Raw genomic sequence first — 72089 nt, 5'->3', positions numbered from 1 at the left:
GGTGATACAAGTACAGTGCCAGTAAGATGAACTCTTGAGTTACTCACTTGCTGTGTTGCCTTTCCCACTTCCCATACACCAGTCCATATCTGATCATTAACTTTCATAAGAGCTGAATGTACCTGAACGCAATGTTTCAGCTAATAGACTAAGTCAACTCTGAGTCTCGCTCACTTGTAAGATGAACCTTAATTAAAAGTTTTTTTTCACCATTATAACAGGTTAATCCTTTCCATTATTAAGCATCTTTAAAGTTGATGTATAAGCATCAAAATATTTCCAATGATATGCAGAGATATTAGAGATATTTCAGAAATTTTATGAAAATTTGTATAAAGTAGAGAAATGTGGAAAGCAAGAAAGAGCAAGAATGGAAATATTTATGGAAGAGGTAGATGAGGCTTAAACAACTACCTGTTAAGATAGGAGGAGATTAGATAAAAATTGGTGACATATATTCAACCTGCAGGAAAGTCTGTTGGAACAGATGGTATTCCGATTGACTTTTGAAAGCTAGGAGGGAAGAAAATAATAAATATCTGTAAGTTTCGTTTAACAGTATTTTAAAAGGTGGGGATGCACCAACATCCTGGAAGAAAGCTGTGAAGGTTATAATACCTAAAGATGGTAAAGACCTGTCTGACAAAGCTTCATACAGGCCCATTGCGATTTCAAACTATGATTATAAAATGTTTATGTCTATAATAGCTAAAAAATGGTAAAGGTGATGCCAAAATTGATAGATATGGATCAATGTACATTTATGAAGGACAGGCAATTTTTTTGACATCATTAATTGAACAATGATGATCCAGAGGGAAGCAACATTAATAGAACAATGATGATCCAGAGGGAAGCAGAACAAAATAAAATACTGCTGTTGTTGGTGGGTCTTGATGCAAAGGAAGCATTCCACAGAGTGAGCTGGGATTTTATGACTAGGGCAGTGGAAGCATTTGCATTCCCTGATACAGTAATAAGGTTAATTAGGAGGATATATATGATGGATTGGAAGCAAAAATTAAAATTTGTGAGTTCCTCTCTGATAAGTTGTGTCTGAACAGAGGAACCAGGCAGGGGTGTCCTCTTCCTTCCTTGTTATTTGTGTCATAATTAGAGCCATTGGCAAATAATAAGGGACTTAGAAATTTAAGGATATAATTAATATGGTAATCAAGAAAAGTTGGCTTTATTTGCAGACAATATTATTTTGTACATGGTAAAAACAGAAAAAAGATATCTCAGTGCTGTGGAACATTTTCAGACAATTTCAAGTATTTTTGGGCTATACAATTAATGAAGATAAAACAAAGGCTATAGCTGTAAACTATGTTCTTACATGTGAATTGATTTGTCAGTACTCGTATTAAGGGGACACAATAGCATGAAGTATTTAGGAGTATGGATTACAAATGATTCTGTTATGGCAGCTAAGGATATGTGAGAAGAGACAAAACAAAAGACAACAACTGTGAAATTGGAAGCTCTTGTTTGTGGATATGGATAACAGGATACAAGCAGTAAAAATGTTTTTAGTCCCTTTAATTTTATATACAGGGCAAGCATATATTTTATCAACCAGAGTAGAAGTTGTGGACAGTAATTAATAAAGAGTTGAAGGATTTTATCTGGGAGAGGAAGAGGGCATGAGCCAAGTGGGATAAGCTGATCCTTCCAATAGAACAAGGAGGTTTAGGATTGCGAGATTTGAAGGGATATTTTAGAGCTACACAGTTAAGGCTCATATACATAATACAAGCAGAAAGCTAAAATTAAAAGTGGAAATGGATGATGATGATGAAGCAGGGGTGGGGATTCAAGAAATAAGGAGAAAAGGTGGCATTTTGGATGCAGATCCTTAAGGAGAATAATAACAGTCATACAGAATATTATTGTCATAAAGTAGCAGAAAATATTCTAAGAACTAAACCAATATGAGACTGAAGAAATTATATTTTGCTGATAAGGATGAATGCAATTAGGGGTACAGATAATAGGCAAGAGGAGGTGGACTTTACTGGAGGAAACTGGTAAAGGAACCAATGTATTGGGAGGAAGTAACTAGAGAGGATAAGGTAATAGAATGGGAAGAGGCCAAAAAGACACTTGGACTGTAGGCTAGAAACGGTCTTCCCTATCAGGGATTGATATCACAGTATAGGGAAACAGAAAGGGATAGGATAGGAGGTTCTACGTGAAAGACCTTCTCTGGTAGAGGTTTTAGCTGAATCTAGAACAGAAGCTGCTGTTAAAACATGGATAATTAGTAGGGCATACAAAATATTGCATGATAACTATAGGAATTAATCAGAGGAGGTTAGAAAAGATTGGGAGGCGAGATTGGATAATGAATTCACAAGGAAACAATGGGAGGACATATGCATGGCTCCCAAATATGCAACAAAGTTTATAAGATTTAGGATTTTTGCTTGGAAGTGTTTGCATAGGTATTTTTCTACCCCAAGCAGATTCCAAACCAGGTTTTCCTTAGAAAGATTTCAAGTGTTGGAGGTGTGATGGGGAAGAAAGAGGTAACTGGGAACATATGTTTTAGGAGTGTAATGAGTTGGCAGACTTTGAAAGTTCTCTACATAGTACTCTGTCAGAAATATTGGGTGAACAAATGGGTGTAACTAAGGAAATTATTTTCTGAGCTAGGATATAGGATTTATTTATTTATTTATTGTACATTTGTTAACTGGGGGTGTCTGACTGAGCTGAAAAGGCCCTTTTTCAGCAGAGGTCCAGGGAGAAAAGCTCCACAAAGAAAAATTACAGACACATTTAATTATTTAGACATGATCAGTATACACACAAATTACAAGAGACATGTTTTTACAGTGGTATGCGGCACATCAACAGTTACAGTGGAGAGAACAAACAAAAAAATATTAATTTTAAAAATAAAGGTAATTATTAGATTTGTGGTGTACAGCTGAAATTTGGAACATAGGTAGAATACATACATAGTACACAGGTACAGTACATACATTGTAGATTAGCCAGTGTTTGTGAGTAAGATTGAAAACTATTATCAAGTACTCTACATTTAGTATGTATATGTTATCCGCTTTCACTAGCCTGGGGAGAAATCATGGCAATGCCAACTTTGCTTGAGAGAGATCTATTTTGTATTGAGCAATAAATCTACTGAGGAATCTGTGGCTGGTCGTATTTTATTTATTTGTTCTGTTTTGTGGTGAAACTATTTTGCTTGAGATGTTGCCTGATGAGGTCTTTAAAGCAGGCTTTGGATGATGTGTTTTGAATGCTAGTGGGGACAGAGTTCCATTTTTTAGCCACTGAACTACTATATAGTGCATCTTCAAAGCTATTGCAGCTGTTGGTGACTTCTAGTAGTAGTTTGCTTGATGATCTAAGAGGCCTTTTGGCTAGGTGATGTTGTACTAGGTTTTTGAGGGCAGGACACTTACTGGAGAGGTAATAGATAGAATGACAGAGGCAAAGCTAATTGTAGGTTAGGAGGTTGGGCAGTTCAAGCCAGTGAAGCTGTCTCAAAGCAGTACAGTGATGAGTTCTATATGAGCAACTTGCAGCAAAGCGGGCAATTCTGTTATAGCAGGCTTCCATTTTGCTAAGTTCAGTTTTGTTGAGATTATTCAGAATATTCAGAAGGATCTGAATTGTCTAGACATAGAAAGGCCTTGTTAAGTTTAATTCTGGTGACTGCCAAAAAAGAAGTTACTAGAAAATGGAAAACAAAGTCTAAACAAACTGTATTTGAACTACTGAATATCGTAACAGAGATAAAAGTAAAAAAAAAATAGAAGTGGGATCTTTAGAAAAGGGTAGGAACAAATTCCATAGAAAAAAAATTGTGGGAACAATACATACACAGTAATGTTTTGGTGGAGGAATGAAGTTTAAGGGAAGCCAGGGATTGCTCAATTTACATAATATTAGATTGACGATAATCATACAGAAGAATATATGTGATATATAATATTTTTAACTGGGAACATGTTAATATGCCTTGTTCTATTTTATATAAGTATATGTTTGCTTATGTCTCAAGTGATAATTCAAAAAAGCTGTTAAAAGCAAACATTTCCAGTGGTAAAGCAAGCTTCCCAACAAATATCAGAGAAATAACACCAGAAAAGACTCTCACCAGTCTAAACAAACACATTAGAGAGCTGGTCAAATCTGCCAAAGCAAACTATTAGCCAAAGATAGCTTTCTAGCTGAAAGATAAACATAAGGCTTTTTAAATTATGTTTGTAACCTCAGGGGAAATGCTCAGCAATGTGCCATGTTAATCATGAACAGCAGCATTACACCCAGCCTGACAGTATAGCAAACCTACTGTACACAAAGTTCAGTTCAAATTTCTCCCCCATCACCTCCTACCACACCCAAAGAAATACCTGCAACCATTCCCTTACTGGTCATTACAAGGTAACAGGTCCTTACTGCGCTCACTAAAGGCAAAAACACAGCCTCCATGGGTCCCGACAACATTCCAGAATGCTTCTTAAATAGCTTAAAACAGAATCTATCAGGACCAGTAAAAACCCTCTTTAACCACAGACTTTGTCCCAGAGTAATGGAGGACTGCAACAGTTGTCCCTCTGCACAAGGGTGGCCCATCCACTGACCCAGTAAACAACTGACCCATAAGCTTGACTAATCTTATCTGCAAGGCCATGCAGATAATTATCATGGAGCCGATAAGCAGCAACATAGGAACTCTGCAAATGCTTGACCAAACCAAATTTGGCTTTGTCAAAGGGAAGTCTTGCCTGCTCAATGTGGTGGACAGTCACTAGGGCTATGGATGAGGGTAAAACAGTACACACTGCTTATCTAGACCTGGCCATAGCTTTTGACACAATCACCCCCTTGGGGAATCATAGTTAAACTTACTGAGCTAGGCATAAACCTCTACATTGTCAAATGGATAGCAAAATGGCTCACTAACAGGATAAGTTGTCCAGATAGGTGAATCCACTTCTGATAAGAAACCTGTTACTAGAGATGTCCCACAGGGCTCAGTGTTGGGACCTCTCCTGTTTGGTGTATACGTCTATGTAGTGAAGGCCAGTGTTGGGGGCCTCTGCCTCAACAAGTTCGCCAATAACTGTAATCTGGGAGCAATCATTGAATCCCCAAATGAGGTTGACATCCTACAAACAGGCAAAAAATGATAAACGACTGGTGCCAAAACCATAGTCTGAGACTAAATGCTAAAAAATGTGTAATCATACCCCTTTGGTAAATCAGATATCCCATACTGATAGCACACATCTGAAAGTAGACCCAATGGTGAGGGACCTAGGAACATAGATAGGGTCTGTATATTATAACAACGAATGATCAAATGATCGAACGTTGTTATATTGAACTCAAAAGTTAAAATTTACAACACATCGAACTACTAGAACAGCGATTTTTTTTCCCCAGGTTCCCAGGGAAAAAAATCGCTGTTCCCCAAAAAAAAAAAAAAAAAAGCACATTCAAACATTACATAAAGTGGGGGGCTTCACCCACCACCCCCAGCATGGGGAGCTGTGCCCCCCACACCCCCCTTCTTAAATATACTAACTCCAAGATCACACTATATTGCCGAAAATGGAAAAGTGACGGAAGCAGCCAAGCATCTTCTTTCCCAGGGAAAGAATTTGCTTATATGCCACTTTGTCATTTTGCATTTTCGACATTTGAAGTTCGACCAAAATGCATTCGACAAAATGCATCTTCAGTCTTCTGATAGGAACCCCATAGATAGATAGTAAACTTTGGTCACCAGGTAGCTACAGTAGTGAGGAAATCCTTCTGTGTGGCTCAGCTTATATGTAAAGACATGGCATCAAGATCAAAGGAAGTCATAATGCCATTGTACTCAATCCTCATCAGGCCAATAATTGAGTACAATGCTCTCTTCTACATGTACCTAACCAGGCACTTACACTACTTACAACAAAGAGTAAAGCACGTATCTTATGCTAACCAATTAAAGGCCCTTTCCCTTTACTCAGTCTCATATTGTTTATTGGGAGGTTATTTATGCCTGATCTACGAGGCATTCTCTGATCCAGCCCTGAGGAAAATGTTACATATTGGCATGAAAAACTATACAAGGGTTATGCATTTCATGGACCTGAACCTTATTTGTGACTCTAACAGAACTTGCTGGAGAGACAGATTTGTATCCCAAAAGGCTACTTTCTCCATGGAATGAACTTCCCATCTTCGTACAAGAAAGCCTGTCTCTCACTCTCTTCAAATAGAATTTGGATAAATGGATGTGGAGCCGTAAATTCACTCCCACAGTACTGCCCATGTCCCTTATGGACAGAGGCAGTCTGTCAAATGACTCAGGGCTCCAACACCCAAAGACCCACTACCCTGACACTACCCCATCTCATACCTGGGGAATTATTGGCTAGGAATGTTAAGGCTCTTGTGCTATTAGACTAGTAATCACCTATGAAAAATCCAAACTTGTGTGTTTTCTGAATACTACATTATCCACATCTTATATGAGGAGGTTTGTAACTCCATATACTAAATGCTCAGTGTAGTATATGTTTCAGCAAAGACATATACCTATATACTTCCAAAAATGTGCCTCATTCTGGTTATTTTTATCTCTACTTGTGGTCCCATCTGAATAAAGTCTCCTTGGATTGCCCCACCTTTTATAATCATCAATATGTGACTGCTATGATTTGTACCTCAAGTTCTATCTTGTTGTCAGCTGTATTTATAAGCTTCTCTGCAATAAGAATTGTTGTCTGTAGTTCTGAGTGTACCCAAAACAACTCACTGTCCCTGGGACAGGTCTCTTAGAACAGACTAAGATAACTCATTTAACAGAGACTAGAGTACAGCCACATAGGTCTTATCATATAATATAGAATATACTGTTGCAACATTATCTAACATCATAAATCATCTCACATTATCACAGTCCTCACATTTAGCAAATGAAGATTATCAACAAAACACTTATCCAACAGAGCAGCAAATGTTCTTGGTGCTGCATTTGGTCTCAAAGCTGGAATATTTGACAGTTCCTCCTGCATTAATTTCTAATACCACGAAACACTGTAATAAATGAGTCCAGAGTGGACCATTCCTCTTTGTTTATTACATAAAACTCTGCACTGGTCATTACGTTTGAATAATTACTGAAACTTAAGTTTACTAAGTACAAACTATGAGTAAGATGGATGTGAGCTATATATGTAAACAGAAACACAAAACTGCCAGATTCAAATTAACAACTGAAATTGCAGTTGGATTGCAATGAGTTATTCATCAACAGAGCAGGAATCATGATTCTAATCCATAACCAGAAGTATAAGATAATAAGAATGTATCTGCACGCTTCCCCAGATACTTACCCATAAACTGAATTCATCTTGTAATCGACCATAACCTACAGTCTAGTAAGCAATATCTCCTTCAGTACCACATTACTTGTAAGATATTCTCACTTCCTTATCTGTCACTAACACATTCTACCACTGTCCTCTACATTAAATACCTCTAACTTCCACTATACACTATCCTTCTATATTTAACAGCAGTTACTTCCATCACATATACTATAACTCTTTTTCACTCCTTCTTAAAGTGCATATATAACGTCCTAATAGATCCATGTTGCTGAAACACATAGAATTGGCAAATGTCATTTATCAGTGTTGTACACAAACTGTGTCTATAATAAGCAATTTACAGTAAAAGCTACTTTCTGTATATTCTTATTATTGTTAATGTGACTTGCCATACATTTCCCAGTCTACCAATGGTGTCATCAGTTATATGTATTGTAACTATTAATGAAACAACTTTGTCACAAGTTGTATGTAGTATAATTATTGCTGGATCTTTTCTACTTAGGTCGCCTCTGAAAATTGACACTGCCCAGATGGACTTCCCCAGTGAGCAAATACAAATCAATCAATAAGCTAGCATCAGGGTCTGCTCTGAAAAGGCCTGCACATTCCAACAGAAAACAAAATATCCAAAATCTTGCACCTGGTAGTTGTATGAAACATGTGACAGTGTAAACATAAAGGCCGTGCTTCATTCATAGTACAAAAAAATCTGTGATATTAGTGATAGTGCCTGTTATAGAATGTCCACGACCTTCACAGGAAGGAGTCAAGGAATAGACACTGGGGTTGAGTGAAGCCATTTCATTCTGTATGATTGACATATTGGGTTAATATCTGTCAGAGATGATGCTTTAAATAGATTCCAAATCAAATTATACAGATTAAAAAATTCAAATAGATTTGAATAATATCTCAGCATGTCAGAGAAATAGGAAAGAAATAATGACATGTAACACTGAATACTTGACATCATTTATACATGTAAATACTGAGTGATAATCAAGAATTTTCCATGATACATTTTCATGGCAATGAACAAAGTAAACCACTGTTAGCTAAATGCAAAATAGCTACAAACAGAATGTAAAGGAAAAGTCAAGGAAAGAGGTAATAAGCACCATACAGTAATGGCAGTGAGCAGAACGGAAGGGTGACAGCATGTTTATTTGCTCCATGCATTTATGCATTTGGTAAACAGATATGTCTTATATATTTTCAGAAGTGATAGCCGAGCACTGTTCAGTTATGTGAGTTACTCAGGTTAACAGACTATACTCGTTGGGGTCTGCGGAAATCAAACACATGATGCCACATGCTACTCATTCACAATGTATTTTTCTCACCAACCAAAATAAACCACCAAGAAAAGAGTGGAGACAGATCAATGTAAGATGTAGAATGGCTTGAAGATCTAAGTATGGTAGAAGAAGAGAGCAAAAAGAAAACAAAACAAATGGGAAGTAATAAGATGAAAGCTTACAGTCTGATACGCCTGCTGATTTGGACAATGGCAAGGGAAAGAAAGGCAATGAAGATGTGTCATTTTATTTATACTTGTAAACTAATTGAAATCCCCTCTCCTTAGGTCATTACATTACTAGTGACTTTTGGATATGGTTATAGTTAGATATCAACACAGAAAAGTACAGACACGCAGAAGTGTATATCCAGTTTTAATATGGATAAAATTAAAGCAGTGGAACCTAGAAGTAAACATTTCAGATTTCCTAGCCATCTGAGTTGCATTAGTTTTTGTTTGACAGCTGAGTTCTAGTGTTTCTAACATACCAACTTGCAAACACAAAATTCAAAATTAGAACTGACAAATAGCACATGAAGGAATAGGGAAATGCAGTTGTCTTAGTGCATGTTATATTGGTTTTAGAGGCAGGTTAAAATGTTTTGAACTCCAAAGACACATTCTTAAACTGGGATTACTGTTGCCTTGCATGAAGCTGAAGCAGAGAGAAATTGTTTTAAAGCGTTACTGGGCTTATAGTATGTCATCTGTGCACATGGGAATAGTACTACACCAAGCCCTAAGGTTTATTGACCTAACATCCTTTGCTTGTGATAATAGTGTCTACTAACATAGTGTTTCCAGAACTCACCAGAGCCTTCAACACAGCAGATTATACCCATCCAAATGGGAAATGTAGTGCCATGGGTGTTTAATATTTCAGTGGCTATCAACAGCTATCATCCATCTTAGATCTAGAGTCTTTTTTTTTTTGTAGAATGTCCTCTCTGATACATCTGTTTTGAAATTTTGCAGTGATGTAGAGTCTATCCTTGGATGCTACACACTTTATCCTACAGAAAGTAAGATATATATATATATATATATATATATATATATATATATAAAACACACACGCATATATTCTCATATGTGTATATAATATTTGCATATACACATAGAACCAGAAACTGATGTACCTGTACCTCAAAGACTGGATGTGTCCAAAGGTTTCTGGACTTAATAAATGCCAATTCCATTGGACAAAAAGTAAACCAACTCACTGTCAGATGAAAAATTCTAAATCTCATTCTTACCAACATTATCCCTTCTATTATATATCCAACTCTGGTTAAATCCAGCCACAAATTACTAATTGTCTCCATTAACTTCTTCAGCAAGTCTGCAGTTAGCATTTCTGTATCTAAGGACTTCAAATGGACAAACCTACTAAAATTCTATGATGAGATATCAAACTTTACTTGCAATATCACCACTCTCCACAAACCTTTGGCAGTCATCTATGCAACTGAGTTCTACTTGCAACTAAAAAAAAGTGTATAGACTTAGAAATCCATACCAGAACAGAGTATGAACTTTAGAACAAGCCAATAAATAAGCTTATAACAAAAGAAAAAAAATCCTATAACAAATATGGATCCACCCATATCAAAGTGTCTATAAAAACTTAAGTAAAGAGCTGAAAACTGTCACCAGGAATATCAAAGGTATGCATGAACTGGGACTGCTAGTATCTGAAGTCAAAGATAATTACAAATCCTTCTTTAATAATGTCAGAAAATTAAGAAACAATGCCCAGAAATTTAGCAAACTAATCCACTATGGAATCTTACACCATGACCCTTTAGACATAGCTATATTTGCAGACAAATTTAGTGTCAAATTCTGTCCAGAAATAATCACCAAAGTTCCACAGATCCTTGTATCCCTGACATCCCCTAACATCACCAAGGAACATTTTCTGTGTTCACAAAAATCAAAAATGCCACTTCCATGGACCCAGAAAATTTACTTGAGTGCCTTATAAATAGATTGAAATATGCCATTGCTGAATCCCCTCCTGAACATGCTTTATTTAAGTTTAGCGATGAGGTATATCATAGAAGTATGGAGAACAGCTTTTATGATGCCTTTACATTATGGGTGGTGGGTCTACCACTATGTTAAACCCTTCATGTAACTAGAACTCCAGCAATGTAGTTTTGTCAAGGGAAGGTCATATCTACTTAATTTAGTAAATTTCTTTGAAAAGGTTCAGGTCATAGAGGCAGTGGAGAGTGGTCATTCAGTCTGTACTATGGATATGGTCAAAGCACCTGACACCACTCTTCATGTTAGCATTGTAAATAAATAAATTAATTAAAAGAGACCTAAATGTAGACCCCCTATTTGGAAAGGTGAATAGCAAGCTGGTTGAAAGATAGACCACCCCAATATATAAACTGGTAGGAACCACCTCCAAAAGGAAGAAGGCACCAAGTGGTGTACCTCAGGGCTCAGTCGTATGATTCTTCCTTTTCAAATGAAGAAGGTAACTAGTGGTGTACCTCAGGACTCAGTCCCATGAATCCTCCATTTCAAAGAAAGAAGGTAACTAGTGGTGTACCTCAGGGTTCAGTCCCATGATTCCTCTTTTTCAAAGGAAGAATGTAACTAGTGGTGTACCTCAGGGCTCAGTCCCATGATTCCTCCTTTTCAAAGGAAGAAGGTAACTAGTGGTGTACCTTGGGACTCAGACCCATGATTCCTCCTTTTCAAAGGAAGAATGTAGCAAGTGGTGTACCTCAGGGCTCAGTCGTATGATTCTTCCTTTTCAAATGAAGAAGGTAACTAGTGGTGTACCTCAGGGCCCAGTCCCATGAATCCTCCTTTTCAAAGGAAGAAGGTAACTAGTGGTGTACCTCAGGGCTCAGTCCCATGATTCCTCTTTTTCAAAGGAAGACAGTAACTAGTGGTGTACCTCAGGACTCAGTCCCATGATTCCTCCTTTTCAAAGGAAGAAGGTAACTAGTGGTGTACCTCAGGGCTCAGTTCCATGATTCCTCCTTTTCAAAGGAAGATGGTAACTAGATGTGTACCTCAGGGCTCAGTCCAATGAGTCCTCCTTTGTGGAATATATTTTTTTGATCTTCAAACTGTAAACTTGACCTATGGCTAACTAAATTTGCTGATGGCTGCATGCAGGATGTTGTCAGATTACCTCCTTATAAGAAATTGCTAAAAACTAACCCTTTCAATTAGTGGTGTACAGAAAAGGGCCTAAAACTAAATGCAAAAAATGCAGCAACATCATGTTTGCAAACAACTTGAGTCCACAACTTACAGTATAGATGGTACTCCATTCAAAACTGATTCTGTAGTCGGGGTTCTTGTCATCTTGGCTAATGGCACCCTTCAATTACCATGTTCCTCACAAGACATCTGAAACAACTGGAAAGGCAGCAGAAACACCTCACTAAAAGAATCACAGGCCTAAAGCAGATGCCCTATGCTGACTGACTAAAAAAACTCCAGCTATACTCTGTTGCATATTGTCTACCCAGAGGTGATCTGTGCTTAACATACAAGGCCATGTCAAACCCAGAGCTGTTGAACATGCTACACTTAAAAAAATCCCAATCCATCAGAGCCACACACTTCAGGGACCTAAACCTTGTCATCACAATGAACAAAACATGCTGGAGGGATAGGTTCCTGACCCAGAGACTCCCCATACTCTGGAATAGACTGCCCATACATGTCAAGCAGAGCACCTCCTTGACAGTCTTCAAAAGGAACCTTGATGACTGGATGGGAGATAGGAAATTTACCCTGGGGATCACGTCAGTCGTCCTGCTAGACAGGTGTCCAGGGAAGTAAATATTGTGGGAAGAAATAGCCAGGGAATTGTTATGGCTAGGCTTGTACAGGCCATAGGGCCGATAGCCTAGTACCAGCCTATGAACCTATGAACTATGTTCCAGCGATAGTCAGGAAATCCTGATATCTAACACAACTGATATCCAAAGTCATCACACCCAAATTTTAAAAAGCTATTATCTCTCTGTACTCTTCTCTCATCAGAACAAGTATAGAGTGCACTGCTCCTCTAGGCATGTACCTATCCAGACACATCACACAGGTAGAAAGGACTCAGGGAGTCCTCCATAAACATATACAGGTCTTAAGATCCTTACTTACTGAGATAAGCTTGAATCCATATTTCCTTATATTCTATCTCTTATAGACTCCTGTGCAGAAATATATGTCTTACATTATGAACCATTAAGAACCCAAACCCTCCTTGAAGTCCTGCATCTCTGCAGGACAAACAGCTCCATAACATTCAAACTATAGCTTTAAATATCCACCAGCATATAAATAAAACACAAAGGAGGGACCAGATATATTACATAACATTTACCCTATTTCTGGATCAAATTACCCTTACATGTGAAACAGAGTGATAACCTCAAATTCTTCAGCACAAACCTTGATGATTAGATGGACATCTGCAAATCCACTCCTGGTCCAATCTATTTGCCCTTCTGGATGTGTTTGCTACATCTTGAGTGTGGTTATTGGCATGGCATAAATGCCCTCTAGAATTACAAACCTTGTAATTCATACACTCTTTAAGCAGAGAACTCTGACAATGAATATAGATGACACTGTTTTGTTTAAGAATACAAAGGCTTACCAAGCTCTTGACCAACCACTGTGCAGTGATGCTAACAGTAAGGAAGACTGGTTTACTATAGCTAGACTGTATCTTATCAGTGAGAAGATATAGGTCATGCTGTCCTGCACAGCTGTCAGATTAAAATGTTAAAACAAAAATACTTGGCTGTTAGAAAATATTAATGTTATATACTACAGTTAACACTGGGTCTTGCTTGCCCTTTTGTAAATGTTTTAGCTTCATGCAAGGAAAACAGGCATTAGTGTTACGGCATTATCTGCACACAGACAAACTTTTATCTTGTTACTGATCTTTACTGTTCATTGTACAAAGTATATATTTACCTAATTTGCACAATTGTACAGGTATATATGATATGAAATTATCTTATACATCTTCTTTAGAACATGGAATGCTGTATATATACCATCTGTAGACCTATACAGTCTGCACATAAATATGAATAATACTATAGGTATGCCACACTAAGGGGATTTCCCCTGTTGAATGTTAGCTTTTACAGTACTATAATTTGCAATTTCCAATTCTTTTTTTGGGGGGTGCCAGGGTTATATGCTTGTATAACTGAATGTTGGTGTTACCACCACCAATGAGGTCTGCTCCCCAATGCTTTTGATCTGCACTCTTTGGGGACTGGCACAGTTATAGTGCATCCTGACATGACCATTTGCTTGGTTGACTCTATCATTCCATATAGGAATATCTTATGACAACTGTACAATTAATCACCCTGAAAGTCAGGAGAGGAGGCAGAACAAAGAGGTCATCATACTGCATCTGGCTGGTGCACTTGACTGGCTGTAGATAGGCTCCATCCTCCTTGGACTTACTGGGTGACATAGTCAAAGTTGGCATACAGTGAGGCATCACAAGGTAGCAATTCTCACACCTGCATAGATGTGCTCCTCAGAATTCCTTCCCAGCATGATAACAGATGAATAATACTGTTTTGGGCTCACTGCCTGCACTGGGACTCGACAGTGTGTGCTCCCACACCCCCCCCTTTGAAATAGGCACGCAGCCATCGTCTTTCTGCTTCTCTCATCCTGCATCACATCCTGTAGTACATGGGCCATTAAATGAATTTGAGTTGATTGCACTGTAGTCAGAGCTTCATCCACCAATGTCAAATTGTAAGGTGTCTGCTACCCCTCCATGTTTTGTGCCTCATTGGAGCTTGTAAAACAAAAAACATCATCTTACATATTCCAATAGAATCCTTAATATTGATTCTATAACAAGAGTCTACAGGGTTGTTTTTAGAGCATTGACCCCTACATTCTGGCATTCACTCTCATACAACCCCATGGAGACCTACCTAGTTTATATGGCCTATGCTGCAAATCTTTAAGTTAAATTTCTAATCTTTCATTTTGCTGATGGGCATGTGCACATTTTGGGCACTGTAAGACAGTCTTGGGTTCAGTGGATTCTATATTCCCATCAAAGAAAAATCAGAAGAACAGCACTAAGGAAAACAAAGTCAGAGAAAGCTACAGGCTCAGATGAAGTCATGGCACATCTGATCATGATCTTGGGTGATTTAGGGGAAATATGGCTCCTTAGTATACTTATCATAATATGGAGATAAAAGCATATCCCAGATGACTGCAAACAAAGACTTCTAGTGCCAGTGTACCAAGAACAAAGGGGACATTCACAATGGTTGGCAGAGCAAAGATATCAAACTTCTGTCACACTGCACAAAAGTGCTGGAGAGGGTGATTGATAAATGAATTCACAGAGTAGTAATGAGTAAGATGGGAATGAGGAGGTTAGATTCAGATTAGGATGAAGCACACCTGACCTGATATTTACACAGACATATAGTGGGAAGACTCTGGAGTCCTGCAATGATTTGAAGTCCCAGAAACATTGGTAGAATGAGTGCAGACTATGTACAGAGATCCAATGACAAAAGTATGGGCAGTGTTCAGACTCATGGAGGGGCCACCAGTGGGAGTGGATCTGCATCAGGATTCAGCTCTGAGCCCACTGCTGTTTCTGGTGGTGATGGACTACATTAGCAAACAGTACAAAGAGTACAGATCAACAAAGATACTGTATGTAGACAATGTGGCATTACAAGCAGATTCTGAATAGGAACTTCAGCAAATAACAGGGGACTGGAATGCAAAACTAAATGCACATGGGATGAAAATGAATACAGACAAAACAGTTGTCAAGGCGGCAAATAGGTTAAGTCAGAAGCTTAACATAAGAAAAAAAATAGTGGAACAGGTTAACAGCTTCAAGTATCTAGGATGGGTAGTTGAAGAAAAGAGAAGTCTAAATGGGGAGGTCTAAGCTACAGGAGCCACAACTGACCCTGATATTCCACTTCACAAAGGAGGGGCCACAACTAACCCTGGTAACGATCGCCCCATAAGCCTGACTAGCCTGGTCTGCAAGTCTATGGAGTGCATCATCATGGAACTCATTAACAAAGACATTGGGAACCTCCAAACACTTGACGCTACCCAGTTCGACTTTGTTAAGGGCAGATCATACCTACTAAACCTGGTTGACTTCTTCGAGACAGTCACCAAGGCAATAAACGAGGAAAAGGTGGTTCACACAGCCTACCTTGATCTCACCAAGGCGTTCAACACCATTCCTCACTCGGGTATTATAGAAGAACTCACCAGCCTGAACATAAACCCCTACATCACAAGATGGATTGTCAACTGGCTTACAGACAGAACTCACATGATAAGAATAGCGGGCTGCAGATCCAACTCTAAACCAGTCACAAGTGGTGTCCCGCAAGGCTTGGTTCTTTGACCCCTACTGTTCGGCATATATTTCTCAGAAGTACAGGCAAACACAGGAGGACTATGGCTAACCAAGTTCGCCGATGACTGCAAACTGGGAGCCATAATTGACTCTCCGGCTGACATGGACATCCTTCAAAGAGGCCTTACTGAGACAGACACCTGGTGTCAAAGTCATGGCTTCAAATGCCAAAAAATGCATAGTTATCCCATTTGGGAAAAACAAAACAGCCACGAATTACCACATAGACGACAGCCCCCTTAATACAGAAGAGGTAATAAGAGATCTGGGGAATCAGGTAGATAGTAATCTCTCCTTTGACAATCATATTGCCAAAGTAGTTAGGAAATCCTTCTATGTGGCCCATCTAATTACTAAGGGGTTTGCATCTAGAAATAAAGAGGTTATAGTGCCCCTCTACTCGTCACTCATCAGACCCATCATAGAGTACAATGCCCCATTTGGGATGTACCTCACAAGACACTTCCAACAGCTGGAAAGACCACAAAAGCACCTCACCAAGAGGATTATTGGCCTCAAACATATGTCCTATGCAGCCCATCTGAAAAAACTCCAGCTGTACTCAGTGGCATATCGCTTACTCAGAGGTGATCTCTGCTTGACTTACAAAGCCATGTCCAACTCAGAATTGATGGACATGCTCCACCTAAAGAAATCCAAGTCACTGCGAGCCATGTGCTCTAGTGAGCTAAACTTCACCACAACAATAAATAGAACATGCTGGAGGGATAGATTCCTGTCACAGAGACTCCCCATGCTTTGGAACAAAATTCCTAACTACATTGGGCAGAGCTCCTCACTAACACTCTTCAAGAGAAGCCTTGACGAGTGGATGGGTAACAGAAAATACACCCCTGGGATCACTTCATTGGCTCTGCTTGACAGAGGCTCAGTTAATTAATCAATAGGGGGTCGAAAGCCAACACACTCTGGCTAGGCTTATAAATGCCCTCAGGCAGATAGCCTAGTACCTACCTATGAACCTATGAACCTATCAGAGATGCTGCAGTCAAGTGGCACACAGAGTGTCATGGGTAGTGTATGACAGAAGAATATCAAAGAAGGTGAAAGGTTAACTGTACAAACTAATGGTTTGACCAGTGCTTCTGTATGGCATAGAAACCTAGGCAGGGAAGGCACAGCAGTTGAGGAAGCCTGAAATGATGAAGATAAAGTGTCTGAGATGGGTGGTGGGGTGCACACTGTTGGGGAGATGAAGAAATAAGGACATCAGAGCAAAAGCCAATGAATTTCCAATTGTGAAGAAAGTCAAGGAGAACAAAATGTAATGGTTTGGGTACACATGCAAGAAAGCAGAAGACAATTTGGTAAAAAAAGATTTGGAAGAGACAGGAAGAAGGAAAGAGGAAACAAATACACCCAGCCAAGAGTTGGCTGGATTGTGTGACAGAAGACCTATGACAGTCAGGCATGACTGTTGAAGAAGGTGGAAGAGTTGCACTGAATTGATAGAGGTGATTACAGTCTATGTGACACTTCAACTCCATGTAGAAAAATGGGAAAGGGTGGGGTTGATGATGATAATAGTGACCAAATGAAAAATCATTAAGATTTATACTCTTTTGACAATTTCCCTATGGTCACACAATTTCACTGTTTGAGTTGCTGGGCTAATTGATGCTATCACCATTATGGATTTATAATTTTAGGTCCTTCCAAACAATACTTATAACATCCCATGTACTGTCTTTCTGCCCCTTCCTTCTAATCACCCACCTCCCAACACTTCCCTTTTTAAAATATTTTGCATTCTAATTCTATATACACTGCATATACATTCTGGTATGTTTGTTATTTGTCTGTGTTAACAAAAATACTCATGTTTTTTTTTCTTTTTTCCCCCACATTGTTCCACATTGTCACTACTTGTTACCACTCATTATTAATTGCTGTAACCTGAGTTTTGGTAGATGTAATATAAACCTGCTTTTTTCTAATACAGTCTTCTGCATTGTTTGAAAATAGGCACCTTGTACTAGAATGGTTATTCAGTTGTCAAAGACAATACATTATTTTTCTTTTTACAAACTCATTTGTATGGAAGGAAAATCAATACTCCTTTATAGTGGCTTATTCTGAAAGTTTTTGCTTTACTTGGTTATTCCTAATGTTTTTTCTTACTCTGTAGCTGTGCAGATTTCTTTGATTTTACAGACTGGAGATTAATGGAGCAGAAGTGCACTTAGTTGGAAAAAATGATCAATGAAAAAAAATCAGACCTACTCAGTCAGGGATAATGCTTCTTCATAGATAAGCCAAAAATAACAGTACAGAAAAGGAAATTAACTAGACAGCCAGAGTGGTACAGAACTATTTTTGTAGTATTGCTTTGTGTTTTAAAGATTAATGGGATATTTTCTTTGTATCAGTAGTAGATTCAATATAAAAGAAAACATTGTAGTACAGTGAAGCACAGCTGGCAATGTGATCATTACAAAGACACCAGCCTCAAACAAATTTAATCTTAAGTACCCTCTTTTGTGTGTATTACAAGTACACTGACTTTCAAATAATACTTAATGATAATATATTATTTAAGTTTGTTAAGTGGGGTAGTGGACTGATCCCAGCTGGGCCCATTTCAGCCACAGCCTTGGAATCACAAAGAAAGATAAGAATAGGTTACAATGAAAATATTGCAAAAGCGACATAAAAGTCACTGTTATATAGGATGTATAGTGTTTTTTAAGTAATGCATGAACCACAACCTCAAGTATATACATGTGCAATTCAGGTGTAGTGCATGGAGCATAGTGATGATGCTCTAATAATAGGAGAAAGACGGGTGCTTTTGTTAAACACTCCTAATCCTTGTTAAGGTTGGGTCTTATGCTATGGATGAACAGTTGACAGTGTTGTCTGGCAAAAAAGAAGCAACAGCAGATGGTAAAACAACTTTAAAACTTGTACATGTTTAGTTCTACCACACTCATAAACATATTGTGTAGCAGAACAAAATGTCCAACAGCTTTTAAAGCCACTGTTTCTTCAGAGTGACACTGTTTCTGTCTACAGTCTGCTTTGAAAGTTTGTAAAACACTTCACTCTCATACCATTTTTTCAGTAACTGGTAGTACGTGGAAGAAATAACTCCACACATTACAAAGAATTATTATCAGCTCTCACCATTCATAACCCTTATTATGTCTTCTCAGAATGGATGTTTTGCTCTCAACATGAATTTCTTGACATCCATGTCTTGAGCACATAATAAGTTAATTATTCTACCAGACCCGACCATAATCATCTGTTAGTAACTCCTGAAGTAGACTGTGTAACTTTCCAGTACTTAAATACAACAGTTATCACTCTAGGAGTAAATTAATAGATGGATACCATTTCAGGTTACTGCATTCCAGCCTATCAGGATGATATATACCAGTTTAGGTACCTTCCATTCACTCATTTTGTTATTACCCTCAGCATATCAGGATGATGTACCAGTTTAGGTACTTTCTGTTCACTCATTTTGTCATAACTGTCAACTGTCCAGATTTTGGCAGAATGCCCAGATTTTTTGTCAAAGTATTGTTTGTCTGTTCCTCATAAAATTTGTGGTTTTCTAGAGAATCACTAAATAATGGCAGACATTTGTGTTTCAGGCTTCAGATCATTCCGAAATTGAATGCTGATGTAAAACCTGTTATTCCCAGCAAAGTTCTAAGTTTATAAGAATAATATTTAATATCTGTCTTGATAGTTTATTAAGTTGGAGAAGGATAGGGAAGATCATGAACAGAAGAATGTATAACCACTGAAAGAAAGCAAAGTTAATAGGGGCCATGAGGCCCAGGAGACTAGACAGATGTGGATTTAGAAGTGGGAAATACAAGTTTTAATCATAATTATATGGAATTAGCAGAGACTAATCAAAATGTGGGTATAGCTGACCCTTTAGAGTTTCCTACCTCTGCAAAGTTCCAAGAAATTACAGAACCATCAACCCAACCAGAGGGAGAGGCATATGAATCAGTCCCATTCAATCCAAAGAACAAGGAGAGACAGAGGAAGGGGAGGAAGAAAATAATAGTTCAAATCCCTCCATCTACTAGGGTTGTACACCTCATTAAGGTTAATGGGGTGATATGTGAACAGGACAACAGTAAAGTATATAAGTATACAAATATGGAAATTAATGATATTCATTTTTGTATATTTAGAAAGGGTTTTATTTTTGCACAATCTCGACCTCTGAATATTAGTAATATACTTAACAGATTTAAAATGATTTTTAAGAAAGATTAATTTGGCAGTTATATTTAATACTTCTATATCTATGCCTGATGAGCTTCTCTTAAAGAAAAAAAAGTACATTTAACTGTCTATTGCATCCTATGTTGCAAAATGTTGAAGCATTGGTAAAACATGATTTTAGAAATATGTCTAATATGAGTAAGCACAGGTATTGCAATTTGAATGCTGAGGAGAGGAATACCCTAGTGGAATTAGTTTGCAACAAATCAATTCATATCATTTTTTTTCCATAATAAATTTTTATTGATATATATTTTTCAAAATACAATAAAATCACACACATAATTCACTACTATTACTATCAAAACTATATACAATATCTACATGAAATGCTTCCATATAAAAATCGTCATTATTCCAAAAAAGAAGACACCAGGGAAGAAAAACAAAGCCAAAACATTTGTAGAAGTACTTTGCATCCATACATATCATACATATTTTCAAAACATTGTTTCCTCCACATATACATCCAAACTTTAATATATTCCTAATAACAGTATTATGCTAATATAATGTTAAAAACCTTTTCCCATATTTTCGGGTTATTAATATTTTTGTTACTTTGCTTCAGGAGTAATTTATGTGCTAATATATGCTTTATAGCCACAAGCTTGAAATTATCCCATGATGTCTTATCTGGTTCTAACCAATTTGTAGCTATATATAACTTCATCAGCAAAAAAATATTCATACATATTATAGTTTGTGACCTAGAGAGCTCTCTTGGAGGAACATGTAGAATCATAAATCCCCATGATAACGTTGAACTTTGATAACCCATCTTTTGTAGTTGTGTTCTAAGAGAGTTCCAAAGTTTATATATACACTTGCAACTCCAGAACATATGAAGAAGATCCGCCATTTGATTTGTGCAATATGGACAAGTTGGAGAATTCCTAGGATTAAATTTATGTAACCTAAGACGAGTATAATAAGCATTATTCCAAATCATCAACTGCGTATACATCAACTTTTGAAAAGAGACCGATTTTATTGTTAAATCAATTGTTTTTAATACCTGATTATCTGCTACTGTCATTTTGTTTACCCAATACCCTGACAACAGAATTTTATCCTGGAATTTTAAATCTTTAATTAATTTATTTGTTGTTGTTATAAATTTGACCTCATGTTGGAGAGCCTGCCACAATTCAGAGCATTTATCCACAACTCCAACTACCGGTTTAAAGTTTTCAAAATGACTCAGAGCAAGTTCTCTGATTTGTCTCATGACAACCATATAACTCTTAGGAAGATTCAATTCCTGCCTAACTTGCGAAGCCGATAAATGAAATTTATTAAAAACATCAATCAGAGTTAAATTAACTATTAATGGGAATTTACTAAGATCAATCAACTGATTATTTAGTTTAAAATTGGGATTCCTATGGAAAGGCTGAAAAACCATCATATATTGCAACAAGTCTACTGATTGGAATAAATTTTGCAAAGATGACACATATGTTTTTAAGTGGTCCATAATCCCATACTTTATCAAACTAGTTTTATCCAAAAAGGGTAAAACTTTAGGATTTATGTTCCGATCTAGAATATGCTTGCAATTCAAGACCACCCAAGTTGGTATCCACTTTGTACTAATTACCTCGTAATTAGCAATTCTTAAACACCTGTTGAACTCCGCCAAGGACGGTCCCAAGCCCGGCTGAAAAAGGAGGAGGGTTGGGCTTAGGGTTAGCAACCCCATCCCATAAAAAAACTATTTGCTACAAAAACACCAACTACAGGAAACACAGACAATCTTGTCTTGGAAGAGGAGGGTTCTTCAAATGGAAGATTTATGAAGTTTTGTGGCCAAAGCCGAAAGGACGCCACAAAGCAGAGCACCCTTCTCTCTACCAGGAAAATAAACATTGGCACATGGAATGTCAGGACCATGTATGAGCTAAGCAAGGCAGCCCAAGTGGCAGCAGAAATGAGAAATAACAACTTGAGTTTGTTGGGAATTAGCGAGACAAGGTGGACAGGGGCTGGTCAGTGTCGATTATCTACAGGAGAGTTGCTGCTTTATTCTGGACATGAGGACAGTAAAGCACTTCACTCCCAAGGGGTTGGTCTTATGTTGGCTAAACAGGCCCAGAGAGCCCTGATTGGATGGGAAGCACATGGCCCCAGGATCATCACAGCTTCATTCCGTACAAAGAAGAAGAAAATTGTAATGAATGTGGTCCAGTGCTACGCACCAACTAATGATAGTGAAGAGGAAGATAAAGACCAGTTTTATGAAAGACTGCAGCAGATCCTCGAGACCTACACAGACAAAGACCTTACTATCCTTATGGGCGATATAAATGCCAAGGTCGGATCCAGTAACATAGGATATGAGAAAATCATGGGTACACATGCTCTGGGAACAATCAACGAGAATGGTGAAAGGTTTGTTGATCTATGTGCTCTCAACAATTTGGTCATTGGAGGCAGCATTTTTCCCCACAAACGGATACACAAAAATACATGGGTCTCCCCTGACTACACAACAGAAAACCAGATAGATCACATATGCATCTGTAGAAGCTTTAGAAGAACATTACAAGATGTCAGAGTGAAAAGAGGGGCAGATGTAGCATCTGACCATCACTTGGTGGTGGCTAGACTGAAGCTAAAGCTAAAAAGAACCCAGGTTCAAGAGTCATCTAGGAGAATCAAATACAATGTTCATCTATTGAAAGATTCTCAGACAAAAGAACAGTTCAACATTGCACTGAAGAACAAATTTGAAGTGCTACAAGAACTGGTTGAGGAGGGTGGAGTAAACAGCTCTTGGCAGAATGTGAAAAAGGCTGTAGACTTAGCTTGTCAAGAGACACTGGGACCTAAACAGTATCATCAGAAAGAGTGGATCACTGCAGAAACACTGGTAAAGATAGAAGACAGAAAGAGGAAGAAGGCAAAAGTAAACAACAGTAAAACCAGAGCTTCAAAGATCAAGGCCCAAGAAGAATATACAGATGCCCACAGAGAGGTCAAAAGATGCATTAAAATAGACAAGAACAATTATGTGGAACAGTTGGCAGTTGAGGCAGAACTGGCAGCTTACAGTGGTAACACAAAAATGTTGTATGATATCACCAAGCAACTTTCAGGAAAGTACAGTAAGCCAGAGAGACCTGTTAAAGATAAGCAAGGGAAAACCATCAATAGTATAGAACATCAACTGAAAAGGTGGGTGGAACACTTTGAAGAACTTCTAAACAGACCGTCACCTCTAAACCCTCCAATTATTGAGCCAGCCAATGAAGATCTACCAATCAATTGTGAAAAGCCAAGCAAGGAGGAGATCAGGAAAGCCATCATCCAAATGAAAAATGGGAAAGCGGCAGGACCAGATAACATCCCGGCAGAGGCCCTTAAAGCAGACTTGAATACATCAGTGGAGATGTTGTACCCACTCTTTGAAAGAATCTGGGCAGAGGAAACTGTTCCTTCAGAATGGAAAGAGAGCCATCTCATTAAGCTTCCCAAGAAAGGGGGCCTTAGCAAATGCGACAACTACAGAGGCATTAATCTTCTATCAGTTCCAGGAAAAGTTTTCAACCGTATCCTTTTGGAAAGGATAAAGGACACCGCTGACAAAAAGCTGAGAGAAGAGCAGGCAGGCTGTCAAAGAAATAGATCGTGTACTGATCAAATTGCAACGCTCAGAATAATTGTGGAACAGTCAGTTGAATGGAACTCACCATTGTATATCAACTTTGTTGACTTTGAAAAGGCGTTTGATAGCGTGGACAGAGAGACACTGTGGAGCCTTCTGAAGCACTATGGTATACCAACGAAAATAGTAAATTTGATAAAGAACTCATACAATGGTCTATCATGCAGGGTTATACATGGAGGGCAGCTCTCTGAAAGCTTTCAAGTAAAAACTGGGGTCAGGCAAGGATGCTTACTGTCACCATTCCTCTTCCTGTTAGTTATCGATTGGATTATGAAGAAATCTACTGCAGGACAGAAAAATGGGATCCAATGGACCCTATGGAGTCAGCTGGAAGATCTGGACTATGCTGATGACCTCGCCCTCATCTCTCACAGCCAGCAGCAAATGCAAAACAAGACAAATTTGGTGGCAGTTACAGCACTAGAGGTGGGTCTTAACATTAACAATCTGAAGACAAAGATCCTTAAATTAAACTCCACAAATACTAACCCTATCACTCTGCAAGGGAAGCCACTGGAGGAAGTGCAGTCCTTTACCTACCTTGGCAGCATAATTGACAAGCAGGGCGGATCAGAAGCTGATGTCAGGGCAAGGATAGGAAAAGCAAGAGCAGCCTTCATACAGTTAAATAGGGTCTGGAAAACAAGAGAACTATCCTTGATCAACAAGATAAGGCTGTTTAACTCTAACGTGAAGCCAGTACTGCTGTATGGGGCAGAGACCTGGGGGTTAAACAAGACCACCACTAAAAAACTTCAGACATTTACAAATAGCTGTCTCAGGAAGATTCTACGGATTCGATGGCCAGACACTATTAGCAACGCCACCCTTTTGGAAAGGACCAACCAACTTTCGATTGGGGAAGAAGTTAAGAGGAGGAGGTGGAGATGGATTGGGCATACTCTTCGTAAACCAGCAAACAACATTACAAGACAGGCGTTGCGCTGGAATCCTCAGGGGAAGAGAGGAAGAGGCCGCCCACGAAACACCTGGAGGTGAGACTTTGAGGCAGATGCTAAGCTTAGAGGCTACACATGGAACCAAATAGAACAGCTGGCCCAGGACAAGATTCGGTGGAGAGCTGTAGTTGGTGGCCCATACCCTGTCAAGGGTGACGGGCATAAGTAAGTAAAGTAAGTAAACACCTGTTGGCATTCACAATTAAATAGTATACTTCAAAATTGGGTAACTCAAGTCCTCCTCTACTCTTCGGGGTCATTAATTTCTCATACGATATTCTAGTTTTCTTTGGCTCCCAAATAAATTTAGCTAGATCTTCATGAATTTGTTTAAAAACTGTCTTTGTAATTTATACTTGAGCAGACCTAAAGATATATAACATTTGTGGTAATATATTCATTTTCACTATTGATACTTTTGCCAATACCGGTAGTCTTAAATTCCTCCATCTGCCACAAACAGCTACTATTAGTTCCCATACTCATTTAATATTATTACTATAAAAGTCCTTATTATCCGTAGAGAAGCTAATACCCAAATATTTGATATTTTCTTTACATGATATCTTCCCCAACAGGGACATTAATGAAAAAGGTTTAGGGGTTCTTAACGGAAAAATACTAGTTTTCTCCAAATTAATTTTGTAATTAGAGACTTCTGAAAATTCGTTTATAACATTTAATATCTTTTCACTATCAGAAATTGGGGTTGTACAATAAATAATAAGATCATCAGCAAATGCTGACATTACTAATTTATTCCTATAAAGTATTGGTGCATTATGATACAAAGTTTGCTTAATATATAAAAATAGAGGTTCTAAATAAAGGTTAAACAATAAGGGGGACAAAGGGCAACCCTGCTGTGTACCATTTTTAATCTGTATTCTTTTAGAATAACTCCTATTAATATATAACGTAGTATATGGATTACTATATAATATTTGTAGTATCTGAATAAATTCCTGTGGCATATTGAAATAAGGCAACACATCAAACAAAAAGTTTATATCCACTCTATCAAATGCTTTCTGAGCATCTATTATAAGGGCATAAATATTAGAGTTGTTTTGTTTAGCATACATCATCATATTATGTAGTGTAAGTGTGTTATCACTAGTTTGTCTAGTTGCCATAAATCCAGCCTGTTCCTTAGAAATTAAATGGATCATAATCTTTTTTAATCTACATGATATAATGGTAGTGAGAATTTTCATATCCACATTTATTAATGCTATTGGCCTGTAATTATCCGGGCTTTAGGGGTCTGAATTAGCTTTATGTATAAAGATTGTTTTTGGACGCATTAAGGTGAGGGTCACTAATTTTATTTCTGATTATGTAGTTAAATACATGAGACAATATTTTACCAAAACTATCAGCAAACTCTTTATAAAATTCAACTGTCAAACCATCAGGACCTGGTGACTTATGTACTTTCATATGTTGAATTACATATACTATTTCCTCTGAAGATATAGGTTTAATCAGATCACCTTGCAGACTCTCTTCTAATTTTGGAAAATTAATTTTTTGCAAGAATCTTTTATTCTGTTTATGTATAGACCTATCAATTTCACCCTCATAAACCTTGGTATAGATTTTTTCGAAAATATCAACAATATCCTCCGTTTTAGAATACACTGTGTCATTGCATTGTATTTCCGAAATATGTACTGTTGTTTTTGATTGATTTATAATCCTTGCCAATGCTTTTGATGGTATTTGAACATTATTGGCATATTTCACTAAACACCTATGCTCCTGAAGTGTTACTCTACTATTATGCAGCAAGAAGAGATCCCTTTGACATTTCAACATTTCCTTCTCTGTTTGAGCATTAAAATTCTGAATCAGTTCTTTCTCGAGTAGCTTCACTTTTGTTTCTAATTTTTGAATATCATTGTTTTGCCTTTTCTTATAATATGAGGCTTTTTGCAAAAGAAATCCTCTAATTTGATATTTAGCTGCTGCCCATTCAATATCAGGAGTATGTTCCTGAAGCTTCATCCTATCTGTTAAACCTTTCAGATATTTTACAATTCCATCTATTATATCCTTTTTATTTAACAGATTTGGATTAAGTGACCAATTATAACCTCTATGCATTCTTGTATCTTTTAAATCTTTAGAAAACCTTAACGAAATTTTTGAGTGATCCGATAGATATCGAGTATGTATAACCACTACTGGTTCCAAATTAATTAATGCTTTGGATATCAAGAAAAAATCTATCCTAGACCACATTTTGTGGCCTGGTGAATAGAAGGTATACTTAATTGCATTATTAATATTATGTGCATAACAAAAGGGGTCATATAATTGAAAATCTTCCTTGAAGTCATTTAATGCTATCCCGGCCTGCTTATTAAATGCTCTTTGTGGACAAGACCTATCCAACTTTGGATTTTGCTAGGTATTCCAATCCCCACCCACAATAAAATAATAACCATCATACTGTGTTAAGATTGGATATAATAATGCTATGAAACTTTGTTGGTCATTACATGGTGCATATATATTCAAAAGTAAAAGAGGTTTATCAAACGCATTATCCGATAAAATAACATAACACCATCGCCCATTTTGATCCACTTTAGAGTCTAAAATCTTGTCTTTGTATTGAGATTTAATAATTATAGCTACTCCAGCACTGTTTGTCTTAACTTCTGATGCCACTACCGCTCTAATCCAGTTCTTTTTCCTAATATCATCCCACTGATCATTTAACAAGTGTGTTTCTTGTAAAAATGCAAACAGTGCTTTGTCCTGTAGCAATATGTGTAGTAACAGCTTCCTCTTCTTCAAGTTCTGGAGCGCTTTAACATTCCATGAGTCTAATTCCCACATTGACAGGTCTAATTATCCAAGAATAGTATAAAAGGGAAATTATCCAATGGATATGTATTAACTGCATACTAAACATAATCTGGAAGCATTTCCTACATCCCGTCCCCAGCCAGTGCCTACCCACTTTACCCCTGGACCAGGACTTATATAGGTCTGGTATGTAAAAAAACATGAACAAGGTTAGAAACACAAACATATTTAAAAGCTTCATGTAATAAAACTTAAAACATTTCCTAAACTTACAACCTATATATTCTAACTTAGCTACTACAAAGTCTAAACTAAACATTCCTTAACAAACACTGCTATTGCTCTACAGCTTATGTTCCAATTATTAATTAAGCAAATATCTATTGTAAGGTATAATTACCATTTAAAGAAAAAAAATTAATATATTAACTAGCTACTTATACCTACCCCAAATACCTCTTTTGGTACAATCATTATTTATATACCACTTTTATTGAGAGAGAGAAAGAAAGAAAAAAGAAAACAAAAAAAAAACACAGAAAAAAATAAATGCATCCCACATTATAATTCTGTACCATACACAGTGCCTGCAACTACCAATTATCAAAGTTTTGCAATTGCATGCTTTAGTTCCTAACTATACTGACATTAGTTGTCTGATTAACACCACCCAATAGCCACTATTTACCTATTTGTATTCATATATATAGTGCTATACCTTGCACCCACTGCAGATATTGTAAAAATATAATTTGGTTCAACACTATAAGCATAAGGAAAAAAACAGGAAAAACAGATGTTATTATATGCTTCACGTACATATTCTAATGTTATTTACTTGTTAAAAAAACATTAACACGTTATGTCAGTTCTTTTCAGCTTCTCAAACCAGGAAACCATCAGTAATACTCGCGACGGGGGACCGCTTTCGCAGCCGGACCACAGGAAGTGTTACATCGAAATCCACACTCTCAGCTGCATTCAAGAGATTTCCTGTTTACCACTCGACGAAAAAAGTTCGTAGAGGTCATAAAAGTTTGGAAAATGGCCAGTAGACCCTCGATTTATCGCAAACAAACAGTTTTATTGCTTTTACAGAGGCCTAAATGACTTAAGCAGGGAACAAAGGATTACCTAAGCCTCAAAGTATAGTAGATACTGGATCTGACCTCAGGAGCATGCCAGTCTCAACGGAAGTTTCTTTCAGCCCTCTGATGCAGGTAAAACTTTAAAAACCTTGAGAAACACTCCCTTTGCCTCGTTTTTAGTAGAAACAGAATATTTAATCCCATCCACCATAAATGTAAGCACATTAGGATATTTCATCTGGAATTTAATTTGCTTGTCAATCAGAAATTTACAGTATGCAGATAAAGACTGCCTAGCTTGCCTTACTTGCAGTGGTAAATCCTGAGCCAGAGATATTTTACTATTTTTCCACATAACAAAGCCACCATTCTTTTTTGCAGTAAAAAGTATTTTGCTAACATCTTGAAAGTTTATTATCTTAGCATATACAGGTCTAGGCATATTAGAAGCTTGTACCTCTCTCAGTGCTCTGTGTGCCCTTTCGATAACAATTTGTTTCACTCCATCAGCATCATTTAACAAAACTTCAAGTATTTGTGTTATAGTTGGTATTAGCTCTGCATACTGAATGTTTTCAGGGATCCCTCTAATAATAATATTATTTCTTCTAGACCTCACTTCTAAATCAATAAGTTTGCCTTGCATGGCTTGTAACTCCACATCATGTACCTTTGTTTTCTTCTCCAGCAAGTCTATTTTGTCCTCGGTTTCTGAAATTCTAGCCTCTGTTTTGTCCATTCTCTGCAGCAACTGATTACATAAAACTCCAAAAGTTTGTATTTGAGTAGTTAGGTCCTTTAAAGCTTCTTGTATAGGCAATAAAGCATGTTTGATATCATCCATGTTCAGTGGCTGATCAGTTTTAGATCTAGTCTCTGGTTTCTGTTGTTCCTGCTGTCTAGTAATTCTTTGTTTTTTTGCACTCCCATCCTTTACTGGTGTCTGCAATTCTGACAGCTTTGTTTTGGTAGTAGTTGTTTCCATGCTTTTTCCTTCTTGTGACATTTTCCTTTCCCCAAGCTGACAGGTAAAATGAAGAATGCAGACAGTCCTTTGTTTATTTCTCTCTTCAGAGCTAGCTAATCACTTGGAATCCTGATAGATAAAGATTTTTTTTCCACTTTTTTTCCTGGTTATAGATTAATTAATTGTAGATGCATCTTTTTTTACTTTAATTTGATGTTCAAACCTCTTGGTATCGACTCAGGTTACAGATTTTTCTCAGGTTTATTGAGGAGCTGCAGGTCAGCAGTGTTTACAGAATGGCAGCCATCTTTGAATCCAAATCAATTCATATCATGAAACCAGATAAAGGGGAGGTTCTTATGGAAATGGTAAAATATTGGTAAAATGATGAATATGTTATATGAAGGAGATATATATATATATACATATATATATATATATATATATATATATATATATATATATAGCATCTTTTTTTACTTTAATTTGATGTTCATACCTCTTGGTATCGACTCAGGTTACAGATTTTTCTCAGGTTTATTGAGGAGCTGCAGGTCAACAGTGTTTACAGAATGGCAGCCATCTTTGAATCCACATCAATTCATATCATGAAACCAGATAAAGGGGAGGTTCTTATGGAAATGGTAAAATATTGGTAAAATGATGAATATGTTATATGAAGGAGATATATATATATATATATATATATATATATATATATATATATATATATATATATATTTATATATATATATATATATATATATATATATATATATATATATATATATATATATATCCCTGTTTAAAAAAATGAAGTGTATATTGCCTAGCATAAGATAGATTTGGCTTTGGAGGATTTATTGGTACAGGACTGATAGACAAATTTCATTTAGCTTCCTTATGATAGATAAGGCCAAAATTCCTGCTATTTTTTGGTATCCCCAAAGTTCATAAAGCAGTGCATGACCCCCCTCTTCACCTAAATGTAGCAGCTAATGGCTAAGATTTAATGTTCCAGCTGTTTTTATAGATAGGAAGTTAAAAAGATTTTATGACAAAAGTACTAACATTTTAAAGGAATCTTAGGATTTCTTGGATAGAATTAGTGAAATCACATTTAATGAGAAAGACATTTTGTTACAACTGGAGTTTTTCTCTCCCAATTTCTGCCATCCATGGTCTAGTATCTTTAAATTAAGTTTGCTTGGAACAAACCATTGTAAATTTTCTACTGATTGTATGATTTATCTTTTGATTGTAAAATTGTCAGTGTACATATTATTTGATGTGGAGCTTTTCTCCCCGGGCCTCCGCTGTAAATGGACCTCATTCCAGTTGGACTTTCCTGATAAACAAATGTAAAATAAATAAAATAAAATAAAATAAAAATTGATGTACTGGATTTATTTAGAGTTATACCCCATTAATTAGATATTGAATGGTTTGAAGAGACTCTCTTGGCATGTGTTTTTTGAATCCTAAAGACCTCAGATGGATTAGTGATTTTATAGATCTGACATTAGAGGATAGGTATGTCTTTTCTGGGGGAGAATTTTTCAAACAAGTGAAAGGAGTCTCTACTGGAGCAGCATGTGCCCCCAGTATTTGCCAATTTTGTCTATCTGGCCTGGGAACAACATTTTGCATTCCCCTTATAGTGAGAATTGTCATATTTATACGTAGTTTTTAGATGGCATATGTATTTTATATGTTTGAGGAAGAGATAAACTTATGCAAATCATGTTTGAAAATGAACTTCACTTGTTAGATGTGGCTATAGAGAAGGATACTGCAACAAAAATATAATTCCAAGATATACGAGAAAGACACATTTTCAAATTCATATACACACATTTCTAGTAAGCATCCCTTATTTTAGAAGAGAAAAATAGTTAAAGGCCAGCCAGGATGACCTCAGAATACGCAGAGATTTCAGTTGAATGAGACTTTATTGCCAATCTATTTATTGAGAGAGGATACCGAAATGATTTTGTTTGTGGAGTTAAGGATGAACCTGTAAAAGGATGGGGTACCAAATATTCCTCTATTATAAGTTTTCCAAGAAGACAGTGGATGCTAATAGGGTTTTATTTTTGGATTTTAATTATAACAACAAGATGATTAAAGAAATTATTATGAGATATTGGAATATATTTAGGTCAGATCATAATACATTAAAGTCTACTCAAATATCCCATTAATAGTCTATAAAAAGGGTGAAAACCTTAAGGAAATATATGATAGCAAGGTTAAGAGCACATCCACTTATAGTAGAACACTAATAGGAACATATAAGTGTGGTGCTTGTAAACATCGCCTTTTAATAACTAATACTGTAGAATTATTTCCTATCTCCATGGGTATCTTAAGGAGAAGAAATATTATAAGTGTAATAGTGAAGGTGTTTGTGATGTTATGAGGTAGTGCCATCTGTGCTAGGTAGAGTAGGGCAGTACCTGTGTACATATGCCAGCATTGCTAGCTGGAGTTTTGTAAAGAATTCTATGTTATTTGTCTATCACACTGATTTGTGCAGATGTTTGAGTTAAAAATATATTTGTAAAGGTACTTGTTTTAAAAATGCATCAACAGTAGGTCCTGCTGGACAAAAAGAATGTATGCATATATATTAGGTTGTATTGTAACTGATCAAATGTGTATGTTTATCAGAGAACCCTAAAGGGTGGAAAGTTTGAAATTGTGTTATAGCTTTCAGATGCTGCCACAGATCTTAGCAAAGCTCTGTGTGTGTATTGTACCAGAGTCAGGTGACCAGAGGTGATGTAATCCTCTAAGCAGCATCTGGTTTCTTTGGAACTCTAGCAGCAGCACTGTGGAGCCTGCCAGGAATGATTTCTGACAGGATATATATCTCACACATCCAAACAGACAGACATCATCTGGCTTTTGCTGTGGTAAGACACTCAGCACACATCAGCTTGTCTTGCTTTAGCAGGCGGTCAGCGAACAGTAATTCTTTAGTCAGTCAGGGACATTTAATGAGAATAGTTTAGTATTGTTTTCTGCATCCGTGAGAAACTATCCAGCTGTATTATTTTTTTATATTTCTGTGATTGAAACGGTTGTTTATTGTATTCAGAATTCTCCTGTTTTCTGTTTTATTTATCATTAAATATTTTAATACCTTTCATTGTGACTGGTCCTTTAAAGAATACTTTTAACATCTTGAGAGTATGTATGCTTGTTTTAGTGAAACTGTGGCCACTCCTGAAAGCCTTGTTGCTTTGGTTACACCCTACCATTGGTATTAGTATTAACTGTACACAGTATAATTGGGTACCATTTGTAAGAGCCTTAGGGTTGCTGACTGGTGGCAGCATGATTACCTCAGAGTCTGGCCTGAAAGGACACAGCTAGTTAATCTGTGCCAGCTTTTCCCATGTATGTGTGTGTGAAACTGAAATATCCAAGTGTGTGTGTCAGTTACTGGGAACACTCCAAAGTGGCCAGTGTGGGGTTTTGTGTGGGTCTAGAGAAAGAAGGAGAATCCAGCCCTAGATCTGGAGCATGCTCTCTGTGTGCTCTTAAGGAAAATTGTTCTTGGTGCAGGGAGCTGCATCTGAAAATACTGTGTGACTCCAACTTTGCTCTTAGTGACTGTCCATCACTGGAGTCAGTGGTGAAGATTGAGTCTCCTTGATTGCTGGCCCAGAGTAGGAACCTGTCACATATTGGTGGCAGCTGGGTGGGATATTAATTGAACTTTAGTTACCAGTGGGCAGTTGTCACTGAAGGTGTGCGTATTCTCAGCAGCCAGAAGGTAAACATACAAAGTTTCATTTTCACAACAGTTTTATTTTTTTGTTAGTTTAGTTTAGTCAGGGAAAGCAGGCAAGGATGTCAGCAGAGGATTATAGCAAGCTGACAAAGAACCAGTTAGCCTAGGTGTGTGAACCCAAAGGACTGGTGCATGCCAACCTGACTAAAGAGGAAATTATTTTAGCCTTGGGCACAGCTGCAGCACATACCAGCAACCAGGAAGACAACCAGTGTGGTGATGGGGAGCTGCAGTCTTCAGAAACAGGGCAGTTCACCTTTTCCTCAGAGGACTTAAAAATCTGTCTGCACTTAAAGAGACTTGAACTGAAGGCTGAAGGACTGGAGAAGCAGACAGAATTAGAATCAGAAGAGAGATTGTGGTGTTTGGAGGACAAAGAGAGAATGCAGCATTCAGAATCCAAAGAAAATGAGAAACAGTGCCAACATGAGAGGGAGATGCTGACTCTTCAGCAGGGTCGTGGATGCAATGGGGAAGGAAATAACTGAATCCCAGAAGCAATAAAGGTCAGTCAGTTTCTTCCATAGTTTAAAGAGGGTGATGATTTTCATAGTTTTATTCATGTATTTGAAAGGATGTGTAAACAGTACAATGTTCACCAGGGGCTCTGGGTATGGTTCCTGACCCCTTACTCCATGGTAAAGCTGGAACTGCTGTTTCTAAATTGTCTGATACTCATTGTTTAAACTATGATAAAGTAAAACACTATTTATTTGAATGATTTAAATTAACACCTGAAGCTTACAGAAAAAAATTCATGAACATAGAAGCAAGGCAGATGAAAGTGTATGTGATTATATTGCTGAGTTACACACTTATTTTCATAGGTGGGTGAGTGGGTGTCAGGTCACCACTTTTGAGGGGCTGGCAGGCCTTTTGGCAAGGGAACAAGGCCTTAGCACTTTGCCTGAGGACATGAAAATCTGGTTGATAGACCGAAAGTGTAACTCTGCAGATGAGCTAGGGAGAAAAAGGGATCTCTACTTAACAAGCAGGGCTTCACTGCCCATGAAGGGGATACCCAGTGCTGTACATGGTTATAAGAGAACCCATGGTTACAGACTAAACTACCCCAACAGAGTACATCTGCTGTTTCCATACAGAGAGGTACCCCACAAATTCAAAGGTTTTTTTTCACCCTTTGAGTTGCTGTATGGGCATAGGGTGAGGGGGCCTTTAGATTTGATTTGTGAAGAGTGGGAGGGTGATGTGAGTCCCACAAGGAGTATGTTCTGGTGTATGCCCTAAACCTCAGAGCAAGGGTTATGGAGCTCATGGGCTTGGGCCAGGAGTACCTGGCAGGAGATCAACAGCAGAAAAAGGTCTGGTATGACAGGAATGCTCGAACCTGAGAGTATGCTGTAGGACAGCAAATTATGATGCTCATTTCTGTCAGACACAGTAAGCTGCAGGCAGCTTGGGAGGGACCCTTCGAATTGGTAAGGGAGGTCAGTGATGTTAATTACATGGTAATCCTGCTAGGCAGGATGCAGGGCACAAATTGTACCATGTTAACATGATGAAGCCTTACCATGTCAGAGAGGTCCTGGGCAGACTGCAATGGGCAGGGTTGACCATTAAGTTTAGTAAGTGTCAGGTGGGTATGGCAGAGGTCTCCTACCTGGGACATAGAGTGAGGAGTGGTGAAATCTGTCCAGAACCTGCCAAAGTGGAAGCTATTCAGGCTTGGCCTGCCCCTGTTAACAAAAAGCAGGTGAGGGCATTCTTGGAGACAGTGGAGTACTATAGAAAGTTTGTTCCCTATAATAGTACAATAGCTGCTCCCCTCACAGACCTGACAAGGAAAAACAGGACAGATAAGATAGTGTGGACTCCAGCCTGTGAGCAGGCATTCCAAAAGCTTAAAGGGGATTTGGGAGGACCCCCTGTATTAGCCAGTCCAGTTTATAGCAAAGAATTTGTTGTGCTGGTGGATGCTTCAAACCATTGGGTGGGGGCTGTACTCAGCCAGGTTTCCTAAAAGGGAGAAGAGCACCCAGTTGCATATCTCAGCCATAGATTCCAACCCAGGGAGGAATGTTATGCAGCTGTAGAAAAAGAATATCTAGCCATAGTAAGGGCACTGTAGAAATTTCAGCCCTATCTGTATGGAAGGAAATTCACTATGGTTACAGACCACAATCCCTTAACATGTCTACATCAAATCAGACAACAAAATGCCAAGTTATTAAGCTGGAGCCTAGGGTTGAAGGCATATGACATGACAGTTCAGCACCATACTGGGGTCAGCAATACCAATGCAGATGAGCTCTCAAGACAGGCTATAGGTAATGCGCTCCAAGCCAGGCCCATTTCTCCCAAGCTACATTTTTCCAGGTTCACTTGAAAAACTAGCTTGAGTTTTCAAAGGGAGGGAGAGATGTGATGTTATGAGGTAGTTCCATCTGTACCAGGGAGAGTAGGGCAGTACATGTGTATATATGCCAGCATAGCTAGCTGGAGTTTTGTAAAGAATTTTATTTGAATATCACTCTGATTTGTACAGACGTTTGAGTTAAAAATATATTTGTAAAGCTACTTGTATTAAAAAATGCATCAACAGTAGGTCCTGCTGGACAGAAAGAATGTATGCATGTATATTAGGTTACATTGTTGTAACTGATCAAATGTGTATGTTTATCAGTGAACCTTGAAAGGGTGGAATGCTTAAAATTGTGTTATAGCTTTCAGATGCTGCCACAGATCTTAGCAAAGCTCTGTGTGGGTATTGTGCCAGAATCAGGTGACCAGAGATGATGTCATCCTCTAACCAGCATCTGGTTTCTTTGGAACTCTTGCAGCAGCACTTTGGAACCTTACAGGAAAGATTTCTTACAGGATATATATCTCACACATCCACACAGACCAAGACAGACATCATCTGGCATTTATTTATTTATTATTATTTTACATTTGTTTACCGGGAAAGTCCGACTGGGCATGGATCCCATTTTCAGCCGAGGCCCAGGGAGAAAAGCTCCATAAAGATTAGTACAGCAAATATAGCAAATATGATACATATGTTAATAAAGTACAGTACAGAGTCAAAAGTTTATAATAAAGTCCAGTTTCAAGGCCAAGAAAGAAGCAAAAAGTAAATATACTACAAGGAGTACAGTGTGTTACAATAAACAATTCAGTGGAAAGGACATTTTATTCAGTCATTTGCTTACATTCATTAGTGGCTAGTACAGTAAAAACACATCGCTCAAGAGTATAGAAAGGAGTCGTTGCAAGCTTTCATAGAAGATTAAGGTATAATATGATCTGATTAAATGCAGCTACCCAGGGTCAGAGCAATTACATAACCAAGAACTCTGTAAATGAGACTGGAGGTTTTTTTTTAAGTTATTTTTGTTTTCAGTGGTCCTAATATCTACAGGGATGGTATTCCATGCTTTTGCAGCAGAAATGGAAAACAAGGAGTCCCCAGAGCTATTGTTGCTTTTGTCTATGTCGGGCAGTGTTTTATTGATGGATCTTAATAGGGGTTTGTTAGAGTAGATATTAAGTAGACCTTGAAGAGCAGGAACACTGTCTGTAATATAGAATTTGGTGGGCTATTATAAGCTAGTTATATGTGAGCTGGTTGTGCAATTCTAGTTAGGATAGTTGCTTGATTGCTATGCAGTGATGTGTCCTGAAGGGTGAGCCAGTAGCAAACCTAGCTATTTTATTGTAGCAGGTATTTGGTTTGTTAAAGTCTGCTTTGTTTAGGTTGCTCAATATGCGGGAGTCATAGAGGAGTGTGAATAGTAGGTGGGTTCTTGTGATTGCGGCTTTGCTGTCATTGATGAGGTTTTTTTTGCATCTATATAGGGTTCCAATTTTTTTATGGACTTTCTTTATTGTTTGTGCAATGTGCATATTGAATTTCATGTTGTGATCTGTGATAACCCCTAGAAGTTTGGTGTATTGGACAGGTGTGATAGGGGAGTTGTTGGCTGAGAATATTGTGCATGGTGTTATGGAGTCTAAGGCTCTAGTGGGATAGACTATCATTATCTGTGTTTTATTGGGGTTAAGTATTAATTAAGAGTTGGCTAATGAAGTTTCAACTGTGGTAAAGGACTTGCATCACTTCCTGAAGTTGAGGGAGTGGTGGGGTGGAGCAGATTAAAGTAGAGTCATCGGTGTACTGGACTAGAGTGGCATGCTGGGTAGCTTTGTGGAGTTGGTTGGTAAATATGTTGAAAAGAAGAGGCCCAAGAAAGGATCTTTGGGGGACCCTTAGGGTGACAGGTAGGATGGGAGATAAGGACTTTTACCATTTTACTGCTTGTTGGCAGTTGGTTAGATAGTGTTGAAACCATGCTAGTGTGGAGTGGCTGAGATTAAGATCTGACAGAGCAGAAAGGAGTTTGGGATAGGAGATAGCATCAAAGGCCTTGGAGAGATCTAAAAATGCAGTGGATACTAGGTTACCATTGATTTGATGTTGGTTTACTGTGTTGGTAAGGCTAATATGGGCTGTGGTAGTACTGTGATTGGGATGGAATCCATGCTGGGTGTTGGTTAGCAGTTTATTAGTGAGGATATAGTGGATTATTTAGGAAAGTACACATTTTTTGAAGATTTTAGATAAGAGGGATAGAATCGCAATTGGATGGTAATTAGTTCCACAGAGTTACCTTCTTTGTGGAGTGGTATTATATGCAAAATATTCCACAGAGAAGGAGCACGTTGTTCTGATAAAGAGCGGTTAATGAACATGGAGATTGGGTAAGAGATGGCTTTGGCTGTGATCTTCAGATACTCTTCAGGTAATTTGTCAGTGGCCAGGGTTGTGGGTTCAGGCCTATTTAGGTATTTATATATTGTGCTAGTTGGGACAGGCTGCAAGAAAAAAAGATTTTGGTCTGCTGGTACTGAAGATAGGTTAGAATCTGAAGTGGGAGAACTACTATTGGTGAGGGCTAGGACAGATTTGGTGAAGTGTTTGTTGAATTGGGTGGCAATATTACTAGTGGTGGTGTCAATGTTTGGGGGTGGAGTACTGTTCTTTCCTGGTTGTAGGATTTTATTAATGGCAGTCCAGAATTTTTGTAGGGTTATTTTTGTGTTTGGTTTGAATGCCTAAATAGTGGTTCCTTTAGTCTGTCCTAATTTGTTTTTTGGATTTGTTCCTTAGTTTCTGATATGCCTATTAGTTTGAATGTTATTTTGATGCCATGAGCCCCATGCTTTATCTCCTTGTTTTAATAATAGATGGGTATCTCTGGCCAGCCAGGGGGCATAGTTAGATTTAGTTCTGACAGTTCTGATATGGGCAAGATGATTTAGAATGTTTAGAAAAGTGTTATTGAAATTGTCTACTGCACCTTCCAGGGGGAGAGATGAGAGTGGTCTCCAGTTGCATTGATTAAGTGCAGATATGAAGTCATGGGTTTTGAAATTCTTCATATACCGGATTTGTTGAAGGGTGGATGATTTAATGGATTCACTTGGAGTCTAATTATAAATGTGGGAAAGTGGTCACTGAGGGTGTTTGGGAGGGAGCCTGAGAGGTAGGATTGAGATGGTCTATTAGGAAGGATCTAGTCTAGGATGGGCTCCTTTTTTGATGCTTTATATATCCATGTTGTGGTTTTGATTAATTGAGTGAAACTGTGTAGGTTAATGTGGTTAGTGGGGAGGAGTGAGTTACAGGAGGACCAGTCGATATTAACATCACCTACTATGATTGTTTCTTGTAGAAATTTTTGGGATGTCCAGTCTAGAATGGATTCTACTGTGTTAATGTTATTGCTGAGGGGTATATAGGTACCACTTATATGTAAGTGTTTTTTGAGTTCATTTTCAGCTTAGTAAACATAGTTTCTGCATTATTGAACTTGGGCTGTTTGGTGGCTAACCATTTTGATGAAGAGAACAATGCCTCCACCTCTTTTGGATATTCTGTCTTGTCCAAGAACACTGTAGCCAGTGGAATAATGTAATTATTATTGGTTGAAATGAAGAAAATGTAGCTGTATTGCTGAAGGCTCCAAGCATAAATGTAGAAATGTAGTAGGAAAAGATCCTCAGTTCCACCACAGCTGTAAAAATGTTAAAAACAAACTTTAATCTTCAGTAAAAACAACAAAAACAGGAGCACAGTAAAATTCCCTGATAAGTGCTTTCAGCTTACTAGCCTTCATCAGATTATATCTTAGCTGTGCTCACCCTGAATTTAAAGATAGAATAAACCAATCAATATTCCAAACACATAGTCATAACCAATGAAAACTCATTAGTTTGCATACAGCATATCTCCTGTGTCATGCTGTGAGCCAATCATTATTGTATCTCAAGATATCAAATGTCTAGTATCCTAGTGGCAGAACTATCCAATAACAACAAAGTTAATGATTTGCATACAGCATAAATCCTGCTTCTTGTTATAGCCAATCATATTTATGCCTTCAAATATCCAATCTACAATTTTCTTGTCCTGTAGCTATCCAATAACATTGAAGGGACTGAATTCCTTTGGTTGCCAGAACATACTGTTATTCAGTTCATTCAACAATATGCAGTACTTCACAGAAGCAAGTAGCACATATGATACAGTTTTATAAGTGCAATAGCATTGGTGCTCTTGCATATAAATTCCTAGTATGTGCGTATTACACAGTATAGCGAATTAATACATGTATCCATGTGGTTTTCAGAGTAACATACTCTATGCCTCCTGACATAATCTTAACCATTTACTCATTGTTCTATACAACATACTGCCTGGTCACAGATTCAGCATAAAATAAGGGTCTATATTATATCCTCGAACACTTAAAAAAGCGAACGCTGATTGATCAAACTTATTTTCATGAAACTGCAAAATATCAAAGCAGCAGAAACTCAAATTTTTTCCTAGGGAAAGAATTCAGTTGTCCGTTTCTGTTGCTTCCGTATTTTCAGTGTTATGGAGGAAAGTCGGATTCAGGTAAGTGTGCGATTGTGTGGATGTGAGTGTTAGGGTGATTTAGATGAGTTAGGGTTAGGGCTCAGGTTAGGTGTGTGTGCGATTGAGTGGACATGAGGGTCAGGGTGGATTTAAGTGAGTTAGGGTTAGGGAGTGAGTGAGGTGAGTGTGCGATAGTGACGGACCTTAGGGTTAGGGTTTGGGTTAAGGTAAGTGGGTAGTTAGTGGTGTGTGCATAGTTTAGTGTAGGGTTAGGTATCAGATTTTAGGTGTATGTGTGTGGATTTTTGTTTGTTTGGTGTGCTTGAGTTGTGTGTATGTGTTTTGGATCAGTGATTTTTTTCCCTGGGAAAAAAATCGCTGATCTGACAGTTCGAGATTGTAAGCTTTCGCTTAAATTAGGTCGATCAATCAGCGTTCGCTTTTTTAAGCGTTTGATGATATAATATAGACCCTAAAATAATGCACCACAAAGAGTGTTATCACTGCTACAGCATTCCTTGTTTTTATCAGTCCCTGCCTTGAATAATTAAACTGCAAATGATGTAAATATATTCACAGAACAACATGACGAAGCATAAAAATAATCCGTAGCTCTTGTATTCCATTGCCATAATAATAAGGTTGCACCACAAAGGGTATTGTAGATAATCACTGCTGCAGCTTTCCTTGTTTTTACCAGTCTTTACCTCAGATAATTAAACTGCAAATGATGTAAATATATTCACAGAACAACTTGGCAAAGCATAGAATAAATCGCAGCTCTTATATTCCATTACCATAAATTATCCATTTATCCATTAATCTTCCTTTCTAGAAGCTACACTCATTTTTCTTGCTTTCAGCATAAGTTTCAATGGGGCAACACTATTGAGACCTGGTGGATGGTTAGCTCTCAAGTTGGTTATCCAGCCAGATTCACGTGGTTCAGTTCATTTCTGTTTTTAATATTCCCTTCTCATAAACTCATGGGAATTACTTCTACTGCTCTGAATTTAAAGCAGTGGGTGGGATTGCCGGCAACATGCACTGCAAGAGCATTTGTGAGATCCAATTTCTTAATATCTCTAAGGTGACGCAGGATCCGATTTTTAAAAAGCTGATCTGTTTTGCCTGTGTAAAAAGCAGTACAATGTGTACAGCAAGCAAGATAAATTAGATGTTGTGTATTGCAGCTTGCATATATACTGAAACTGTAGATACAGTTCATGCCTGGATGTATAAACGTATTGTCACTATCCAAGTGATTACATGCTTTACATCTTTGGCACCTATAAGTACCCTTTCTAGTTGACATTTCTTGTTCAGCAGTGCCATCCTTGGTACAAAGTAGTCTTTTTAGATTCTTTTTATTCTTGAAGGTGAATCAAGGTGACTCACCAACAATATCTTTAAGTTTTTCATCAGCAGTGAGTATGGGCCAAAACCTTCTGATAATGCCACATACTCTCTTGTTATCCATACTGTAAGTTAAATTGCAGGTAAGCTGATTTCTTCAAATCCTTGGTTTCGCATTCTTCTTATGTAATTTTGGTCCTTGGTTGGAGAAATATAGTTGGCCTCTTCTGTTCCGAATGTCATCTTGTTCATTCACCTTTACTAGGTTTTTTGCACCATAACCCCTTGCTTCTAGGTTAGATTGCAAATTCAGAAATTCTGAATCAAACTCTTGGTCATTTGTGCAGAGCCTAGAGATCCTTGTCGCTTGGTTTTCAAAAATATTACTAAAGACATGGCCAAAATGCATGCTTGGCCGATGTAAATAATGGTTTCTCCAGGTTGATTTTCTATATATACTGGTACTCAGACTCGAGTTGGCATGAATGCTGATTTTCACATCCAAGAAATCAATAGTATCTCTCGAAGATTTAACTTTGAATTCCAAAAATCCTGTACTACGATTGAGATATTCAGCAAATTCATCCAGTTGGCTTTCATTACCCTCCCATAGGATAAAGATGTCATCCACGAAATGGCCATAATACTTCAGATGACTATACCATGGATTAGAATGACTCATAACCTTCTCTTTTTCCCATTGGGCCAATACCAAGTTCAAATAGCTGCTTGCACAGGGGCTGCCCATTGCTACCCCCCATGTCTGTAGAAAGAATTCCGAACTGTAAGTAAAAACATTAGTTTCCAATGTAAGTTCCAACAATAGGCATATGAGATCAGCATTGGACCCTGCTTGCTGCAGGAAGGAGCGAATTGCCTCTATCCCATATTCATTGGGAATGACTGTAAAAAGGCTGGTAATGTCCATGGTGACTAGCAAGATCTCATTACCCCTAGTTCTGCCTTGGGTTTTGTTAAATAAATCCATCAGAAAAGAGCCAGTGTCTTTTAATACTGCTTCAGCTTTAGGCAAAACTTTTTTCAATTCATTTTCTATATATACAGACAGAGATTCAGTAATCCACCCTCTACCAGCAACAATAGGACACAAAGGTAAATTATGGTCATCTTTGTGCAGTTTCAGGAGACCACTGATACTGAGTATGGTGGGATATTCAGTTTTGAAGAAGTCTGCAAGTTCTTGAGTAAGACGTCTTTCCATCAGAAGTTCATACAGAATATTATGAAACCTATTAATCATTGTCTCTATTTCCCTTCTGTTTAATTTTTGGTAGATTTGCTCATCTTGTAGCATCTCATGCATTCTATTCCTATACCAGGTAGCATCCATCACTACCATACTTCCTCCTTTGTCCGCTGGTTTGATAACAACATCAGTCATCTTCCTTAAACTATTCAGAGCTTCTTTTTCTTTTGAGGTTAAATTGAAGTATCCTCCTGTTCCTTTTTTCTCTTCTCTGGATTTAGCTACTTCGTCTTCACATAGCCGAGAAAATAACTCAACTGTAGGATGATTGATCAGATTAAAGTCACTTGGCTTTTTATAACAAGCCTTTCTCCCATTGGTTTCAGTTCCAAATATAGATTTTAAGGTCACATTCCTAGCAAACATCCTGATGTCCGTTACAAATTCACTAAGTTCAAAGGCTAGTGCAGGTATAAAACTGAGGCCTTTGTTCAGTAATGAAATTTCCTCTGAACTGAGTTCTATCTGAGAAATATTTACTACCAGACTTGATTTTTCATAGGTCACATCATTGATTTGTTTCCTTTTCCTCTCTTGACTCATTCCTTTTGCATTCCTTTGGGGCTGTTGTTTCACAAAAACCAGCAAGGGCCAATTGTAAGGGCAATGCATCAATCTTTCCTTTGGTCTATTCCCTGATGCAGAGTCAAATGTGAATTCAGAATGCACTTCTGTCATTACCTGCGATGCCGTGCTAGTACTAGCCTCCCTTATATCTATCTCTGCAATTGCAAAATTCCTTTCCTCTTGTCCAGAATCAGATTTATTACCTTGGCAGGCAGACGGTAGTATTTCTTCATTGGTAGTGGAGATAGTAACTTCTCTTTTCCTTCTTATCCCATTATAAGGTCCTTTACCAAAATTTCTATTTCCTGTTCTTTCTTCTACGTCATTCCTGGGCCATTCAAAGATGTGCCCTTGTTTGAAATCTTGGTAGTCACGTGCTAATTTCCTAGTTTTTTGCTCTTTAAGTTTGGTGTCATAAACACTTAAGTTAAACTGTAACGTTTCCAGTTTACGAATAGAGGCCTCCCCTAGAGGCATATTTTTTAGCTCTGCTTGTTTATTCTTGATGCTAAGTGTAACTTTCTCTTCTTCTGGTCTAAAATACTCAATTACAGATTCATGTATTTTATGCTCTTATCCAGATTAATAGCCTGCCATTGTGCAAGTAAATCTGGGTAGGTATTGCCATAAGTAGGAAGACATTTTACTCTCATGCCTCTGGGACAATTTTATGATGTATACAGGCCTCTAAGTGGAATCACTGTCATTGAAGCCTTTTAAGTTTAAAGGCAGCATTTTCCACTTCATGAAAGATGGTACAGAAATCGGTTTCTTCATTATTAGACATGCTATAATCAACAGTCTCATTTCCGAGATTCAATTGTATCAAAGGATTATTGAGCTCACCAACAAACTCAGATAGCACTGAGGAATTCTTCATCTTCTCTTTAGGTATCAAATTAGTGTTCAGCAGATTCTCAGCCATGTTGAGGATGGTGGTCAGTGAACAGTAATTCTTTAATCAGTCAGAGACATTTAGTGAGAATAGTTTGATTGTCTTCTGCATCTGTAAGAAACTATACAACTGTATTATTTTTATATCTCTGTGGTTGAAACTCTGTTGTCTATTGTATTCCTTATTCTCCTGTTTTCTGTTTTATTATTTATCATTAAATATATTAATACATTTCATTGTAGCTGGTCATTTAGAGAATACTTTTAACATCCTGAGAGTACATATGCTTGTTTTTGTGACACTGTGGCCGCTCCTAAAAGTGTTGTTGCTTTGGTTACATCCTATCTTTGGTATTAGTATTCATTTTACATAGTATAATTTGGTACCCTTTGCAAGAGCCTTAAGGTAGCTGGCTGGTGGTAGAGTGCTCCCTGTGTGCTCTTAAGGGAAATTGTGTTTGGTGCAGGGAGCTGCATCTGAAAATACTGTGTGAATCCATCTTTGGTGTTAGTGACCATCCTTCACTGGAGTCAGTGGTGAGGATTGAGTCCTGGAGTAGAGACCCATCACAGTGTTATATACCTTGCATTCTGTAACATATGCTCATCATTCTATATAGGGAAAACAGAAAGGTCCCTAAGGAAACATATATATGAACATTTGTATGACACTGGAAAAGGGGAGGAAACTAATGCCTTGTTTAAACACACAAAAGTATGTGTTAACAAAAGGTTTTTATTCTTTGTACTGGAAGAAGTTACATTTTATCCATGAGGTGGACAGTGTGAACCAAGGGTTGATTACTGAGAACTGTACCAGCAAACATTTGCTCTGTGCTAACATGCCACCTGGTTTAAATGAACAGTTATCCACTGGACCTGTGCTAAAAATGACTGTGGCTAGACTTTAGAATTTTTGCATTGCCTTTATATGATTTATATTATTTAACATCTTAATATTTTAAACACATTTTTTATTATTTGCTTGATTAGTGTATATCTTATTCGGGGGTTGCTGCACAAATGATTTTTAGTGCATTATAGTTAAGTGTTGTTTCTTGCTTTCGAGTTTTGAATTATAAGCAAATATTTTTATACTTTTGTACATACATGCATGTTTTAACTACATAGATTTTCATAAATCATTATGAGGTTAGACATATTAATTATTTGGACATAAATGCTTTTATGGCTTGTAACTTTAAGAAAGTTAGTGTCTTCTTTCACCTAATTAGGTCTTTATTGGATGATTAATTGATGAGGTTAATTTTTTATTTAAATCATACAAAGATAGTTTAGCTTTAGTTCAGAAGACGTCCAAAATGTTAAGGATGAAAGCACTTAACTAAATGCATTGATATGTGTTTTTTTATTAAATTGTGCTTTCTTTACAAACTTTTATCATTCTCTGTTTTATTAGCAATGATACCTTCCTCCTTGGAACTGTGGTACACTAGCTGCTAGTGTTCAGGTTTTTTTGGTTACAGTGTATCATAAGCCCCCAATCACACATATACTAACACTGATTACTCACTTGCTCAGCAACACATTCACAAAAACAGACACAGATACGCACACACACACACACACACACACACACACACACACACACACACACACACACACACGCACACGCACGCACGCACACACGCACACAAGCACACATGCACACACACTCACAGTGTAAGCACCTGACTGCATACATCACAGGCACTTGTAACATATGCAGAGTGCACTCGCTATTTCATCTGTATGCTTACCTAACACACACATGAATTTGGGCATCCTGAGGCAGTGTAGCAACTGCCTCATGTGCACAGACAACCCCCTCCTCTTACCTCCCAACACTATGACTTGTGAGAGATGCACATATATAGCCAAATTGGAAGCCAAGCACTCTCCAGCCAAGACTGGATTAGCCAGTCAAAATGAGAAGTTTAATACCTGCACCCCACCACGTTCAACATATAGGCCTCCAAAACATACACCACCACAACCCTTACATAGTAACACAAAACACATGCCTGCTTTTGCAGAGGCTCTCAATGAAAATCTGCCCAAGAAACAGAGATCTCCAAGGCAGAAACGCAAACAACCACCATATCCCAGCACAAACCATGAGACACATACCTCATACAATCAGTGCGCCCCTCAACCAAAGCCCCTAAGGCAAAACAACTTACCCAATACACTAGTCATAGGTGATTCAGTAGTAAGGCACACCGATGTCCCACTCACTAGGCTGAATAAGGAGAAAGTTACAGTCAGCTGCCTGTTAGGTGCCAGGATCCGCCACATAATGCACGCACTCAGGTCACTCCACAACAGGTACAAATATGACTCTGTCATTGTCCATGTTAGGGTGAATGACCTGAGACATACCTCCCTGGACTACATGAAAAGAGACATAGAGGAGCTTTTGGATCATGTAGCCCAGGCAGGTATGACCCTGGCTTTGAGTAGCATCCTACCGTCACCCAGAATGATACCACAGTACAACCAGAAAATAATTGACTTCAACAACTGGCTAAGTTTCTGGCGTCATTCTAAAGGGATCCAGTGTCTGTCTACCTGGATGACATGATCGACAGACCTCAATGCTTCACCAGAGATGGCCTACACCTGTCACCCCTGGGATTCCGGATACTGGCCAAGACTCTTGCCACCCCTATAGCGCCTTTATTAGGCAATGTCCTGAAGACAAAATTACCACTGTAACAGCTACAAGCAAACAAAATTTGAGGGTAAACGCCAGAAGTCTAAATCTCAAAATGCACTTGCTCGAAGCACTCCTTAAAATGGGGAGCATCGACATCTGTGCAGTGATCGAGACCTGGTTCAAAGCTCCAGAGAGCACCCCAGGACTACCAGTCTATAATTCATACCACACCTTTTGGCCCCTAAACCTGGGCCGAAGCACTAAAGGTGGTGGTGTCTCCATATTCATAAAGGATATGCACACCTCCAGACTAGTAGCCCAACATAACACATCAGAGATACTTCAGGTACAACTAACACAGGATAAAACTACAATCCAGGTTGTAGCCTGCTATACATCCCCCACCATGTCCCAAGACTCCCACTCCACATTCCTGAACACACTGGAAAGTATTAGGGTACAACCCAATACCTTTATGCTGGGAGATTTTAACTACCCCTTCATTAACTGGGAAAATTTCTCATGTACCAACACACTTGCTCAATGTTTTCTGGAATTTGTTAATTCCAATGCCCTGGACCAACTCATTCTTACCCCCCACCTGGGATAGAAAGATCCTTGACCTGGTCATTACTAACATGGGTGACCAATGCTCTACACCAGTAATCAACCCCTCCCTGGTCAGATCTGACCACAAGCTAATCGCCATGGATATCCACATCCTACCCATACCCCCTAAAGAAAACCACCATAAAAAACGTCTTCAAAGCCAATTTCGGGCTTCTAAAAACAGAGGTGGTTAACTTCACAACACCCAAGCAAATGGAAAATAGGTGCATGACTGCTGAAGCATGCACCAGTGCATTGTATGAGCACATACACAAGTGCATGGAATGGGCCATACCAAACAGAAACAAGACACTCTCCAAAAAAGGAAGCCAATCTGGTAGACACCTACCATAAACAAACTCTACAACAGAAGGAAAAAAACTGTTGCAGAAAAGGGTGAAGTCCCAAGACTGGAAAAACTCCCTTGTCAGCCTCAGCAAAAAACTGAGATCCCCCATCAAATCCTCTAAAGCTAGGTATGAAAACAAAATTGCTGCAGATTCTAAAGACAACCACAAGACACTCTATAGTTATGTCAAGAATCTACATGGTAATACTCAGATCTGCTCTGAGTTACAACACAATGGCAATACATATACAGAACCAATAGAAATTGCCAGCATATTGGCCGACAGATTCAGTGCGAACTTTACCCCCCTTTCACCGCCTAAAGGGCCGATCACAATATCCGAGGAATGACAAGTCCCTATTATCACTGCTACACAAGTAAACACTGCACTGTCCAAATCCAAGAATACAGCTTCTATGGGACTTGATAATATCCCTGGCTGCATTCTACATGAATTACAAAGTGAGCTGGCACCAAACCTGAGCACCCTGTTTAGTCACAGCCTCATCTCAGGCTTTGTTCCTACCAAATGGCACACTGCTATGGTCATCCTACCCCACAAAGGGGGAGCGACTACAGACCCGGGGAACAACTGCCCCATTAGCCTGATGAGTCTGATATGTAAGGCTATGGAGCACATCATCATGGACCATATAAACAGAGACACAGGGAATCTCCAAACTCTGGACCCCATGCAGTTTGGGTTTGTGAAAGGTAGATTATGCCTGCTCTACCTGATAGACTTCTTCGAGTCTGTCAACAGAGCTGTGGATGAGGGCAAGGTAGTTCACACAACCTACCTAGATCTTGCCAAGGCCTTTGACACCATCCCTCACTCAGGAATCATGGACAGACTCACTAAACTAGGCATAAACCCATATGTCATAAGATGGGTTGCCAACTGGCTCACTGATAGAACCCACACTGTGAAAGTAGTGGACTCCAAATCTGACTACCGACCAGTTACAAGTGGTGTCCCATAGGGATCAGTCCTGTGTCCTCTCCTGTTTGGCATCTACTTCTCTGAAGTTTGAGCCAACATAAAGGGACTCTGGCTGACCAAGTTCAAAGATGATTGCAAACTGGGAGCCATTAATGATTCTCCAACTGATGTGGACATCCTACAAAAGGGCCTCACTGAGACCAGTGACTGGTGCCAGAGCCATGGCCTTAAGCTCAATGCCAAAAAGTGCATTGTCATTCCCTTTGGGAAAAACTCGGTGCCCATGAACTATCACATAGGCAGTAGTCCACTAAACACCGAAGGTGGTGATAAGAGAACTGGGGACACAGGTTGACAGCAACCTCTCCTTTGATAAACACATTGCCACCATAGTCAGAAAGTCCTTCTATGTGGCACATCTCATTACAAAAGGTTTCTCATCCAGGAAGAAAGAGGTCATAATCCCTCTCTACTCGTCCCTCATTAGACCTATTATAGAATACAAATTCCCATTTGGAATGTACCTCACTGGACACCTGCAACAGCTGGAAAGGCCAAAAAAATACCTCACTAAGAGGATCTTGGGCCTTAGATACATGCCCTATATGGACAGACTCAAAAAAACTCCAGCTATACTCTGTCTCATATCACCTACTTAGAGGTGATCTCTGCTTGACCTACAAAGCCATGTCTGACCCAGAGCTGTTAGATATGCTACACCTAAAGAAATCCCAATCCCTCCATGCTACATGCTCCAGAGACCTAAACCTCATCACCACAATAAACAGAACATGCTGGAGGGACAGGTTCCTAACCCAGAGACTTCCCATACTCTGGCGCAAACTCTCCATTTACGTCAAGCAGAGCACTTCACTAGCCCTCTTTAAGAGAAATCTTGCCGAGTGGATGGGCAATAGGAAGTTCACCCCGGGGATCACTTCAGTGGCCTTGCTTGACAGGGGAGCTGGGAACTAGCTTCAGACGGCATGATGTCAGGAAATCTTCTTGGGCTAGGCTTATATAGGCTCCAGGGCCATTAGCCTAGTACACACCTATGAACCTATGAACATTGCAAACATTCCGAACCTCACTCACTCCCTTACCTTTTGAAAACCTTTCCCTTACATACAGAACCTACAAGGACAGCACTGTCTTTCAATCACAGATTAAACTCTTTTTTTTCCATATTCATTTTTATTTGTTTTCCAAAGTATATTACAGTATATAACAATACAAACAATCATGAGAATTGCCAGATTAAAAGTAATGGTTGTTTCAACATGCAATCAGGTCATATTTCTTCTGAGTCACATAAGATAAAACACATTTACTATTTATCTTCAAATTTATTTATTTATTTATTTATTTACATTTGTTTACCGGGCTAGTCTAACTGGATATATGTCCATTTTCAGTAGAGGCCCGGGGAAAAAAGCTCCAAGCATAAGCAGTGATAAAGAATACAATATATAGTAAAAGTCAAGTGAATTACAGTACATTGGCAACATTGGTCAGAACAAAATTGTATAGAGTCATTTAGTAGGTTTAAGCTAAGATCAAATACAGAGGGCAAAAACATAATTTTTTTTTTTTTTAAGTACTATGAAGGAAATTATTAATTACAGATAGGCGACTTAGAGCAGTAGAGTAGAAAAGGATAGAGAGAGCAAGAAGGGGAATGAGATATCAGTCAGGGTTAGAGCAGGGACAAAGCCAGTGAGTTTTTAAATATTCTTTAAGATGTTTTTTAAAAACAAGAGTGGAAGCAAGGGTGGAAAGTTCAGTAGGAAGCTGGTTCCAGTTTTTACCTACTGTGTTGGTGAAAAGTGAGTCCCCAGCTTTGTTTTTTGATTTAATAGTGGAAACTAGAAGCTTATTAGCTGAGCGTAGTGTTGCAAGATTTTTGTAGGGTGTAATCAGATTAGTGAGGATAGGGGTATTATTAGGGTGGTAAAGGATCTTTTGGGTAATAACAAGTTGTTGACAAAGTAGTTTGTTCTGCAGTTCTAGTCATCCCAGTTGTTTGAGGTTGAGACAGTGGTGAGTTCTAAAGGGGGTGCCAGTGGCAAATCTGGCCATGTTATTGTAACTGGTGGAAAGTTTGGTGAGGTTGTTTTTAGATAGATTGGTATATATTGCAGAAGCATAGAATAGGGTAGAGATAAGGTGGGTCTGGGCAATAGTCATTCTGGCTGAAGGGGTAAGGAAGGGTTTGATTCTGTAAAGGATGCCTAGATTTTTGTTGACAGACTTTATTGTGGAATTAATGTGGACATCATAGCTAAGGTTGTTATCAATTGTTACTCCCAGTAGATGGGTTGTAGTGTCTGGGAATATGTTAGTTGCATTGTTAGAGGTTATTGTGAAGTGCAGTTGAGGTGACTTATGAGTAGGAGCAAAGAGCAGTAATTTTGTTTTTTTGGGGTTCAGGAGGAGGCAGTGTTGCATGAACCAATTTTCAACACTGTTAAATACTGTTTGGGTGAGGGACTGGAGAGAGTTTATGGACTTGGCTGAACAAATTAAAGTTGAGTCATCTGCATATTGTATGCAGGTGGCTTGAGGAATTTTGGTATGTAGATCGTTAATAAACAATGAAAAGAGTAGAGGTCCTAAAATAGAGCCTTGGGGTACTCCAATGTTCACAGGGAGGGAAGTAAAAAGATTATTATCCCAAAGTACTGCTTGATGTCTGTTTTCCAGATAGGATTTAAACCATTATAATGCTTGTGGATCAAGTGATTGGGCTTTTAGTATGTCTATAAGCATATTATGGTTCACCATATCAAAGGCTTTTGAAAGGTCAATAAATAGTGCAGAAAAAGTGTTATTGTTACGATTTTTGTTTATGGAGTCAGAAAAGGATAGCAGGGTGGTTGTTGTGCTATGGAATGGCCTAAAGCCATGTTGGCAGTTGGCAAGTAGATTATTTTGGAGAAGGTGGTCAAGTGGTTGTCTGTGTATGCATTTTTCCATTATCTTAGCTATTGGAGAGAGTAAGGAGATAGGCCAAAAGTTGGAGAGCTTAGTAGATGACCCACCTTTATGTAGAGGGATGATGTGGGATACTTTCCATATGGAAGGGATTTTGCTTTCTAAAATTGTTCTATTTATAAGGATGGAGATGGGATAAGCAATGGCTTTTGCTGCAATTTGCAGGTATTCAGCTGGAAGACAGTCAGCAGACGGGGTGCACGGTTTTAGTTTTTGAAGGAGGTTGCAAATGAGGGATGTTGGTACAGGTTGTATTTGAAAGGTTGAAGATGGAGTCTTAGTGGTATTTAATGGGGTAGTGGTAATAGGTGATAAAGTATTGGCTAGTGTTTGAATGGCTTCAGTAAAGTAGTTATTAAAGGCATCAGGAATCTAGTTAGGGTTATTATGGTTAAATCCTGAAGTGGCAGGAGTTTTAGAGTGCCCTGGCTGAAGAAGTTTGTTTATGCCTGACCAGAATTGTTGTGGTTTTTGTTGGTGGGTTTGTTGGAGGTGAAGGTAATGGTCTTTTTTTGTCTCTGAGAATGACTTTCTTGGTGGAATTTCTTAACTGTTTAAAGTAAAGGTGATCTGATGGACATTTGGAGACTCTCCATTTGGCCCAAATTTTGTTTCTGAGGAGGATCTTTTGCCTAGTTTGTTTTGTGAGCCAGGGGGCAATTTTGGTCCTTATTCAGGAAGAGCGGTAGGGGGCATGGTAATCTAGGATCTGCAGGAATCTAGTGTTAAAGTAGGTCACTGCTTCATCAAGTTGAAGATGAGACATTGGTGACCAGTCACATGCTTTCAGTTCATTTAGGAAGCTCTCTGGATTAAAAAAAGTTTTGGAGCGGGAGGTTTTAAAATTATTAGTAATTGGGATATGGATTCTTTGTTTAATAATCTAGGTTAGCATGTGGTCACTGATATCGTCAGGAAGGGTACCTGGTTTATAAGTATCAAGATGGCTGTTGATAAGGATCCAGTCTAGGGTGGTTTCCTTACTGCTTGGCTTATGGATTCTAGTTGGAGTGGTTATAATTTGTGAGAATCCGTAAAGATTTATGTGATTGGTAGGATTAGGGGAACTAGAGGTAGCCCAGTCTAAATTAAAGTCACCTAATACAATGGTTTCCTGAGGTAGGTGGGTAAACAGGTAACTAAGTAAGTTTTCAAGAGTATTGATATTATTTCCAGGGGGGAGATATGTGCAAATGAGATAGATAGATCTGGAGTTGTTGATTTGAAGTTTGGCAGTAAGGGTTTCTGAACTGGTATCTGAGAGTAGGAGCACATTGAAGGGTGAAACTTTGAGTTCAGATTTATACAAAATGGCTACACCTCCACCCTTTTTGGTTTTACAGTCACATCTCAGGATATTATATCCAGGGGGTTAATCTCCTGGTTCAGAGTTTAGGGCTTTAGCCATGTCTCTGTAATACAGAGAATATCGAATGAGTGCGCATCTAAGAGTGCATGTAGGTGGGTAATTTTATTGTTAATGCTATGGATGTTAAGGTGAGCTATCAGGAGGGAGTTAGATGGTCTGTTTAAGGTAGTGATAGCATTTTATAGATATAATTTTAACAGGAAAGTGTATAGAATTATTCTAACTGCATGGTGTATTAAACTCTAACACACTATATGCAATATTTACAGCAGGTGCAACAGCAGCTAAAGGGCAGACGCATGAGATACGTCTCTGTATTGATTCTTCCTTAAGTTGCTTGTCTAAGCATATTTGATTTATACTTTACTTAGTATAAGGGAGTTTTGTATACAGTGTGAGGGTTTGTTTCTTTGAATAATCTTCATTCTTTTAGAATGTGGTTCAGAAGCAGACTCCAGTATTTTTGATAATATGAGCATTTATTGGTATCTCTTGTGATTAATTTATGTGCTGTAATATATCTAGTAGCTTTGTTCTTGAACTCCTCCCATGATAGTTTGGGACTACCTGTCCAGTTCTGCGTGATATATAGTTTCATTAGTGCAAATAGTGTGATTAATATCCGTGTGTCCTGCTTAAGTCAATTTTGGGGGGTTATATGTAAGATAGCAAATTCCCATGATAATGTTGATTGCTCATAACCTATTTTTTCTAACTTCACTTTTAAAAAGCACCATAACTTGTATGTAAATTTACAGCCACATAGGATGTGAAAAAGATCAGTGTTCAGTGTTGGACAGTAGGGGCAGTTTAGGGAGTAGTTTAAAATTAATTTATTTAAAATTGCTGGTGTATAGTAGGCACTGTTGTTTATCATTAATTGTGTATAAATTAAACTTCTAAAAGGGGATAATTTTAATGTAGTTTCTATCGCTTTGGATTTTTGTTCATCCATAATTTTTGCATTTTTCTCATTTCAGTAGGCAGAAAACAGTAAAGATGATTGATATCTGATGGCTGTAATTAACTTGCATGTGTTAGAGAGCATTTTTTTGTAAGAGAGGCATTGATGCAGTGTTGTTGTAGTCTCTATGTCTTCTTGTATTGAATTGTTAAAGTTACCCAGCATGGCAGCCAGATTTTTAAGTTGTCTTAGAATTACTATACGATCTTGCTAAGATTCAACTTTTCTCTACTCTCTTCTATAGTATAATCCTTCATTTTGAAAATGCCCCATTAGTTCTTGATTTAGATACTGATTGAGATTTATCATATTGTTATTTAATGTGAGATTAGAATTTAAATGTATAGGTTGCAGAAGAGTCAAAGTATGTGCTAGGTTTATAGATTCAAGTAGCTTTTGGAATATTATGATATTATTTCTTAATGCTTTGTGTAATCCAATTTTCTTGAATTGTTCTATATAAAGAAAGGGTAGGGCTTTGGGATTAATATCTAATGATTTTACAGATTAAACTCTTATACATACATACATACATACACAAACACACACTCACACACACACACAAACACACACGCACGCACACACACACACACACACACACACACACACACACACACACACACACACACACACACACACACTAAACCCTCTAGTCATTTCCTAAACCACAAACAGAATCACATTCACTAACAATCTCACACATGCAAGAAAAAAAAAAGAATTCCAATGTATAGTACCACAAAAAGCAAAATCTATATACCACACTGGAATAAGGAGAAACAACTCAAAGGTTGTTTTAAGCATAGTCACTTTAATACATTTGCTTTTTGTCCACAAAATACTTCATCAGAAATACAATATTCAGATTTCTAACACTATTTAAATATAAACCAACCAATTATGCTGTAGAAATAATTATCTAAGTTAATCAATTAGAAAATTAAAAACCAGTGTGGCAAGCATTTCTGTAACTTGTTCGTCTATTACAATAATATTGTCCTCAAAACACATAATCATGTCAAGATGTTTTTCACCAGAAGCCTTAGAAAATCTAAACCAGCCCTGTTAAAGAATTCAGGACGTTCAGAATAAAATGGATCATCATGAGTGATGCCATTAGGGAACTTAAAGAATTTAAGTCCCTTAGGAACCACTCCAATAGTGATGCCGTGTTCAAAGTACATATTTTCTATGGATAGAGTACCAAAACTTTTTTAGATTTTCTCAAGGTCGATCAGTTTGTTCTTCAAATCATTCTTTGGAATAATGTAAGCAGGTATGAAAGTAGTCCCTTTGAATGGATTATAACTTAGATATAATACAGTACAAACATCCTTAAATACATAGTTGTTACAACCATTGTTAAAAGGAACACCTTCACCCGATCTGTCAGGAACACTCTCTTCCCAGTTTAAGACATGGGGGGATGATTGTAGGAATCACTCAGAAAAAAGGGAAACCTTGTGGCAATTAAAGCTGAAAGCAGATGCACCCAGGACTAAATGCTGTTATTAACATCAAATGCTTTCTGAAAGATAGAAGGTTAAAAATCACTGTCAAGGGTGACAAGTAAAAATAAAAAATCAATACACTTGTTTTTGTTTTAAGCTGGTTAAGTTTTTTACCATGTAACTTTAAGGCTATGGTTGTTCATTTTCTAATTGATTAACTTAGATAATTATTTCTACAACATGCTTTATTGGTTCATATTTAAATAGAGAAAGAAATTTAAATATTGTATTTCCGCTGAAGTCTTTTATGGATGAAAAGTGGATGTATAAAAGTGGTTACGCTTAAAATTACCTTTAAGTTAGTTTATCTCCTTACCGTATGTCATTATCTAGTGACTTTAAGCCTCAATGATTTGCTAGAAACCTACAAATTTTATGAGCTACAAACCAAAAACATGAGGCAAAAATCTGGATATTCTGCGAAAATCGGTTGAGAGTTATGATACTAACCCTAAATTACACACACTTACACACAAACATACAAAACCTCACATATCCCCTACCCAAACCTTAACACATAGACATATGCAGAAACACTCTCACCCCCTCCAAACCCCACTCACCTGTCTTGACAAAACATACATTGGAATTTTGACCATTTGGCTATCCATACATTCAATATAAAGCACTACTCCTGGCAGTTGTCAACCAAGTGAATATTTGACAATACACAAGTAAGCTGTATATATATATATATATATATATATATATATATATATATATATATATATATATATATATATTAGATATATCTATCAATCTATATACACACACATTTTTATATATATATATATATATATATATATATATATATATATATATATATACATATATACACACACACACACACACACACACACACACACACACACACACACACACACACACAGACACACACAGACATGCACACACATATATGTGTAGGTCTACTTCTCTTGTTTGAACAAGAGAACATAGAGACCCAGTTTAGCGAAAGTGCACTTAACCGAAAGTGTACTTTCATGAAACTCACTTTACCAAGCTACAGTACAATGGGGACAAAGAAATATACATGTTCCCCACTGCAGTGCGATCTCGGATTTAGTATATATAAGTAGCGTGTGTGTGCATGTGTGCATGTGTGTGTATGTGTGGGGGGGTTCAGGGGGGACCTGCCAAAATGTGTTTTTGTTTGCTGTACTGGACCCTTGCTGTGTATATATATATATATATATATATATATATATATATATATATATATATATATATATATATATACTAAGTGCGAGAATTCAGTCCAAGATTGGTAAACTGAGTTTTGTGAAAACTTTCGGTTAAGTGCACTTTTGCTAAACTGGGTCTTGATCTTCTCGAATAAGTGTAATTTTGAACAAGTAAAAGTAGAACCATATATTATATATATATATATATATATATATATATATATATATATATATATATATATATATATATATACGGTTATCACTTGTTTAGACACGTTGCGTTCATCAGAAATGTATTTGGTGTTATTATTGGTCGAGTTTTGTTGAGTGTCGGAATCATTGAGTTGTGTTTGATTGAATGCAAGATAAGTGAGGGCAGAAATGGGAATGAGAGGTAATACACTGAGCTTTAGTGTGTGTACAAGTATTTGTGAGTTAGGGTTGGGGAAAGGGTCATGGAAGCAGATAAATGTGTATTTTGATTGGGCAGTGATATGTTTGAAGTGTTTTTGTGTATTTTTGTAGTGGTACTGTTAAGGAAAGGGTGTTTAGTTCCTAAATATGTGAGGTTAGGTTAGGTGAACCCCCTACCTTACTCATGTGTGCCAACTTTTTCCCTTGCTCCAACTCCAGATTTAGACGTTAGGTTATTTAGCACCCTTTTCCTAACAGTACCACTATTCAGACAAATTATATCTACAAGGTATTAGCTTTGTTTTTTTCTTTTTTTGTGTAACTGATTAGAAAAGGAAAGAAAACCATTTTCCTTTTACAGTTTGTTTAATTAGTTGATGAAATTTGTTTTTAGTGAAAGATGGTTTTGTAGTTGTAATTTGTGTACCAGCAATTTGTGTACACAATATTTTAATATACTCATATGTTTTATATATATATATATATATATATATATATATATATATATATATATATATATATATATATGTATTTGGTTGCCATTGGTTGGGTCGGTGAATGCACTGATAGCATGCTGACTTTTTTGGTAACTTAGGTCAGTTGTGATAGTGGTCGAATTATACTACAGTCAAACTTCAGCAGGTCGTCTGTAGTATAATTCGGGAGTTTTCTCCTTTTTCCATGATTGTACAACTATGGAGTTAGTAGTATATTTAATTTCCAAGAGTGTGGAGGCAGAACTTCAATGTCGGGGGTGTCAGGTAAAGCTTCCCATGCAAAAACAAGGTTTTAAGTATTTTTTGGTGATTGCAAACATAACATGTTTGTTTACATTTGTAATCACCTGTTTTAGATGTTTTTGAGTTTAAATAATATTAATTAGTGATAAACATTTTCAACATATTTCTGTCAATTAAAGTTCAGTAGCCATTAAAATAAATAGAGTCATGTATATATATATATATATATATATATATATATATATATATATATATATATATATATATATATATATATATATATATATATATATATCCACATACACACACACACACACACACACACACACACACACACACACACACACACACACACACACACACACACACACACACACACACGTAGTTATGTAAGCCTCCACCCCCACATCAGGGGACTCCTGAGGTACACTGGGCTTGTACTCTGCAAAAAAAATGTTTTTGTGTTTTACAACCTTGGGAATGTCATTGCTTTGAGTAGTGACCTCCAAAAATTCCACATACCTTGGGTTTGAATAATTGCACGTCAGTTACATAAGATTTGATTATTCATATAAACTTGCTTGTTCTTCATGGGTCTGGTTAATGAAACAGGTCGAAGTGGCCACACTACCTGCTTAGACATACACTGTATGCTTTTAAAAATATTTTAGTAAACTGTTTTACTTCTCTAGCACTGTAAACATTAATGGTCAGAACAACCACAACGGAGTTATTACCTCTAGTTACTTAATAAACTTAGCATAGCTTAAGTTGTGGATTCTGTTTGTCTGATTGCATAAGTTACATTCTTCAGTCAGAATAAAGAAATGTGCCTTTTCTTACAACTTGATAATATTTAGTTTATATGTTCTACCTTGTTTACTTTATACTTTTATTTTGTCAAATTGGGGTCTGTAGGTCCCTGGTCCTTTGCTAAAAAGGGCCCTCAGCGTGATAAAATCCACCCATTTAGCAAATATTAAGATAAATAAAATAAATATTCCCCGGGATTCATGAAGCTTGCGCCAGGCGCCAGAGTAGCTTCAGCGATCTAGCGCCAAATATGGCCACCGAGCGATTCAGGTACGAGCTGTTTCCACATGCACTACCAGTGTACGCCAGAGCTGCACAGCTCCCAGCGCATGTATGCTAATTACCCCATATGCAACAGTGTAGCATGCAAATGAAGGTATATAGCGATTCATGAAGTGGTGCAGGCATAGCATAAGCATGAAGAAATGTAAACCAAAAAAAATGTTTTACATTTTGTCAAACATAAAATCGGAGCCATGAAAGCAGACCAAACTTATGTATTATAATGTTAATATATGCCAATGGCTAAATATATAGCCAATGGCATAAAAAACATGCACAACACATAAAAAATAACATTTAATGTCATGGCCACACCAACGCAAAGTAAAACCGCAGTGCATCTGTGCGCAAACGGGATCACAAGGAAAATATATTTAGATGTCATAAAACTGCAATGTAACACAATTCATGATATCCCCATAATAGTCAATGGCACGCATGCTACACCACAACCATGGTGCAAGGGTTGCTAAGGGTCTGTGACAGTGTTCTGTGCAATAACTAGGAATTAGTAGTCAATGCCATGCAAATGAGTCAAGTAATACTGAATCGCAAACGCCCCGCTGGCATAAGGATGTACCACATGGCATAGCGGTACAACACTGAGGAGTGGCCTGGAGGTAAACATGACATAAAGAGATGGGTGCGCCACCGTAGCTGTAAGCACATTGGATCATTGCTAATCCGGGTTGCCTGTTGCTAAGCAAAGCTGCAGGATACGGTTGTGGAAGTAGACATAGCTTTGTTTAGCTGAGAGCACACAAGGTAACTGAAAGTTCATGTGAACATGGATGAAAACACGCTCAAAACCTGGTAAACGGCTGTGTGCAGTGCGCACCACAGCTGAAACAGGAAGGATATGGGAAGACAATAAGGAAATGCTGCAGCATAGTAATTGGAGTATAAATGAGTAATTAACACCTAGGAACTCACAGTGGGCCATAAACAACAGCTAGCAAGGCTGCTAGCAACTACCTGCAGAACAGGAAAATGGAGGTGCCATACAGCAAAGAAAAGAGAACTGTCACAGCAGAACAAAGCATACTTGCTGTAGATCAGCTACATAACACATTTCCCAACACGATCCTGGGTTGTGAAAGTACAAAACAAGAAAGCTGGCAGCTGGATGCATGCCTAACAATGGAAGGGGAATTGGGTTGAAAATTGAAGTAAAGGTCAATAGATGAATCACGGCAGCCAAGGGTAAGTCAACACCAAAGGCCCTACAATAGCAGTACCTGCTGTAAAACCAATAATTAAGATACCCCACAGCTGGAATAGCACAAACACACCCAATTACACCATCCATTGCAGAATAGTATAAGGTGTGAAAGCCCCACACACACACTTGTGTATTCCCAGACACTCTGCACCACTGGTGTATACAGACAGGGATCTTTTAATATGTACATGTTAGGGGCCGCCATAGCTTTGATTCACCATCATGTGTTGGAGACTGATGGTGGTGTGGAGGATGATGCTGACAACCATCTCAGGCACTGGAGGAGGAGAAGAGTGTTCAGACCCAGGGTAACCTACCAGGGGCTACATGATCTGGAGATAGTAGAGTGTTACAGGGTGGACAGGGACATCATAAAGCAACTTGTTGAGCTGTGCTGGCCACGCCTCAGAGCCAGAAGTAACAGAGAGGAACCCATCTCAGTGGACACGAAGGTATGTGTAAGCTTGAGAATACTAGCCACAGGTACCTTCCAAAGGCCAACTGGGGAAATCATGGGGATCTCACAGGCATCAGCATCTAGGGTACTCCACCAGTTCCTGGATGCCATGTTACCACATGCCAATGAGCACATATACTTCCCCCAAATGCAGGAGGAGTTTGTCAGCAATATGTGTCTCTTCCACCATATGGCAGACTACCCGGAGGTACTGGGTGCAATAGATTGCATGCACATACACATCAAGTCACCACCCGGTGAGCAGGGTAGGCGATAAATAAACTGCAAGGGATGCCCCTCCATCAACTGCCAGGTTGTGTGCAATGCACAGGGCATTGTCATGGATGTGTGTGCTGGCAGCCCTGGAAGTTATCATGACTCCCACATCTGGCATGCCTCACAGCTGTATCAGGTATTTGCTGGGGGGACATCCCATATGGCCACCATGTGGGGGATGCTGGCTATGCACTGGAACCGTGGATGATGACTCCCATCGGAAATGCACACACAGCCATGCAAGAATGCCATAATGAGGCACACGCAGAAACCAGAATCATCATAGAGTGTGTGTCTGGGATGCTGAAATCGCAGTTCTGTTGCTTGGACATATCTGGTGGAGCATTGCAGTACTCTTCAGGCATGTGTGCCCACATCTTCATAGTATGTGCCATGCTACACAATATGATCCTGCAGAAACAGCTGCAACAAGGACAGAATGGTGAAGGCCCTCACAGCCCACCACCATTGCCGAGGGACCCACAGGCACAGAGGGACTCAGACCACGAACACCCTGTGCCAGACCCAGTAGGCAGATGGAGGCGTGCCCAGTATGCCCATGCCTTGGCAAGAGGGAACATATAGCACACACACTGACAGTGTAGGCACTCATGGACTGACACCCTTCTCCACCTGTACACACAGCAAACATGGATGGCACACACACACGACCACCTGTAAATTGTCATGTATAGGTGGTCTACTGTGTGCATCCTACATAGGTAGCCCTCAACTATTGTACACACAACCGCCATTGGCACAAGGTAAGTCAATACCTGAACAGTAAATTAAGCTATCAGTATGTGTCCATACTGTATGTAGAGGTTCATAGATACATAGGTAGGTACATGCCCAACTGCCGAGGCCACTCATAAGCATAGGCAAAAAGTGTCTACTGTCACCACCCCATTGATTAACTAACTGCCCCTCTGTGGAGCAGAGACAATTGTGGGATCCCTGGGGGTGTATCCACTGTTCCCCACCCACTCTGCAATGATTCCCTGGAGTGTTAGTGAGGGGTTTTGTATAATGCAATCAGGGATGTAGTTCCAAATAATGGGGAGTATCCCTGACAGGAATCTTCTCAGATGTTTACATGTTACATAGTATACCTTAAACACAGCTTGCATATATAGGTAGTTCTCCACAGAATAATAAACATGTGGAACACACAACCACTGAAATGTGCGTTAATCACCCTTGCACTACCAGTGCCTGCTATGAGAGGTAAGATATCACTGCCAGGATTAGAACACGCAACCATGTACACAATCTTCACAATAACATACCACTAAGCTACCTGAGATGCACAAATGGCAGTCGTGTATACTGACAGGATAAAACACAAAAGGTAGGAATGTGTTGAAATAGGACAAGCCAGCATGTACCCAATGAAAGGTGTATGTTTTATATATATATATATATATATATATATATATATATATATATATATATATATATATATAAAGAGAGAGAGAGAGATATGTTGATATATGGGGATATACATATATCTGTAGATATATAGATGGTTAACAACATCTACATAACAATGGAGGTACATATAAATGGGATACCTACCACATACCTCGTATCATGCTTTTCGGCCCCAAAACCCGGACTGAACCACAAAAGGAGGGGGAGTTTCCATATTTATCAAGGATATCCACACCTCCAGGTTAGTGGCATTGCACGATGTATCGGAGACCATCCATGTGCAACTAACAGTGGGCAAGACTGCTTTTCAGTTTATAGCATCCTACAGACCACACTCTCAAAGTCAGGAATCCCATTCGGCTTTCCTGAAAACATTGGAGAACATGAAGATCTCTCCGAACACCATTATATTGGGCGACTTCAACTACCCAAACATTGACTGGGAGCACTACTCAAGCCCCAGCACCTTAGCCCAAAGATTCCTGGAAATTATAAACTCAAATGCTATGGAACAACTAGTCACCACTCCCACAAGAGGGGACAACATACTAGACCTGATCATTACCAACATGAGGACTCTATGCTCCACACCAAAAGTATATCCCTCATTGGTAAGATCAGGCCATAAATTAATTTCACTGGATGTCCACATCCCGACCCCACTCCCAGCCCAGAAAACCACAGTGAAAAACTTCTCAAAAGCGAACTTCTCACTTCTCAAAACCGAAGTGGAATCCTTCAAGTCCCCAGGGCCAGTGGAAACTACAGCCCAAACTGCAGAATCCTATATAAATGCATTCTACGGACATCTCCAGGAATGCATGGATCATGCTATCCCAAACAAAACCAAGACCCAATCATCCAAAGGCAAGCGTCCAGTCTGGTGGACCCCTGCCATAAATAAACTGTACAACAGAAGGAGGAAGCTACTACATGATAGAGCAAAATCCCTAATAGGGAAGGCATCTCTGATCAGTACTAGCAAAAATTACGATCCTCATAAAATCCTCCAAGGCCAGCTTCGAGAAAAATTGCACAGGACACCAAAGACAATCATAAGGCTTTTTTCAGTTATGTCAGAAACCTGGGATGCAAATCCCAGACTTGTTCTGAGTTGATTCTAAATGACAAAAAATACACTGAACCCACAGACATCGCCAATATCCTGGCAGACAGGTTCAGTGCAAACTTCTCCACCCTCCCCAAAAGAGCAAGTATCTATCCCAGCAGAGGGCTGCCTCCCAAACATCTCAGATGCTCAGGTGAAGGCTGCCTCTCCAAAGCAAAAACACTGCTTCCATGGGACCAGATGGCATCCCAGGTTGCGTCCTACATGAACTACAAGAGGAACTAATCCCTCAAATAAAACAGCTATACAATCTCAGCCTCACTACAGGATATGTGCCCACAGAATGGCGTACAGCAACAGTGGTCCCACTCCACAAAGGTGGAGCCTCTACAGACCCTGAAAACTATCGCCCCATAAGCCTGACTAGCTTAGTCTGCAAGGCTATGGAGAGGATCATCATGGAGCTCATAAACAAAGACATTGGGGACCTACAGACACTACATTCTACCCACTTCGGCTTTGTCAAGGGCAGATCCTGCCTTTTGAACCTGGTTGACTTCTTTGAAACAGTCACCAAAGCCATAGATGAAGGGAAGGTAGTCCACACAGCCTATCTGGACCTTGCAAAGGCATTTGACACAATACCCCACTCGGGCATCATAGATAAGCTATCCAGCTTAAATATAAACCCCTATGTCACAAGATGGGTCACAAACTGGCTCAAAGACAGAACCCACAGAGTGAGAGTTGCTGGAGCCATGTCAGACTCGAAACTGGTCACAAGTGGCATCCCACAGGGTTCTGTCCTGGGACCACTCTTGTTCGGTATATACTTTTCTGAGGTACAGGCAAACATGGAGGACTATGGCTCACCAAGTTCGCAGATGACTGCAAACTGGGTGCCATAATCAACTCTCCAGCTGACACAAACATCCTTCAAAAAGGTCTCACAGAGACAGATAACTGGTGCCAGCACCATGGTTTAAAGCTAAATGCCAAAAATGTATAGTCATACCCTTTGGCAAAACAATGTGCCCACAAATTACCACATAGGCGGAAACCCATTAAGTACACAGAAAGTTATTAGGGACCTGGGGACCCAAGTTGATAGCAATCTCTCCTTTGAAAACCACATTGCCAAAGTGGTTAGAAAGACCTTCTACATAGCCCACCTCATCACGAAGGGTTTTGCATCTAGATCAAGAGGTAATCGTGCCTTTATTCATCCCTCATCAGGCCCATCATAGAATACAATGCCCTTTTGGGATGTACCTTACCTGACACCTGCAGCAATTAGAAAGACCCCAAAAGTATCTCACCAAGAGGATCAAGGGTCTCAAACAGATGCCATATGCTGCTCGGTTAAAAAAACTCCAGCTCTACTCAGTTGCATACCGCCTACTTGAGGATCTATGCCTGACATACAAAGCTATGTCAAATCCAGAATTAATGGACATGCTCCACCTCAGTAAATCTAAATCCCTTAGAGCCACACGCTCGAGGGACTTGAACCTCAGCACAGAAATAAATAGAACTTGTTGGAGGGACAGGTTCATAACCCAGAGGCTCCCTTTGCTCTGGAATAGAATTCCAGTTCATGTGAGGCAGAGCACCTCACTGAATCTCTTCAAGAAGAATATCGATAAGTGGATGGGGGATTGTAGGTTTGTCCCAGAGATTACTCCCGTGTCACTATTAGACAGAGGCACAGTAAACTAAACCTTAAAAAGGGCACAGTATACACAAATCAAGGGGTGGCGTAAGCCATACAGAATCGGGCTAGGCTTATAATTGCCCCAGGGCAGATAGCCTAGTATGAACCTATGAACCTATACCGACTCGCATAATCCCGAGGCTTATGGTCCGAAAGAACACAGTACTGAAACACTAGTTTCACGAGGTGTAAAATCACGAGGTTAAGGGACAGTTAGTCAGTGCTTCTGGTGTTGTGGGTTACTGTGTGTAAGTGTGTTTCTGATGGCTGTAGTGTGTGTAAGTGTGTGTTCTGGGTGTGGTGTGTGTTTTTGGGGGACTGTAATGTGTGGGTGTGGGTTAGCTTTGTGCGTCTGTTTGTGCAATCTAGGAGGTAGAATATTAAAGTAGGGGAGTGTGGGAGGTGCAGACACCTACACGGGGGGTGTAGGAGGGCTTGCCCACCTGCTCATACTTAGTGTGGGATGATTTGTTTGGATGTGGTGGGTAGCAGTGTGTCTATGTGTGCGTGTATGTGCTCCAAGTTCATGTTACTTTTGCGAGTTACTGTCGCTGTTGGTAATGTGGGGTATGGGAGTCTGGGCCCTGTACTATGTGCATCGGAACTGTGTGGTTTCAGGATTCCATAGGTATCCCATATACAGTGGTTGAAGTGTTCATATATCTGTATAACATGGACCATAGCAATCACACATTCCATCATGGCCAACCTTTATAAACAAAGGATATGGAGAGTATATGCCTATACACTATTACAAATATGTGCTACGGACATGAGCCAATGATAGTGTTACCACCTGTCCCACTTTGCAAGGGACAGTCCCTCTTTGGGCGGTTGTGTCCTGACCAAATATATTAAAAGTGGCAAATGTCCTGGGATTGTAGGACATAATTATGTCCCATATGTAATGTAATAGTTGCATACAATAGCTCTTTCTGTATATAAAATACCTACATGTTACAAGAAACAGGATAAGCAACTAAACTTCTGCAAGAATAAGCTTATATTTAGGCAAGAAAGGAAAGTTCTATCCCTTATACTGACCGTGGGTTTGTGTCGGCTTGTAAATTCTGATGTGTGTCCCGAAAATATCCCACTATGGCCATATGAAAAGGTGGCAACCTTAGCCAAAGAGGGTCAGTCACCAACACAACTACAATGACTGCAAATACCTATGACAGAAATACACAGCTTTCATGTAGCAACACTATATTACATTCTGATGTATTTCCGAAAGGATTCAAGGACTAACATCATCTGCATGCTATACAGGGACCACATAACAGTGCCTTAATGAATCAGCCTGCAATTACCATAGTATTAGTATACTAAAGGCTAGGTGTTCAAATAGGGAAGGAACCCTCACGCACATATCGATTATGTATAAAAGCAGTTCCTACACACTTGCATCTGCTATGCACACCCACCAACATCACCCCCACACCCAAACAAATTACAATACAAACTGTAATAACATCACAAATCATTCACTCACTGTACGACATCTGCAGAAGCCTTAACATACCTTGTCAGAGACACACTAACATGGCCCTATGTGAAATAGTTGCTGTTATACCTTGGAACAGCTGTTAATGTTACAGGGTTTGTTTGCACTAATCCCATTTCAGAGCTCTGTGTGTACACCGGGATGTGTTACCAATTACTGAGTAACAGCGCAGTATGCTACACTTGTACACCAAATCAAGGATGTCTGGTGAGCACACTGTAAACCACATAACAGTTCATGCATAGCCATACAGTCTTGAGCTGCCCAAACATCCTTGCCAGATTTAAACATCTGCAGAAGTATCAGGTACAAACAAACCCTGGATAAGTAGCAATGTTCTGAAATATAACAGCTGTACTCACATGTAGAACAAAATCATCTAGCCATTACACACAATCCACGGGAGTCATGAAGCTAATATATCTCTGTCTGTCTCCCTATAGCTGTTGAAATACATCACAAACAACAAATCCAGGCCATCTTCCTCGAAAGTAAGGCAAATGGACAACGCCCAAAAGGAGTACTCAGTTATACACCACTGTTGCATTGGTATCGGCTAATGGAGTAGCTGCACAGCTGGTGTGCATCTAATTAACTACTTTGGAACACCAATTGGTGGTCAGGATACCACATGTTACCAATATCAAATTAGAAAAGGATGGGTTATCACATATTCAAACCATCCGTATATACCAGCAGAACGTTACAAAGAAGATTGAAACATAAACTGAAAATAATTGAATCAACAGTTAACAACACCTCAGGTTACTAATAAGATATGTAGAACAGTCAGTATGTCTGTGTATGTAGTACCTTTTCTGTAGTATTTAAAGTGCACGCAATCCATATAGTGGAAACAGTTATCTTGTATAGATGCATTGCTGAGCATAGTAACGCTTGTAGTATTTGTGTGCACTGCTGTAGGTCACAAGGCAAACACCGCATATACCACAAGGGATGCTATATAATGGCTTTGAACACAAATATTCCTCACCAGCCGCTGTCAGTGGCAGGGCTGGTCCAACAAGTATGTGCTATAACAGGGGATAGTATATGTTGATATATTGTAACAGTAGCCATATGTATGGGTGTATTACTGAGAATAACATGTCGAAGGTTGGCCCACTGTGCAATTATGATTTGGATTGTGGGATATTGTGCCAATAACTGTGTAATGTACAGTATTGTAGGCAGATATGTATTACAAATTACATATCATTACTGTTATGTTAGGCAAACATTAGTTATGTCTATTGGCATTTACAATACACAATAACAGGATACATATGTCTTTTAGTCATCCGAAAGGTTATCAGCATGATAGCAAAGTAAAATGCAAGAGCTAGTTAACTATCCATGCACATAAGACATGTAATAAGTGCAAAGTGAGGTACTAGGCTGTCTTACCAAGGGTATTTATAAGCCTAGCTAGAGTGTGTTGGCTTTTGCCACCCCCATAGGTTAGTTCCCTGTGCCTCTGAATGGCAGAGCCATTAGTTCCCTGTGCCTCTGTCTAGCAGAGCCACTGTAGTGATCCCTGGGTTACATGTCTGTCTCCCATCCACACGTCAAGGTTTCCCTTGAAGAGTGCTAGTGTGAGGGGCCCTGCCTGATGTACATTGGAATCATGTTCCAAAGTATGGGGAGTGTCCAGGTCAGGAATCTATCTGTCTAGCATGTCCTAGTCATTGCTGTGGTTAGGTGTATATCCTTAGAGCATGTGGCTCTCAGGGGCCTCTGTTTAGGTGGAGCATATCCAGCAATACTGGGTTGGACATGGGCCTTGTATGACAAGCAGAGATCACCTGTGAGTATGCAGTATGCAACGGAGTACAGCTGGAGTTTCTTAGGTTGGGCTGCATAGGTCATCTATGTGAGGTCAGTAATCCTCTTGGTGTGGTACTGTTGTGGTCTTCCAAGCTGTTGCAGTTGTCTTGTAAGGTATATCCCAAATGGGGTGTTGTATCCTTTAATGGGTCTAATAAGTCATGAGTAGAGAAGCACAATGGCCTCCTTTGATCTGGATGTGTACCCATTAGAGATTGGGGGGCCATGTAGAAGGATATTCTAACCACCTTGTCATTATGGGTATCGAAGGAGAGATTGCTATCTACTGGGGTTCCCGGATCCCTCATTACCTTTTCTGTATGTAGGGGACTAGCACCTATGTGGTAGTCCATGGGTAATTAGTTATATCCAAAGGGGATGACTATGCACTTTTAGGCATTCAGCTTGAGGCCATGATATTGACACCAAGTATCCATCTCAGTGCAACCCTTCCAGAGGGTGTCTGTAACAGCTGGGGAAACAATTATGTCCCCTAGTTTGCAGTCGTCTGCTAACCTTTTCAGCCAAAGCCCTTCTGTGCTTGTCTGTACCTTAGAGAATTATATACCGAACATGAGGGGTCTTAGGACTGAGCCCTGGGGAATGCCACTTGTAACTGGTATACAGTCGGACTTAGGGTATGCAACTCTCACTGTGTGTGTTCTGTCAGTGAGCCACTTTGCAAACCATCACATGACATAGGGGTTAATGTTCAGGCGGATGGGTATGTTGATAATACCAGAAGGAGGAATGGTGTTGAAAGCCTTTGAGAGATCTAGGTAGGCTGTGTGGACATTCTTACCCTCATCTAATGCCTTGGTAACTGTCTCTAAGAAGTCCACCAGGTTTAAGAGGCATGGTCTGCCCTTAACAATGCCAAACTGGGAGGGGTCAAAGGTTTGGAGGTACCCAATGTCTCTGTGACTGAGATCCACAATGTGCTCCATAGCCTTGCAGACCAGGCTAGTCAGGCCTATAGGGCAATAGGTCCCATGGTCCGATGTGGCGCCACCTTTGTGGAGTGGGATAACTGTTGCTGTGTGCCATTCAGGGGGCACTAAGCCCGATGCAAGGCTATTATTGAACATGGTGCATAGGTGGGGAGCTAGTACATTCTGAAGTTCATGTAAAATGCAGCCTGGGATGTTATCCGGTCCCATGGATGCTGTGATATTGGCTTTAGAATGTGCAGCTTTGAGAGGGAGGGGGGAAAGGTAGCACTGAACCTATCTGCCAGGATGTTGCCAATATAAGTTGGTTCTGTAATGTTTGTGCCTTTGTGCTGTAACTCAGAGCAGATCTGGGTGTTGACATTGAGATATGTGACATAGCTATAGAATGCTTTGTGGTTGTTGTTGGAATTAGTGGCAGTTTTGTTTTAGTAGCTAGCTTTGGAGGATCTTATAAGGGATCTCACCTTCTTACTGAGGCTGACCAGGGAGCTCCTCCATGCATGGGATTGTACTCATGTTTGCAACAGTGGCTTCCTCCTATAGTACAGTTAGTTTATGGCAGGGGACCACCAGATTGGATTCCTTAATTAGGAGTATAGTGTCTTGATTCTGTTTGGGATAGCACAATCCATGCACTCGTGTAAGTGCTTATAGAGTGCATTAGTGTAGGATTCAGCAGTTGTAACAGTATTGTCCATCTGCATGGGTGTCATGACGTTCACCACATCTGCCTTAAGAAGCATGAAGTTGGCTTTGTAGACATATTATAATGTGGTTCCCTTAATGGGGGGTGGGGGCGGGATGTGGATATCAATGGTGCTCAGCTCATGGTCAGATCGGACCAACAAAGAGTTGACTTCATGTGTGGAGCACCGGTCACTTATGTTGGTAATGCATAGGTCTAGGATATTGTTGCCCCTGGTGAGTGTGTGGATATGTTGATCCAGGGCATTGGTGTTTATGAATTCCAGAAAGTGTTGAGCTAATGAGTTGGTACATGAGTAATTTTCTTAGTTAATGGTGGGGTAGATTCAGTGAGACTATGTGATGAGTGTGGTGTGGTGTGAATGTTTACCTTCTATACATGACTGTCAGGGTCAGGCTTGGTTGGAGAGAGCTTTACCTCCAGTTTGGCTAGATAAGTGCATCTCTCACAGGTTGTAGTGTTGGGTGGTAGGTGGAGAGGCTTGTCTGTGTACATGAGGCAATGTGTACATTGCCTCAAGATGTCCAGATTCATTAGATAGACAGGCGAGAACACTGGCAGTTGACTCTTGGACATGCCTGAATATAGAACTACTTTCCCCTAGATAAGTGAGGAAAGTGAGTACAAGAGCTATTTTACTCTAAGCAAGTGAGAAATGTATGTACAAAACCTGTTTACCTCTAGATAATGAGGAAGATTGAGTGCTATAGTAATTATTAGCTTACGTAGTGCTTACAAGTTCTGAACAAGTGCTGAGCATTAATAAGCAATCCAGATAGAGTCTTGGATAACATAAACACATGCCCCCCTCCCAACAAGTACACAATCATATATCCATGTACACCACAGGGCCCCTGTACCCACAACTATGCAGGTACAAGCTGCACTCCGGCTGCATGGGACCTGTCCGCATCACAGGTTGTATCATACACATATGGCAAAACAAGATTCTCTCCACATGCACATCATGTAAAACATAGCTCCATGTCAGGCTGTGTACACACTGAATGGTGCATACCAACAGGTATCACAACCCACAAAGGGGGAGACACCACTGATAATGGGAAGTACTGCACTACTATCCTGCTGAGTCTGCTCTGGAAGGCCATGAACCTTGATCAAATAATTGATGTCAGCAGTACAGATGTAGATGACAGTAAGGTTGATGTCACACTGCATATCACAACCTTGCCAGGGTCATAGGACATCATCACCCATACTGTGTACCACCTACACTCGGTATACTAGATGTACATTCCTATGTCACAGGAGTGTTTTGCAATGGGACTGCTGGCAGAACCAACACTACAGAAGGTGTCTGAATAATATATGCTCATCACACCAGTGGCAGCTACAGTAAGTCAGGTTTAATGAATTGTATTCCCCCTCATTGTATTCCATAACTCACAGACA

Source organism: Protopterus annectens, chromosome 7.part1 (assembly GCF_019279795.1).
Source record: "Protopterus annectens isolate FY-2018-M chromosome 7.part1, PAN1.0, whole genome shotgun sequence".
Lineage (NCBI taxonomy): Eukaryota > Metazoa > Chordata > Ceratodontiformes > Protopteridae > Protopterus > Protopterus annectens.
The sequence above is the reverse complement of the archived record's forward strand: the minus strand, read 5'-3'. Positions refer to the sequence as shown.